General features: G+C 36.9%; 7 protein-coding genes and 1 non-coding gene across 11 annotated transcripts; 4 read left to right on the top strand and 4 right to left on the bottom strand.

Moving 5' to 3' along the window:
* Positions 1–22141: 22141 nt before the first annotated feature.
* Positions 22142–26146, top strand: LOC113287253 (formin-like protein 6). Its single transcript, XM_026535940.1, has 4 exons — positions 22142–23723; positions 23829–24019; positions 24595–24836; positions 24970–26146. The coding sequence occupies exons 1-4, from the start codon at positions 22318–22320 to the stop codon at positions 25762–25764; spliced, it is 2634 nt and encodes an 877-aa protein (XP_026391725.1). The 5' UTR covers positions 22142–22317; the 3' UTR covers positions 25765–26146.
* Positions 26147–26527: 381 nt separating this feature from the next.
* On the bottom strand, positions 26528–29356 carry LOC113287270 (BTB/POZ and TAZ domain-containing protein 4-like). 2 transcript variants are annotated; one of them, XM_026535973.1, is made up of 6 exons: positions 28613–28766; positions 28264–28528; positions 27994–28124; positions 27433–27739; positions 27031–27344; positions 26528–26837 (listed from the first exon to the last, which is right to left on the bottom strand). In XM_026535973.1, exons 2-6 carry the CDS (start codon positions 28507–28509, stop codon positions 26702–26704), a joined length of 1134 nt encoding a protein of 377 aa, XP_026391758.1. In that variant the 5' UTR covers positions 28510–28528; positions 28613–28766; the 3' UTR covers positions 26528–26701. The 2 variants fall into 2 exon arrangements, with proteins under 2 accessions (XP_026391758.1, XP_026391753.1); XM_026535968.1 differs by lacking the exon at positions 28613–28766 and adding an exon at positions 29111–29356 and having other exon boundaries at positions 26546–26837.
* Positions 29357–29549: 193 nt separating this feature from the next.
* Positions 29550–30583, top strand: LOC113287277. Its single transcript, XM_026535987.1, has one exon. It carries the CDS (start codon positions 29932–29934, stop codon positions 30556–30558), a length of 627 nt encoding a protein of 208 aa, XP_026391772.1. The 5' UTR covers positions 29550–29931; the 3' UTR covers positions 30559–30583.
* Positions 30584–30617: 34 nt separating this feature from the next.
* LOC113287263 (interferon-related developmental regulator 1-like) lies at positions 30618–35150 on the bottom strand. Of its 2 annotated transcripts, none has more exons than XM_026535956.1 (14): positions 34743–35150; positions 34494–34603; positions 33733–33813; positions 33462–33538; positions 33259–33377; positions 33037–33147; positions 32839–32948; positions 32410–32716; positions 32245–32322; positions 32120–32170; positions 31909–32016; positions 31696–31773; positions 31287–31370; positions 30618–30999 (listed from the first exon to the last, which is right to left on the bottom strand). In XM_026535956.1, the coding sequence occupies exons 2-14, from the start codon at positions 34583–34585 to the stop codon at positions 30949–30951; spliced, it is 1347 nt and encodes a 448-aa protein (XP_026391741.1). In that variant the 5' UTR covers positions 34586–34603; positions 34743–35150; the 3' UTR covers positions 30618–30948. The 2 variants fall into 2 exon arrangements, with proteins under 2 accessions (XP_026391741.1, XP_026391735.1); XM_026535950.1 differs by having other exon boundaries at positions 33462–33544; positions 34743–35144.
* Positions 35151–36110: 960 nt separating this feature from the next.
* On the bottom strand, positions 36111–41000 carry LOC113287242 (interferon-related developmental regulator 1-like). 2 transcript variants are annotated; one of them, XM_026535927.1, is made up of 14 exons: positions 40799–41000; positions 40540–40655; positions 39098–39178; positions 38803–38885; positions 38600–38718; positions 38378–38488; positions 38173–38282; positions 37745–38051; positions 37581–37658; positions 37448–37498; positions 37219–37326; positions 37008–37088; positions 36633–36716; positions 36111–36327 (listed from the first exon to the last, which is right to left on the bottom strand). In XM_026535927.1, the coding sequence occupies exons 2-14, from the start codon at positions 40638–40640 to the stop codon at positions 36253–36255; spliced, it is 1389 nt and encodes a 462-aa protein (XP_026391712.1). In that variant the 5' UTR covers positions 40641–40655; positions 40799–41000; the 3' UTR covers positions 36111–36252. The 2 variants fall into 2 exon arrangements, with proteins under 2 accessions (XP_026391712.1, XP_026391718.1); XM_026535933.1 differs by having other exon boundaries at positions 38803–38879.
* Positions 41001–41072: 72 nt separating this feature from the next.
* TRNAH-GUG lies at positions 41073–41144 on the bottom strand. The gene has a single exon. It is a non-coding gene; the product is annotated as a tRNA-His (tRNA).
* Positions 41145–49835: 8691 nt separating this feature from the next.
* On the top strand, positions 49836–51963 carry LOC113329114 (cyclin-D5-1-like). Its single transcript, XM_026576084.1, has 5 exons — positions 49836–50257; positions 50348–50434; positions 50529–50835; positions 50928–51061; positions 51497–51963. Exons 1-5 carry the CDS (start codon positions 49988–49990, stop codon positions 51740–51742), a joined length of 1044 nt encoding a protein of 347 aa, XP_026431869.1. The 5' UTR covers positions 49836–49987; the 3' UTR covers positions 51743–51963.
* Positions 51964–53528: 1565 nt separating this feature from the next.
* Positions 53529–58551, top strand: LOC113287232. Its single transcript, XM_026535918.1, has 5 exons — positions 53529–54741; positions 54929–55393; positions 55546–56607; positions 56931–57114; positions 57342–58551. Exons 1-5 carry the CDS (start codon positions 53638–53640, stop codon positions 58346–58348), a joined length of 3822 nt encoding a protein of 1273 aa, XP_026391703.1. The 5' UTR covers positions 53529–53637; the 3' UTR covers positions 58349–58551.
* Positions 58552–69984: the final 11433 nt, after the last annotated feature.

Here is a 69984-nt window from a genome sequence, read left to right as displayed (position 1 = left end):
GTACCTTCTGGCCAAAGGATACTTGGGTAGGATGATGAATGTTCCACCAAAGGTTAAAAATACCTTAGCACCTTGTGATAACTCTAATGTGCAAATAACTAGACACAACACGTATACATATATATATATATATTCATGCAATACTAAGGGTACCATAATAATGTTACCAAAATACGACTAACACGTCTTAAAAGTTGCAGATGACAAAGGTTTAAACCATGACGAAGCATTGTTTCAAGAAAAGGAGACAACAAAGGCCCCTCAGCTGGGGGCATAACACAACAAGGAGTTCAGTTAAGAGAAACCATACACATCAAGGATAAGGAAGACGAGTAAAAAAAACTCCTTCAGCTTGGAGCTCGACCTCTGCAAAGGCATTGTTAATATAATCAATGGTCGAACACTCGAATTTCACCTTCATATGAGAAGCTCGAGCCTCCAGATCCGAAGCTGACTTCCGACGAAGCTCCATCATCTGAGCGCTGAGCTGATCGTTAGCTTGATGAAGTGCCTCGGCCCTAAACTTAGCAGCAGCATAAAATTGGCGAGATATCTCAAACGAAGATATTTGACCCTCAAGACGGGTAATCTTGGCATTTGCACCCACCAGCTGCTCCTGGAGACCTGCAGGAGCAAAGAATATCAACAATAAGAAGAAGCAGTTAAAGACACGAAGGATGCTGCGGAAAAATAAGAGTCATAAGCCACCTCCTGCATGGCTAATGGATTCCTCTAAACTATGTTGAGCCTCAGCAAGATCCACCTCAACGGCATCAATATCTTCCACGAGGGTATCCCATTCCGTCCGGAGATCATCAACATCAATCTGGAGCGTAGCATTATCAGAGGATAAAGCTTGGTAAACATTCTCTAACTCTTCCAACCTTTTTACCAAAGATACATGAGATATAAAAGAAGAAACAGAGCCAGCCTCAGTAAGTTTGTTCTTAAGAGAGCAGACCTCAGAAGATAGGACATTCCGTTCTGCAGTAACCTTAGCAAAGGAAACACAGGCATCTTCAAAATCTGCAAAATACTTCTTACGGATAATTTCTTGGGCAGAGAGACGTTTCTCAACCAAAGCAATATCCTCCTTTTTCTTTAGAACAATACCCTCTTTCCACTTAAGGGTTTCATCACACTCCTTGTGAAGCGAAGCTATTTGCTTCACCAGATCTGCATAATGAGCAAACTCTAGAGAAAGTTAGGCCTCTTTGTGCACAGTCACGTTCAGCAACCTATCCGATTTCTTTTGATAATACCAAACCTCAGAGGATAACTTGGCTACTTGCTCCCGAAGCTTCCTAAGTTCGTCAGAACCACCAACTGGCAGGGATAGGTTATCTCAGGACTATACAGCTAAGCGACAATACATATAAAGCTAAAGAAAGAAGAAACGAACCTATGGCTTTAGAAGACTCAGCAGCTAAGGCAGAATCGGCAGCTTTGCACCCATCCTCAGCAACTTTGGTAGCGTTATTAGCTCTCTCAAGAGCCAACATACAAGCCTTCAAGGATCTCTGAGTCTTTCTCATACCATCCTCCAACTAAGATACCTTAGCAACAGGAGCAACATCACTGGACGAAGATTGTCGTGTGATAACAGGATGATGTTCCCGACAAACATGCTCATGCACAACATCGAAGCAAGAACACTTAGTCCTACATAACTTGGACAAAGCGTATCTTACGCCGAAGGGTACATATTAATTCCAAACACGGAGGCTATTCAAGAATCGAATCCGCACAAATACGGTGTCAGCAAGCGAAAAAAGGGTGGCTCAAAATTGGCCACATAAATCAGAAAACAATAAATAATGGTGAAGGCGACCTTTGGTTAGTACATATCTAGGTACGAAAAGCCAGGGGAAAGGATGAAACTTATTGCTGGTGAACAGGTATACGCTGTCAAAAAGCCAGAGATAAATTACAAAGACTTCCAACCTCAGCAAAGGGTCAAGGTCTACCAAGGGAAAGGTCTACCAAGGATACCACACTGGAAGAGGACTGCTCAAGACAAGCACAAAACCAACCACGAAGGAGAAAGCGTCATATAAGCAAAGATACTTTTTCCCATTTAAAAGCAACGTGAATCAGCTTTCCAAGGGAAAAAGGGAGCAAACATGCATCAACCATAGCCAAAAGCATCAAAGGAACCCACAAAGAAGCACACATTGTTCTAAAACATCAAAAGAAAATATTTCAACTAAGAAGAAGAAGATCCTAAGTCCACAACGTCTCCTAAACCATGCTCGGAATTGAAAATCTTTTTCTCAGCAATGGGGGTCACCACCGAAGCATCGCATAAAGACCGGAGAATACGCTAAAAATCACCACCATACTGCATCTCCACGGAAGGGGATGCCCTAACCATGCGATCTCCAGCAGATGTCGTCTCAAACACACCAGGTAAAACCCTTCTCTTCTTCGCCCTAACAACTACTGAATTACTAGCAGAGCCAGGAACAGTCTTAGCAGCAGAACCTGGGGAAGTTCCAGCAGAGAAAGCATAGATAGACTACAAAAGGTTGTCAGAATATATGAGAAAAAATCACTATACCAAACAAAGGTTACAAAACAAAAAACAAAATGAAGAACCTTCGAACGAAGCGGAGGTTACCTTGTGAGAAGCAACAAGGTTGGAGACCCAAGGATGGTATTCATCACATTTCATGGGAAAAGAAAAGGTCGTATGAGGAACGCTGGGGTTCGCGGCAGCGAAGCCAAAAACCCAAAGACCAGTCATAAGAAAGGGAGTATACGCCTAGCATTTACCATGATCAAGATAGGAAGTCTTGGTGATCTCAGCCAAGGATAGATGAGCGTAGCTATCTTTGTCTCGAAGTGTCAGCCTTTCCAGTTCATAATGAGGAGGAGGAGGTGGAAGATCCTCAACAGCAACTTCCTCTACCTTTGGGGCCGTAGCTGCCTCAGACACAACAGTCATCTCGGTACCAGTAGGTACCTCAGTGTCCTCAGGGGGTGGAGATGGCGTAGCATCAGGATGATCCATCCGCGGAGGTGGATCAGCAGACGAAGAGGTTCTTTGCCCCTTACGCGTAGGCTTCTTCGGATGTCTCATTATCCCTAACATCAACAGGAAGAACACCTCATCAATAATGGCGGATGAGAATTGCAGTCGACAAAAAAGCAAAGTAGGGGCAAAAACCAGCATACTTTAGGCATGGGTTCGACTGAACCAACCAAAGGAGAGGGTTTAAACTCGTCATGAGGCAAAATCAAAGATCATTCATCGCCATAATCAAAGTCGCAGACGAAGAACAACCATGGCAGAATCATCATCAAAATGCGGAATGGGATAAAACCTAAGTTCTTATGCAACACGAACAAGTAAAAAATAACTAGAATTCTTGCATGCAAGTATAACAGCAACATCAACAATCAAAGAAGGAAATACAAGATCAGGCATGGAAAAATATGAAAACAACAGTGAAGAGCAAGTACCACTTACTTGTACAATCAAATGTTGAACCAAACCGTGAGGAATCGAATGGGAGATGGAGCAGGAGAAAAATCTCTATGAAAGAGATGGAGAGCGACAGTTCGAACAAAAAGAAAAGGAGTTAATGAAAATTCTTTCTCTTTATTCTCTTCTTATAGGCGGCTGAAGAATCCAAAAATTTGGATGTCCCGAAATTCAAGGGGAAGTTATTGCATGAAAGGACATGTAGGGACCACCCAATCGGTACGTGCATAAATGGCGGTGTAACGGAAATTTTCTTCCAATCCTACCAAACGATAGGATATGAAAGAAAAGGGACAAACTGTGAATACCAATATTCCGCGGATCACGTGTCACGATCTTAGTGGCCATATACAATATAACTGTGTAGCCCTCGCTACGCAGAGAAATCCAAGTGACAGAGGTTACCTTCACAGATCTACTTTATCTCGTCCCAAGAAAGGATGCCTCGACGACTGAGATGAGAAGAGTAAAAGCCTAGTCTACAAGGAGGTAGCTGGCGAAGGGACAAAGGTAGATGACATATCTAATCATCATTAAATGTACAAATCTCTTATCTACACGCATAATCAAGGAACGTGGAGAGAGACGATGTGGCAAAAACCGATTGGCAGAGACTGGCGGGGAACAAAGGTACAACCTATACTAAGGTTGGGAAGTTCCCAAAGGAACGTGGGTCAGCTGAGGTGGAAGGGTTCGAATGGATAAAGCATGCGGTGAACGAAGGTATATATCAGCGAATGATGGACCCAGAGGCAGCAAAGATATACTTGGAGCAGAAGGGGCTATAAATACCAAGCCTCACCAACAAACTAAAGGCATTCAATATCTAGGAGAGAATATCTAGTCTTAAGCTTATACCTCTTTAATGTTTAGAACTTAAGTATTTACTTCAACTTGAGTTCTCTCTATTACTTTGGGAAGCATTTAAGATCTTTGTAACCACCATAACTTAATACAAAACAATCACTCTTTACCCCGTGGATGTAGACAAAAGTCGAACCACATAATCTCTTGAGTCTCATGATAACTTATAAGCTTTTACATTATATTTTGTGTTATTCGTTATTATTGTGATCTTGGATATCTTTTAATACTTAGCATTATCAGTTCAACAGAGGTATTGATACTACTTAGCATCTGATTCTCTGAGATGTATACATTACGTAGACTACGGGAAAACGAGTAGTCATACTAGCCTATTACAAACTAACTTCGGTCTGGACTGTAGTTGAACCCCAATAAATCTCACACTGATCCAAGGTACAGTTGCGCTACTTACGTCTCTAATCCCAGTAGGATACTACGCACTTGATTCCCTTAGCTGATCTCACCCACAACTAAGAGTTGCTACGACCCAAAGTCGAAGACTTTAATAAACAAATCTGTATCACACAAAAAAGTCTACGATAATAGATAAATCTGTCTCCCACAGAAATACCTACAAGTTTTGTTCCGTCTTTTGATAAATCAAGGTGAACAGGAACCAACTGATAAACCAGACTTATATTCCCGAAGAATAGCTCACTATTATCAGTCACCTCACAATAATCTTAATCAATGCGGCGAAAGAAGATATTGTGAAATTACAAATTATGAGACGAAGATGTTTGTGACTACTTTTATATCTTTCCTATCATAGAGATATTAATCTCAAGTCAATCGTTACGATTGTGCTCAACACGACAGAATCATCAAGATCACATCACACAACTACAAGAAAGTAGTATCGGTCTGGCTTCACAATCCCAATAAAGTCTTCAAGTCGTTAACCTACAAGGTCTCGAGAAGAAATCTAAGGTTAAAGGATAATCGACTCTAGGTAATACAACTAGTATCACATAGGAGGTGTGGGGATTAGGTTTCCCAGTTGCTAGAGTTCTCCCTTATATAGTATTTCAAATCAGGGTTTGCAATCAATGTTTGCTTAGTAACAAAACATTCAATATTCACCATTAGATGAAAACCTGATTAGATTCAATCTAATATCTTTTAACCGTTGGATCGAAAACTTAGCTTGTTACACACAAATGAAATGCACGAATTTAGGATTGTGTAATCGTACCCAAACATGTACATTTGTTGGTTCAACAATAGTTAAACAAATGGTTAGTCATATGAGCACTTTCATATCAACCATATTATTCTTCACCATAACTAGTTCAAATGACTCAAATGAACTAGTTAGAGAGTTGTTCAATTGTATAAATCTTATAAAAGTACACAAGACATAATTGAAGCAAAAAAGATTTGATTCACTCGAATATATTCATGAACTTTATAGCCACGGTTTGCAAATTGCATTCCTTAGTTAATATAAATATAAGTTCACAAAAAATTGTCTTTAGATATAACCAACTCAAGTACGCGGACTCAGTTCGCGGACTTAAGTTCCCAGAAGGAGTTCACAAACTCCAGCAGATATTCTCGGGATGAGAACCTCCGCCAGTTCGCGGACTGAGTTCACAGTTCTTGTTTCGGTTTTCCTGATCAACAAAGTACGCATACCTTGGTTCAAGGAATAAGGACTTATACATATATGTGTTGCCACACAATGCTTATGTCCATCATTGGTTATATAATTTAAACTCTCATTTCAATCATTGAAACATTCTTAGAGGACGTTATATAGTTGTTATTCACAAACCATTTTTCGTCAAAGCCATTTTCAAAGTGTTTGAAACATAACATGACTTTCGTCACTAGGTAAAGATGAACTTGGCTAAAGCGAAATCTTACCAACACATATTTCGAAAAATAGATAGGTGAGATAAACTCGACTCGAAATAGCAAATGTGTATAATCAAAGTCTATATAGCAAAACGACTTTTGTCTCAAGATATGAGATAGAGTAGATATAATTTTGAGTGATAGATAAGTTCAAGTCTTCACATACCTTTTAGTCGATGAAGTTCCACCAGTTCCTTGAGTAGTTCTTCGTCTTGTATGATGATTTCCATGGAGTTCTTGAGCTCAACTACACTTTCTATCCTAGTCCGAGACTTAGCTATAGTAGACTAGAAATCAATACTTATAGTTTTAATCATTAACATTGACAAACATGCTTGAGATAGCAATGCATGCGAGTTCGACCGAGCAGTGCTCTAACAATATGATCATTTGAAATTGATAAGTTGAGTTTACTTGGTGTCAAATTAATTCGTAAACATATAAACTAGTTCACAAGATCTGTGTTGATTGTAATTTACCTAGACTTATTCATCATCATTATAAATAGAGGACTCTCTGCATATTATAATCTCAATCCTAAAGGAGATGGTACCAATTACACCACCAACTTTTTCGTTCAGTAACCTGTATGGACAAAAACTAATACAATCATAAATATGTTTTTTTTTACAAATACCCTTAAAGAAGATTGTATATAAAGTTTTTTCTTTCTTTTCCACAATCAAGATGTGTAGACTAAAGGTTCGTGTACCTGATTGTGTAGAAGAGTTCCCGAACGATCTCAAAAATAAATATCCAAGATAAATCTAGTCGTATCCAAATTGAGAGGATCTGAAGTCTAACAAGTATGAAACTTGCAATATATCTTTAAAGATATAAACTCAACAAAAAAGAGTTTTATTTTTAATCTCAGATACTAAGGTCTTAAACTATCTAGATTTATCAACGTACTACTTGTGTTATTTCCAGTATAAAGATAAACGATATAATGCGAAAAAGGAAAACACGAGACACCAGAAAGTTTTTTAATGAGGAAAACTGCACATAAAGAAAAAACCCGAGACCTCTTCCAGCTTTGAACACAACACGTTATTAAACCACTATTGACACTGACCTATTATTAAACTTCGGGATGGAATGTAGTTGATACCGGATTCACCCTCCAAGCAATTCAGCTGCAGTCGTGTTCCTTATGCCTCTTGAACCTCGAAAGATTATGCACACTTAATTCCCTAGATGACATCATTTACATCCTAAGAGTTGCTTCAACCCCGGTAAACACTTTAGATACCAATATTCCTCTAACATGCAAGCCTATTTGTTTCCCTTTTGATATGTTTTAATATAGGTTTGGAAATATATTTGCAGTAGTAAAGTTATGCAAACCTTACGAATCTGGAACACTTACACTCAGTTAGCTGAGAAACCTAGATTACTAACCACCTCTCAAGAACAATTCAAATAAATCAAAGAAGACTTTAGATCTCTACCTTGAGGAATCACAAATTATGAGACGTAAGAGAACTTTGTAATTTCTATTTATCTAGTTCTTAATCCAAGATTATGAAAACATCAAAGATCAATAAGAAAAAAAATATGGATTCAAGAAATATCGCATAAGAGACATGAATCACTAAGTGAAGTCTTCAAACTCGCAACCTAATTATGAGAGGAAACCTAGGATTTAGAGAACGACTCTAGCTTAGCAACTAGGATGCAAAAGTGTCATGGACTAAGAAATCCAGTTCCAAGAGTCTCTCTGTTTATAGATTTTAAAGGCTCCAGATAGCTTTGAATTCAAGCTAGCGTAGCTTGGAATTTAGGCAAATACTTTCTCAATTTAGATGAAATTCTTACTAGGAATTCATGTAAGCATGTGAGAGGAATGCATTGAAATTACACAGAAGAATATACATTATGGTCCATGACTATGGAACCGTACACAGTGATAGTCCATAGCATCTCAGTAGCCTTTGAACTTACAATCACATAGCGTTGTTCAATAACACTCAAGACTTAATCAATGATCCATAAACACAAAGTGATTTATTGAATAAAGTTGTCTTAGAAGTGTCTATGATAGTTGTAGTAAAGTCGAACTTAATCATATAGAATAGTTCGTGTACTTCTTCTAATACTGAAATTATATGATTTTTCAAACCTCGAACAGTTCACGAAGTCAGGGCACAAAGGTTTGCAAACCTCGACAATTCTCAAAACTAAGGCCACAATTATTTGCAAACCGGGTTTGCAAACCTTGGAAGTTCGTGAAATTCAAATAGTAGAGGTTTACAAATTGGGTCCTTATTCCGAACTCAGAAGTAATGGGTTCGTAAACCGGGTTTGAAAACCTATAAAATTCACGATTTTCATACTGAATTTGGTAAGCATAAAAGTATGTATACCTAGCACCAAACAGTTCATTTTCCCTCATTTTTCAATTAGAAACATTCCTAATAACAATGGACAATACACATTGTTGATTGGGCGATTTATAAATGATCAATATAAAACAAAAATAGTTTATGAATAATAAATAAATTGTTCTTACTAATATTGCTAAGGATCTATGAAAATCCGTTGCTTGAATCATATTTAAAGAGTTTAACCAAAACAAGCTTGAACTCGAAATTTATTAAATATACTAAAATCACACGACATAGTCCCATAAGATAAAATGGTAAATGTCGTGAATAAACAAGATAGGTCACTGGTCCAGAAGGGGATATAAATCACGCATGAAACCTGTTATAAAACATAGTTTATCACGGTTTTCATCCGTTATTAGAATCGTTATTTATTTGGTGTGACTTTTTAAAAATGACAAATAGGAAACGTTATTAAATACAACGTCTGAAATTCGTGATTTAAAATCACATACATAATATGTTATTATATGTCACGATTATTGTATGTAACATTAAATAACGGTTGATTTATGTCATATAAGAATCACGGTTAATATATGTGAAATATAATAACCGTTGATGCTTGCCACTAAAAAAACACGGTTATTAGGTGTGAAATAAAACAATGGTTGTTTTTTTTTGAAACTACAAGAGATATATTGATTAAGAGAAAGTGTTTATAAAAGATTTGTCCACCTGCAACTGATGTTGAATGAGACTAGATGGATCAATTAACCAAACACTACTTAATCTCTCAGTTCTAGCTAGCTTTGAAAGAATATCTGCTATCTTATTTTGCTCTTTAGGCACATAGTTAATTTTCCAAGAGACAGAACTAATGAAAAACTTTTTAATATCTAATATCAAGTTGAATCCTCCAATCAATGGTAAAATTCTCCTTGCTCATTGCCTCCACTACTATTTTTGAGTCCATTTCAAACTGAACGTTGTGCAACTTCTTTTCCTTTGCCCAGTTTACTGCCTCCCAGCGTGCTCTGGACTCGTCACATGAGTTAGATAGATGCATTTAGATCCCTGGTGAGTACCTGCAAAATCACGAATCATTAGTCCTATACCTCCAGTTAGAGTTTCTTTCATAAATGAACCATCTATATTAATTTTAAAGTTCCTCTAATAGGGGGAAACCAATGAAGATTGTGTCTCGACTGACGAATTGTTGTTCTTGTTGTTTGGTTTGATCTGAAAGCAAACTCATCCAATTCCTTCTCACATTTTTTTATTAACCCGTCCACTGTAATGTTACAACCCTTAAATACTTTGTCGCATCTTGCATTCCAGAGACACCAAGCAACAGTAAGAATTCTGCAGAGAACATCCTGTGTAATTTTATTATCACTGAGCTTATCAAACCAATCGCACAACCAGCTGACAAGGTTACTGACATTTTCAGTATTTAAGCAAAGGGTTGCAAACCATATTCTTTTAGAAGACGCGCAATTGAGAATATAATGCGTGGAGGTTTCCAAACTGTGATCACAGAATGAACATCCAGCTGTATCACCATTTATAAATTGCAGCATCTTATCCCTTGTAGATAAAATATCCTTGATGCATTTCCACGCAAATTGATTGATACGGGGAAGGAGGGGTAGTTTCCATAATCTCTTGAAGATATTCTTCATTCTATGATCGACTTGGGATTGACTATTCTTCTCTTCCATCATTTTCCTATATGCAGACTTCACTGTAAACTTGCCAGATTTTTCAAGAGTCCAGATTAATTTGTCTTCCACTTGGCGATGAATAAAAATATTTGGTATAAGCCTTGATGTTGTAGCTTCGAACAGCAAGAAGATCAGCGTAATATTCCAGCCTCCAGAATGAGAATCAAACAGCTGGTGAACATACTTGTACTCTTGAGTCTGCACAGCATCATGCTTCGGAATAGGTGGAGTAGAAAGGTCTAGAATCCACCTATATTTCCATATCAGTATTTTCTTCCCATTTCCCAGGTTCCAACATCTATACTTTTTGATAAATTGTAACTCAGAAGAAATACTTCTCCATGACCATGTACTATTAGCATTTTCTTTGATGTTGAATACTTGTCCATCCGGAAAATATTTAACCTTGAGAGATCTAGCACAAATAGGGTTCTCATCAGTGCAGAGTTTCCATGAAGATTTTTCCAGGAGATCTCTATTAAATACTTCAAGGTCCCTGAAACCTAGCCCCCCTTCTTCTTTGGACTTGTTAAGGTTTTGCCAGGAGATATAATGCTTTCCTTTGTTTGTTTTCTTGTTGCGCCAGAACTTTTGTTGTGCAGAATTCATCTTTCATATTGTGGTATCCGGCAACTTGAAACTTAGCATGTGATGCACTGGGATAGAATTAGTTACGTTTCGAATCATAACACCTCTTCCTGCTTCAGAAATATTAGTTGCAGACCATCTCGAAAAACGGTAATCCATCTTATCTACTTGAGATGCAAATGGGATTCTCTTATTTCTACAAACGAATATTGGCAAGCCCAGATATTTTTCATGTGAAATATTCATCTCTCTTACCTGAAGGTTGCCACTGATAATTTGACATATGTTAGGGCATGTATTCTTGCTGAAGAAGACAGCTGACTTATTAAAATTAATCAACTGTCCAGAACAAGCACTAAAATATTCAATCACTTTAAGAAGATTATGTGTTTGAGGGAGATTAGCCTTGCAAAAAAGGAGACAATCGTCCGTGAATAATAGATGATTTATCCTTGGAGCTGATTTTGAGATTTTCATACCTGTTATCTGATTTTTATTTTCCTGAAAATTTAAATTCCTTGAGAAAGCTTCCATTGCAAGTATAAATAGGTAAGGAGAGAGAGGATCTCCTTGCCTTATGCCTCTGGATGGAATAAACTTTCTGGAAGGGGAGCCATTTATCATGATTTCGATCTCCGTTGTGCTGATACACTGCATTATTAGCTGACACAATTTTTCACAGAAACCGAACTTTCTTAAGACTTCCATCAGAAAAACCCATTCTAAACGGTCGAAAGCCTTAGACATGTCCATCTTAAGTGCTAGATGTCATGTCCTCCCTCCTTTCTTCTTCATTGCTTTTACTAGCTCCCGAACCATGCAAATATTCTCGGATATTAATCTACCAGGTACGTATGCAGACTGCATTGGAGAGATGATGGTGGGCATATGTTTTTTTGAGCCTTAGAGCAATAATCTTTGAGATTATCTTGTATATGGTATTACAAAGAGCAATGGGACGATAATCTTCTGGTTTATGTGCTGCAGTAGTTTTTGGAATGAGAGAAGCCCTGGTGTTGTTGATTTTCTTAAGTAGAAAACCAGAATGAAAGAACGCCTTCACAGTGGTTCATAACCGTTATTGGAGGTATTTTCATTAAAAAATATCTACCAATTCTAACGAGACTGTTTCGTTATTTTCTAGCTACGGATTCAGATTTTGGAATCTGAATGAAATCAGTTCAGAATTATATTTAATGTATCAGAAATCCAACCAGATTAAAAAGAAAAAGAAAAAGAAAATATACGTTAAAGAATTATTAATTATTTATTAAAAGAGAATATAATATTCAAACATAGATTGGCAGACATATCCTAGCAACTCCAAGTTACATCCTGAAAATTAAAAAACTAATCAATCTACTCTCACTACCATTCTAACTTGATGGCTCTCCTATAGTAGTCACATAAGCCTTGGCCCACTTAACAAACTCACTTCTTTTAACATTCCCAAGTACAACATTATCATCTCTATCGCACAACATCGCAGTTGGATCAATAATTTCCTCAATCATGCAGTCGTAGTGGTTATCAATCAGTAGCTTAGTATCAACATATGCAACACATGTTAAAAAGAGAATTGATCAACTAAAGGAGCAGCGAATACTGAATTAATGGAAACAACTACGCCGACTTAGATAATAGCAGATATGAATTTGACGTTTTTGTTACTAGAGTTCTTTCAGCTCCATCATTCACTTCAACCTCAGGTAAGGCTCGAAGAATGTTTTAGACTCGAAATTAACACCATTGGGTTTCAGATGATAAACTCAACATACATAAGCACTTCATGTCTTAAAATCCACAGCTAAAGCCTAAATGTCACGCAGATACAAGTTTACTGGTTTCTAGAAATAATGATAAAGCTGGACTTCTCGTGGGTCATAAACAAGAGCAAATGATGCGTATTTTTCTTAAAGTTCATGTTTTAGAATTCATAAGTCGCAATCGTGTTGTTCCAAGCAGGCTAGAAGATGGTCAATTTGGGAATAACCATGTTATTGATCACATATTTTCATGTTGTAGTTTGGTTACGGATAGTAACACCGTTTTTGAACAGAAGGAATATTACCCTGATATTTTGAAGTCAGCTGTACAGGGTGGCAAGAATCAAGAGTTTTCAAACCTTTATGCGGATACCAATGGAGAAATTGAAGTTCTTCTTGGAGAAATTTCTATTGCTCAAAACAGAATGGTAAGAAATGATACCTTCGTAATTTGGAGTTGCTGCAAAGGATGATGATAATATGGGTATTCATAACCCTATTCTCCGTCAAAGATTACCGGAATGGAATCCAAAGGAATATCGGCAGCTTACTCTTGACGAAACTTTAAAAATAAGTGCAACTGCTAAATCTTTGGATCTTTACAAATCAGCAGTAACTTATAGTGTTCTTACAGATGGAGTTTTTCTACATTCGAAGTACGTAAACAATTATTACGAGAGAGGGAAAGAAATTTCAATGATAACCAAGAAACTAGTTGGGTCTTTTGCAAATAAAGTCACCAAAGATTCACTACAAGAAGAAATTGTGCTTCTAGATGGGAAACTACATCTGGATCAGAAAATAAAATCAAATGATGTAGATAAAACAAAGATACTGCACATACTCACAAATTAAAGAAAGGTGTACCAAAATGGTTATGTTTTGTTACAAAAGAACAAAAATATTAGAAAGCTAAGCTTTCCCAGTTCTTCATTAAGAATACATTTTATAAAATTATTGCCACGAGATAAATTGCTGAAATTAGCAAAGACTTAGAGAGAATGTTGCTCAGACCATTATAATATCAAATACTTGCTTGAGATTTCTTTACTTAATACAAGTGTGGTGCATGGCGGCAGATGTAGAAGATGGTGCACGGATTTAATACTATATGTTCTTCTTATCATGTCACTAATCTCAATTTTTTTTGTTACGATATGACTAGGGGAAGGGAAGCATCTAAGAGTAGTACTGCTACACTGCCGGCCCGTGGTTGGATTTTGCATCTTGTTGAACGTTTTCAAAAACCAGCAGTTCAGAGATGCAAAATTAACAATAATTCATGGCAACATTTGGCTAAACAACATTTGGTAAAAATGATATGTGTGCAACTCTGTGTGTAGACACAACAACACCTAAGAACTACCGCGCACTCCCAATCACAATGAACTGCGCAACCAAATAGCTTTAGGGGAACTAGTTGTATATGCTGAGTGTGTCTCTACCAGCACACGTTTTAGTGTCTATTGTTTTATTCCAGCAAAACATCTGTGTTTTTATTTGCAGGTTCACAAATGTTGTTAAATCATTGGAACGTTCCTAGTATCAGTTCACACTTTTGCTAAATTAGAGTTCCTTTTGCTTGCTTACCTGACAATATAATGAGAAAAAGACCAAATTTAACACCTAATAATCTCCTAAGATGTTGACCCCAGAAATTTTTCTACCTTTTCACAGCTCTTAGTCAGGTTTGCGCTAATTGCTTAGAGCATCCACAGTGGTGTGTGGTAAAAGTGCAATTACATTACTGAGAAATATATTGCACTCGCAGCAGTATGCTACACATGGGCAGGAGAAAATGGTAAATATATGGTAGTCAGTTTGCTGTTGGTACATACTTTAATGGTGGCGTTCTACATTGTGAAAATATGTCACAGCAGAAAATTATTTGCTCGTTAAACTCTAGGCTAGATTAGTAATTCGATTCTTAGGATAAATTTGAAACCCAACTTTTTGATTAACCAGAGAGAAGCTTAAGCAAAAAAAAAAAAAAAGAATCAAAGATTTGATTAAGAAGGTTATTATTGGGGCGTCACAATTTATTAAAGGTGTGTCACCTAATAGGACAAAAATAGGTCACTCATAAGTAATATCAAAAACTCCTTATCTCAAATAGTTTTGTAATGACTAAACAACCCTTATTTAGTTAATTTTAATTTAATCTAATTTAATTAGATAATAATTAAATTAATAAATTTTGTTGTATACTTGGTGAATTCGGGGACAAAATTTTTGTGGGAAAAAAACTAGAGAGAAGCAAAAAAAAAATTTAGTCAATCACATTTGCCGTAAAATAAACTTCTACAGTTAGAAATAATCCAAACCTGGACGCAAAATCACTTCTACGGTTGGAATTAAAAGGAAACTGGACGTAAAATCAGATTTTACGGTTGGAATGAAAAGGAACCTGGACGTAAAATGAGATTCTACGGTTGGAACTATCCAAACCTGGACGTAGTTCATTCCAACCTGGACGTAAAATGAGCTTCTACTGTTGGAACTATTCAAACCTGGACGTAAAACTATGTGCAAATAAAATTCTACGGTTGAAATTAAACCAAACCTGGCCGTGATTTCTTCATAACCACTTTTACGGTTGGAATTTATCCAAACCTGACCGTAAAACTATATGCAAAAAAAATTCTACGGTTGGAATTAATCCAAAACTGGCCGTGATTTCTTCTACGGTTTTTAAGTTTTTATTTTAGTTCAAGGGTAATCTAGACATTTTGTATATGTGTTAGGATATCCCATAATCACTTTTTTGGACACTAAGAATCCAAGTGAAGCCGCTCTATTGGAGTGTGACGCCCCAATAATATCCTTCTTGATTAACCCAATTTTTTGATTAACCAGACAGAAGCTTAAGGGATTTGAACTTACTTTAGTTTGAAATCTTCTTCTTCTCAGATCTCCTCTTAGGTTTGTCTAGAAAAATAACAAAGATAAGGGTTTGAATAAGTGAATTCAGAAACCAATTTCATTCAATCAAAGTAATCAAAATCATTCCTTCCCAATTTCTACCTTAACCAATTTATCAAAAAAAAAATCTTTGGATGTGCAATTTTGGTCACCAAAATCAATTTTTTAAGGACCAGAGCAAAACCCAGATATAAAGATACCAAGGATTTGAAACTTACTCGATACCGACTTCTTCTTCCTCTAAGTTAGAGCTTCGGTAGTTAGGTTTCCGGAGGGGAAAAACCAGACGGCGGGTAGGCTCTGGTCACCTGCATGACCTTAGCTTACTTGTTAGGCTTGCAAGTTTTCGATCCTCTAGGAAAACAAGATATATAAATGATTACTGGAAGATACTTATGGTTCACCAAATAATTATTTGGGGTGCTTCCGTCGCATGGGTAAGGTTAACTGGCGTAGTCATCACCATCCACATCCTTCGCTTCATTGAATGGTTGCTCTAATATCTTAGAATTAGGAAGAAAATAGAATGAGAAAGCAGAATGGATAAGTGTCCACAACAAGTCGGTCAGTATTCGAAAAAGTTTCTAAACTGCAAATTTAATTTGAAAAACTCTTGTTAAAAGACTTGAAGTTAGAGTGCTCTAAGTTATTGTCTTTTTTTTTTTTTTTGAAGTATTATCTTAGCGTCTTGTTATAGTCTTACATTGAGATGACATAGAGTACCCACATTGTCTTTTTTTCTTTTCTCTTTTTAAATCATTTTCTTAGTATATATTATAGTCCTACATATATTATATGAAGGTGTAGTTATTATGTCGTATGAGTTTAATATAATCTCTTTTATTTCATGTATGTGCATCTTCATATTCTTGTTGTTATAGCAGAGAAAAAACTTTCTTACGAATCTCCATTCTTGTTGCGAGGTATCATCATTTGTATATGATATCTTCATCCCTTCTTCCAGAGTCTCAGTGCCAATCAGATTGACATAATCCACCATGTTTAAAACTCACCAATCTTGTATTTGTTGTATTTTCAGGCGTGCAACCTTATGATGGGATATTCTTCAAGCAGAATCCATTTTTGCGTGGCTCACTAGGATTTCTCCAAGATTTAGTGTGTTGATCCATGATGGGTATTTTACAGGTACTATTGGAGTTTTCCTTCATCGACTATTTTCTGGACCTTGGACGCTAGCGTTTAACAAGTGTCCGTGGTATGCCCTTGGTCGTTTTGATAAGCTCAATATTTCCTTTTATCTCTTTTGCCTTTGGTACCTTCCAATAGCACGTGATAAGAAGCGAATCTATGATTTCTTGTGAAGTTCTCCTATTCCAATATTAAGACTTGTGAAATTCACTTTATCCCTTCTTTGGCCCCTTTTGAACTCGTTTCACTTCGATTTTTCGAACTGTCACGATTCTTATTAATTCCTTGAGTCATCATCCAAATGATGTTTCACTTTGGATGGATTTCTCTTTTTGACCCCTTTTTCAGTGATAACTTCACTCTTTTTTCCTTTTCCGTCCTTGTGTAGCTATCGGTTCTTGCATATGAGATTTCCAACCGATTGCACGGTTAAGGAATTGAACATCCCAAATTCATCAAAAGTCAAGGCATTCTTATATGCTTCAATGAAAGTCCAGCATCAACTGCGTTGATTTCTCCAACTTTCTGACAGAACCGCTGGTTAAAAGTTGCTAGGATTTTGTTTGTTTCTTTGTGCAGTCCAAATAGATGACTGCTCCCTTTTTTACTTCCCAAATTGATCTAATACTGCTGGAAAAATGCATCTGATATCATTCCAAAGTTCGCAATTGAATTTGACCTTAACTTTGAGAACCAAGTCAAAGCTTTACTTGTCAATGTTACAAGAAAAGTTCTGCATAGTAACCCATCGTTATACCTCCACAGACTTGAAGCTTAGGAATGTTGAACATGCTCCACAAGATCCTTGAACCGGGGCTACAAAAATTTTGATACAGTGTGAAACATTTTATATCCTCAACGAAAGGTGAGTCCGTCGATCTTTTCATTGCCAAAATTTGTAGCCTCTCTTCTCTGAATTGTTTTTGAGCTAACACATTTTCAACCACTTCACTCATCTTCTTTTTGATGAGTTCTTCGATATGGGATGATTCTCCTTTCGGTTTCTCTACTAATTTGTGCATTTCTAACAAGCTCTCATATAGATTTTTCTTTCTCTCGTTTGTGTTTCTTTGAGCGTTGGTTTCCATCGTAATACTTCTTCCACTTCCGTTTGTCGAGGTGTCCTCTTGGCCTTCCTCGCTGAGATATTATTCCAACCCGAGTCTATTGTTTTTCTAATGGATAGGCCATGGTCGTCGTTCTGCCTCCTCGACATATGTGATGCCTTTCAGAGCGATCATTCAACCATCGACATTCCCTTACAACATTACTTTCTTCAGCAGCTTGCCTTTCAGATGATCCATATCTCCTACCATGATCATTCTGCACGTGTTGTGCTCTCAAACCTCAGGAGTCCTCTGGTGACTCATTTCAAATGGAAGGAAATGTGCAAATGGATGATCTTATGTTAGATATGAATTTCAGTAATTGTCTTAAATATTTTAAACATTTTGAAGTTAATATATGTAGTACTCTAGAAGTGAATGCTGTGTTGGCAAGGATGTATAGACTTAGGTTGCTTTTTGAGAAGGACTGGTCTTGGTCAGCTAAGGAGGAGAGAAACATGAAGAACTGGCTTGAAACTCTAGACATAATGGATAATATTCTAAAGGAAGAACAAGTTATGCATCAAGTTTGTCACAGCAAGATGAAGAGAATAATAATAATTCTAATAGCACAGACATGGGCAGTGATAGTGGTTTTAGCAGGAGTGGTTTGGAAGGTTCAGATTATGTGATTCTCAACAGTGTCAGCACTCAATGTGAAGATGGTAGAGTGGCAACTGATCTCAGGGGACGAGGAAGGAAGGTGTGGCTAGAAATGCTGTAAAGGGTGGCGCAAAAAAAAAGATTTCTTTAAGAATTCAACTTATGAAAAAGGATGTTCGAGCAAAAATGTGGGTGACATGAAATCTGAGTATACCAACATTGTTAAAACTTGGTATAAGCCTCAAGATAATAATCAATTCGGACATGTAACTGTTATGCCTAGCTATTTTATGAATGATAATTAAGTTTTACTTTGCCAAAAAAAAAATATAAAAAGAAAAGAGTAGATGATAGTAGGATTTAATAATTAGTTCCTCAAAGTTTTGTTCGACACTTTACATAATTCCGTTCCGTCCAATGTCATCATGTGGATTTATAACTACGCCCACTACTCCATCATACTCAAAGGCAGGCACCAACCTGTGCAGTAGCCTAGTTAGTAATTCGGGATTCGGCAAACGTACGGAACGACAAACGTACGAGTATTATACGGTTTTGTAAAATTCAGATTCGGTCCAAAATTCGGTCAATGGGACGTGATTCGTCAGTAATTCGGAACGGCATACGTACGTGTATGATTCGATTTATAAATGTGAGTTCGGCTCTGAAAATTCGGTATCTATATATAACAAATAATTTGTATTTATAAGGTCATAGACCAATTTTTATGCATATGTGTGAGTTATTTAAAGAAAAAATAAACTTAATATGATGATATTAATAATATATACAACATTAGTTATCCAAGAGGACGTCGTATGGTGGTTTAGATGCTTGGTTAGTGAGTTTGAGATCTCTCTCACCTTCACCTTCAAATCTCTTCAGTCGTTTTTGTTTCATAAAAATCACAACACGTCTAATATTCGGTCGTGTATGCTCGGGAGGCAGTAAAGCCCAAAAAATGGAGTCTTTGAAAAGTAAAAGCTAAAGAATTTATGGCGAATTAAACGGACGTATCATTCGGGATACGTAAAATTCGTGAACGGTTCGCGAATAATTCGGAAATGCCACATAATACGCGACTTGGGTTCGGAGTTGCAAACGTACGCGAATAAAACGGTAAAATTCGTGATACGGAAAAATTCGCGAATGATTCGCGAATCATTCGCGAACTTACTAACTAGGTGCAGTAGTAGTGTGTGGATTTCTCATTATGAATATTATTATTATTCAACTCTAGCTTCTTTTTTTTTATAATCTTTACAGTGTATCCAGATCCCAAATTCACTTTTACCACCTCAAAAAACATACTGATCTAAAATGTTTGTCTAATTAATCTTAGAATACTCTCCCCCCTTTAATTAAGAAAAAAAGAAGTAAACTGAATATAAACCACGGTACCCGGTTATGTCTGACTCAGGGACGGACCTATGAGAGGACTAATCGGGGATTTAGTCCGGTCGCCTTCCCGGTCCATAAGCCTAATTTTTCCCATTTTAACCAAATTTTTGGTTAATCATGTGTATTAGTCCGGGTCTAAAATGAAAAATCCGTCATCCTGGATCCGTCCCTGATCTGACCGGCCTAGATCATCAGCAAGGCCCGCTCGATCCAACTTGAGTGGAAGTCAAAAGGCATTTTCTTGAAAAACGAGGCCAGCGCAGCGATCTAACAGTTATAAAGTTGTGGATTTTCGTACTACCTATGCCAATGGAAATATGATACACATGACAAATGATTTTACCTACGCTTTTTGTATGATTCTCATCTATGTAGCTAGAGCGTGTTCAATTCATTTCTTTCAGGAAAGAGAAAAAAAAAAGAAAAAAACTTCATTTAAATTTGAAATCAGAAATTATGATCAAAACATCACCAAAACTGATATTATGTCGTCGTTGAGAGTTTAGGACATGAGATTATTTTTCGTTTCTACCGTTAGTTTTTATAGAGACCGGAGGTGGGTCATTTTAGAATGGGTTTTTGAATATTTTCGCGCGGAAGGCAGTGCTCATAACAATTGCAATCTACCAGGCTCCCAATAATATCTTAGTGCTTGTCACAGTGTGTGCAACCATCTAAAAGGTGCGGCATCCAGTCTTGGTGGTGCAAATATGACCAAGCCGGCAGCATATACAAGTCCACATCGTGGTAATCGAGATGGGCAAACAATCTCACCTAGTGTAAGAAAGAATCGCGGAATGTGGATGATAAAAAACATTAAATCAGACCGTATTCGGGGGATCACGGTCAGAATATCGATGACTCATCCTAAGATAACAGAGACACAGTCATCGAATGACATTTCTAACCCCAAAATGTTCCCTATTTTGTGAATTCTAGTGTAAAATGTTCCGTAATTGCCCCCACCGACTTTAATCGTCGATAAAATAAAGTGATTTTTGACTTTAGCATCCAAATTCCAATAAACATCCAGAACAATTTTGTGACTTAACTAGATTCTCCACGCAACAAAACACACACCTAAGACTACAAGCTACAGCGCTGTCTATTTTCTTGTTTTTCACATTCTTTCTCCTCCTCTCATTGTTGCAAGAGAGGTCGATATCCGATTTACCGACAGATATTCAAAGAAATAGAGATGCTATTTGGGCTTATATTTGGTTGTAAGATGTCTTTCCGCGAGCATCGCATCTTTACTTTGCATCGTGCATGCAAATTTGGGGAGCAACACCAACTGTGGTGTGATGGTCCTCCTCCACAATATTGTTCTTGTTCATTCATCAAAATCTCCTTTTCTTATGGTCCGAGAGTGAATGTTAAAAATATTGGTTAGGCACAGAGTTTAGAGAAAATAAAATGTATTATCAACAGAAAAAACCAATAATTCAATAGTCATCAGCATTTTTTTGGATCACTCTTCTTTCATGGTTTGACATAAAGCAAAACCCAAAACCATGGTTTTGCTCAAAAAATATCAAATAGTTAGATTCGTACAAATATGACTTTGTGGCTCTTAGAGTTGAGTCTTGTTTATGGAAAAATCTAGAACTTGGACAACTAATACAGGACAATTAATCTAGACCTTTGATCGTTCCCATCTTCACCCCACTACCAATCTCAATGCTAGAATCATTATCCTCTTCATCATTAAAATTGTGACACGTATTGTCTAAATTTTGGACTAGCCCCTGTTGGACTAGCTGTAGCAAGGTCGCTTTGTTTATACATGATCAAACAAGACAAAAGCCAAATGGTTTATGGTTAAAAGTATTTGATTGGCAAAACCCAAAAATAAGAGGCCGTACCATGCACATTTAGATGTTGATTTTCTGACTTTTAGTAGTCAAAAAAAAAACAAGAAACTATTTTGGGTATAATTTTTTGAACTGACTCCTGGATACAAAAACATCAGCTTTATAGTATAAAGCAGATATTTTGCTTCTGACTTCTGCTTTGTAACTAGAGTTTTGAGCTTGATACCTCCTCTTCGATTAGGCTTTTGATTCTGAAACTGAAACCCGTTACATTGAGATCCAGGGTAATTTGCCGTTTTGGACAGTAAACAACCAACAACAACCTTTCAACTCCCATGAGTCTGTCCATGACTTAATTATCCAGCACAAGAGTAATAATAATCATGATTTCTTTTCTGATAATAACTTTAAAAAAATTCCACTACATTACCATTCATCATCCCTAAATTCCATACAACAACAAATTAATAATATAAACCTGACATAAAGTTAAATCAAGGAAAAAAAAAAAAAAAAGCTAGAAGAGAAAACGAAAGCACCAGAATCTTTACTGCCACTCTCCTTCTTTCTTCCCCTTTCCTCATTAAAAATTTGCAGACAAAATACTTAACCTACAGAACCTTCTTTTCTGTCAGTAAAACAAAAACAAGAACCCCAGATTTACAAACCCCAAGTTTACTAATTCTCATTCAATCACAAAATGAAGGCAAAAAATATGTTCTTGTTTTTATTTTTATTAGTTGTAATTTCAGCAATCTTAGATCTTTCAGACAGTTATACAGAGATTGAGCTTCTGGGAATGGAAATTCACAGAAGAATTCTACATCAACCATTGTTTCCAGCCACAACACCACCAGCAACCACCACAGAACCACCACCTTCAACAGCAGCTCAAATTCCAGACCCATCAAAGCAACCATTTTTCCCAGAAACCCCAAATGGGACACAAACCACCCCCACAGATCAAACCCCAACTACTAATCCAACTACTCCATCACCATTAAATGTATCTCCACAGGTTCCAGTTGCAACTTCAGCAAATCCAACTAAAAAAGTTGCAGTAGCAATTTCAGTTGGGATTGTAACATTAGGTATGTTATCTGCTTTAGCATTTTTTCTGTATAAACATAGGCATAAACATTCCACTGAATCATCATCACAAAAACTTGTTGGAACAAGAAATTCACAACAACAACAGCAAGAATCAATGCCACCCACTTCTGAATTCCTCTATTTAGGTACAATGGAACCCGCTTCGAATCGAAGAGTGAGTAATTCTAATTCTTCTGATACTAATAATTATAGTAATGGTTCACCATATCATAAATTGCAATCACTCCGTAGATCAGAATTGAATCATCCAAGTCCTGAATTACAACCATTACCACCATTGACTAGAAATCCACTCGGTGGCGATTCGTCGCCTCCCAATATATCATATGAAGCTCCTTATAGAACATCTCCTTCTGCAATGTCATCAGAAGATACATTTTATAGTCCTCAGAATGAAGCTGTGGGTGAAAGTCCTCCGATTCATCGAGGGATTTTCTTTGGTAATTTCAAGTCTAGTGTTATTAGTACTACTCCCCATTCTAAGAGAACGTCTCCGAAATCTCGTCTTTCCATTTCGTCTTCTCCTGATGTTAAATTGTCTGAGTTGAGACAAGCACCACCTCCACCTCCACCACCGCCAATACTACAACCTCCAAGAAATCAAGTTCCGAGAAGGAATACAAAATATCAATCTCCACCAGGACCACCACCTAATTTAATGATTCCTAAGGTTGTAAATGATACAAGTCCAAGAAATTTGAGAAGTAGCTCGTCGGTTCCGCTCCCACCACGGCCACCACCGCCTCCGCCACCCCTAGGAACCGCAAGATCTTTAGAAGCAAAAGATTCAACAGTACCTAGGCCGCAGTTTGTGGCGCCTACGCCTAAGCCGGCAATTCGAGCTGATATCTCATCACCTGTTGTGGAGGAGCATAATGAGGTAGAAGATGGTGATGGTGGTAGACCAAAGCTAAGGCCTTTGCATTGGGATAAAGTACGAGCGACTTCAGATCGAGTAATGGTGTGGGATCAGTTGAATTCCGGATCATTTCAGTAAGTGGCGATAAAGTTCTTCAACCGTTCTGTGTCAATTATTCTCAGTTACCTCAGATATTGAATGATTGTCATGTCTTAACATATTGTTTACTTGATATATAGAGTGAATGAGGATATGATAGAGACCCTTTTCGGGCAAAATCAAGCTCCAACAGAATCAAACAGAAGATCAAGTTTTCCTCCTGTTCCGAAAGAAAACCAGGTGTTGGACCCAAAGAAGTCACAGAACATAGCTATACTTTTAAGGGCGTTGAATGTCACTCAAGATGAAGTTTCTGAAGCACTTCTAGATGGTAAGTAACGTAATTTCTTCATTTGTTAGTTCCATTATCATTTTTTACCAGTCAACTAGAAGTAAAGAACACTAGACTGCTTGTTAACGAATGTAGTGGAGTCATAAGAGTATCTGTATGGAAACTTGGCTTCTTAGTTCTTACCAAGAATGCTCATGTCTTCCGTGTTTGTTTTGGTCTACATACAAGTGGAAGTGATAACTCTACTATCATCTCCCTATGGTGTTTCATAGGAAAAAAAGTCTGGATTGTGCTTTCTGACATAGTTGTCTCATGGAACTGCTGTTTCAAGCTAAACTTCAATGACTTTCAAATAGGGATCTCGTATATCATTTACCTTTGCTTTGTTACTAGCAATAGTTTTATACTGACCACTGGCATTGGATAATGGATTTCTCGCTTCCCTCATATTTCGGTCCAAAGTAAGAATGCAGTTAAAATTCCTTCCAGTCTAGTAGCTTTTACCATGTCTCAACACATTGTATTGCCAGACACTAGATTAATTTGCTATTTGTTCTTTTTCTTGTTTTGTTTTTGCACGGTATAAATATTGCCTGACATGTTTACTGGTCCAGGTAATCCTGAAGGTTTAGGTACTGAGCTTTTAGAAACTTTGGTGAAAATGGCCCCAACCAAAGAGGAAGAACTAAAGCTGATAAACTACAATGATGACTTATCAAAACTAGGTTCTGCAGAGAGATTCCTGAAGGCCGTCTTGGATATACCGTTTGCCTTTAGAAGAGTTGACGCCATGCTATACAGAGCCAATTTTGAAGCAGAAATAAACTACCTGAAAAAATCTTATGAAACCTTAGAGGTATTGATGGTCACAATTTATTTATCTTGTTTGTCTGTGTTGTTTTCAAATCAAGGGCTCTTTTGTTACCGCGCTAAGCTTTATATAGACTTCATACCAAAAGCAATTTTGTAAATTCATTTCATATTTTCAGGCAGCATGTGGAGAATTGAGAAATAGTCGGCTATTCCTAAAGCTTCTAGAAGCTGTTCTCCAAACAGGGAACCGAATGAATGTTGGCACAAATAGAGGTGATGCAAGAGCTTTTAAGCTTGATACACTCCTAAAACTTGTTGATATAAAAGGAACCGATGGAAAGACAACGCTGCTCCATTTTGTTGTACAAGAGATTATTAGATATGAAGGTGCCAGTGCTAAACGTGCTCAGGAAAATCCTCTGAGTGAAACAAAGCCAGGAGTGAAAGAAGATGACGTGAAGAAACAAGGTTTGCAGGTCGTCGCTGCACTAAGTAGAGAACTTGGGAATGTTAAGAAAGCAGCTGGAATGGACTCTGATGTCTTAAGCTGCTATCTTTTGAAGCTTGAGAAGGGACTTGAGAAAGTTAGGTTGGCATTGCAAAATGAGAATTCAAAAACCGAGGGGAAGTTTTTTGGGGAAATGAAGTTGTTTCTTAGTGAAGCTAAGGAGGAAATCCTTCGAGTTAAAGGTGATGAGAAAAAAACTTTATCCCACGTAAAGGAGGTCACAGAATATTTTCATGGAGATACTGCAAAAGAGGAACCACATCCATTCAGAGTGTTCATGATTGTTAGAGATTTTCTCTCTGTGTTGGATCATGTATGCAAAGAAGTGGGAGAGCTACAAAAAAGAACAGTGGTGGGAGCTTCTAGATCGTTCCGAGTCCCTGCAAACACTTCTTTACCTGTTCTTAACAGATTCAACACAAGAGAACAGGGAAGCCCAGATTGGGATACGATGTCTCCGTAAAATTGTGAAAACCAAGCACTTGAGTCTCACCAGAAAGGATAACTATGATTTCAGTCTCCGTAAAATTGTGAAAACGAAGCACTTGAGTCTCACCAGAAGGGATAACTATGATTTCAGTCTATACATAGTATACAAGCAGAGGGGAATATGACTATTACTAAGCAGGCCACGGCAGTCGAAGTCACGGGAAACAGGAAAAGGAAAATCGTAGTTGTGGTTGTGGGTTCAGGAGCTATGATAATGTGAAATCATGAACTTCCCACAGGATTGAACAGTCACAGACTGACAGCTTCCGCTGAAAGCAAATACATACACTGATGAACACACTGTAGAGGCCTTTTATAGTTCTCAGAGTAGAAATGTCATTTGAAGATTTCAAGCACCCAATGGGTACCTGTTTTAGATGTGCTAGCAGATACACATTGTAGATGAGAGTATTGGTTTTTCGCCCCCACAATTTTGACATAGTTTTAGATTTTAACCCTTACTCATATAGTCATCTCTTCAAGACACTAAGTAGATTCTTTCTATTTTATAGCTCCTGTTAGCATGTTATACATTTTCTGTTAAATATGAGAAAAATTATCTATTTGTTAAATGAAATGAAGCAGCGGTGTCTAAACATTTTTGTGTCTCGACTTGCAATACATCCTGCCCAGGAAATCACAATCCGAAATTTCAGGTTTGTGTGATACTGCTTCCAGTAACTTTTGGATTTTACAGTAAATCCTTGTTAGCATGTGTTATCCAGATTTTATGGTGATTTCCATAAGAAAGTTCATGACGAACAAAGAGTTCAGATGTGATACCCTGCTTCATATATATTTTGCGATATACAGGAAACACCACCTGGCTTCTGCCAGGATTTTTACAAGCCTAAGACATGACAGTCGTCTGTAAATTCTGAGACCTGGTTACAGGAGAGGCACACCTTCTGTCAGGCACAAACGTCAGTTGATGATCGAAAGAATGAAGGTCCGGATAATTTCTTTGCTCTCAAAATATTCTGCACCAATAACTTCCACTTGACCTCATCTTTCTTACTCTGTTGCTGTAATCTCTCCTTGAAAGTCCTGCAAGATACATTTCTCTTGGTTTGTTAGATGGCTATTTTAATTCTTGGGACTGCTAATAGGCGAACCAAGCATAGGAAGTGTGCATAACATTATTCAGCATTTTGGGTGGTGGTGATCACTAGTTTAAGTCAAAACAATGTATTATGCGCGAAATATAAGAAGAGTCGGGTTTTGATGAAAACATATTTACCTGCATAATGGAACCTTGCACTCGTTTGGTTCACTACAGAGACGAGAGTGTAGTTCTAAGAGCTGCCACATTCTTTTGCAATGAACACAGCCTCCTGGGACTCTAAGCTTGCAACCTGCGAAATGCCTCACAAGCGTCTCAAGCCCCTTACAAGCACTGAAACTACAAGGTGGTTGATCCTCTTTGAGAACCTTGTCATGGGGGCCTATTGTCCTACAACCGTCTCTACATATATGAACTAGAGCCTCCATAGCTTCGTACAGTTGTAAATATATCTTCCTCTGATCCAATCTCTTTAATCTTTCTTGTTTCCTCTGAAAAATCAAAATTAAGACTTTGTTACAACAATCATAATATAAGGGTGAATGAAAGGAGATGTGAAGCTAGTAAGTGAACTCGTACTGTATCAGCGTCGATCACAGACTCTAGAAGTTCCTTTTCTAGCATGGGATGGCTTTGCTTCATAACTTTCCATCCTTCGGTGGAGGAGATAACTAAGAAACTCTTGACGATCAAACGGTGACAGAAAAGGGAGAGGCGGGGTGCATCACAGAGGAGTGAAAGTTGAAATATGTCAATCACATTATCCGTGGTGAGTAAGCCATTCTCAAGTTGTCGCTCGCATTCTCTCTTCAATGGTGGAACCACAAAAACATGTGACAACACCAATAAAGGCAGTATAAATTCATTCATCTCCTCTTGCTCGTAGCTACAAACATAAAAACATGGGCATTTAATCAGTTTGGTGTTCAAACAGCAAGAAAAAGGTCCCCGTAGTAAATAAACACAACGGTGCTATGACAATGGTTAACAAAATTAGGGTAATGCTTCAATCTCCATGAATTCCTGGTAGTGTTTCTAAAGTTTTCAGCTTTATCATCCTAGATCATCTTGAAAGGCACCATAAAATGAAATATAAACAGCAGTAACCTGGAAGTATTGCCAGGAGAATTGAGTGCTTACCAGGAAGAGTACAAAAAGCGGATAAAAGCTCGAACTGCTTGATGAGGGACACCCCTGACAGATATTGGTTTCCGACGACCACGGCTTTTTGATTGCTTTAGCATATACTTCATTACTGGAGACGCAATTCCCTGTCACCACATAATGAAACACAAATGAGAATCTAAATGTGAGAATCCAACTCATAGTAAATGCATGATCTTAGCAAGAAATATTCAGATTCTTATATCACATTATAGATCAGACTTTTGATATAGAAGTAAGACTCACAAGAATACTAGCGTGCGCGTAAATGACACCACCATTATCAGTATTGATAGTAACATCCGTTCTGTAACCTTCATGAAACATACGCTCCCATAAATCTTTAGTGGTTGCTGCCACATAGCTGCATCCCCTCAATGGTTTTCCATCCAACACCAAACCCTTCCGACTAGAAATTCTCCTCCGAGGTTGAGGCAACGGAGGTGCATTTGGAGTAGAAGACTTCTTACAGTCCCCTCTCAACTCTTCCATGAATCTAAACGCTTCTTTCCTTAAGAAATGAGTTACAAGATTCAATAAAACTGAAAGTAATCTAAATTCAATCAAATTCACTCTATGAAAAATCAGAACTTACAATGAACAGTAACCAATTCACATAAACAGTAATCAATTCACAGAAATTCTGAATGAGAAGATGTATATTATGAATCTGTGATCATTTACTGAATCATTCATTCAAATATAAGGGTGAAATCCAAAACGCTCCAGATTTTTCAATTTTCTTTCAAAACACATGAATCCAAAATTTCACAGCTAAATTAAAGTCGTGCAAGGTCTCAAATCGAACACGTAAACATCAAAACAATCTCATATTCAACACGTACGGTTCAAGTCTGTTAAAGGACAAAAGTTTGTTTCTTCTTTTTCATTTTTGGAGATATTTCTTTCTACACCAACAAACATTGTATCACGTTTATAATGAATGAATCCAAACAAAAATTTGTTTGGTTCCACGAAGGTTCATTTTCCACCGTCGTTGAGAATCAAAAAAATCAAATTTCACCATCAAATCAAAAACAAGATTTCTGATACCTGAAAATGAACGATTCTTATTAGAGATAAAGACAGTTACCTTCAATTGCAGCTGTAATCCAAAACAAAACAAAAAAATCTCCAATCTTTTTTTTTTTTTTTTTTGATGAAATTGAATACCCTTTAAACCCCTTTTTCAGAAAGAGAGAATTACCTTCTCTATTGTTTTTTTCTCTCTGTTCTGAAAATGGGTTTAGATTTTTAGAAAGATTGACAAGGAAAACGGTAAATGAGACTGTAACTCACTGGAAGAGGAATCGAGGATTGATTATGATGATGATGATGATAATGGTGGATAGGGAAATCGCCTATCAAAGAATATAAAATGATGAATTTTCAAGATAAGTAACTGAAATCAAATTTAACAGAATTCCGAATTCGTAGTTTTCGGATAAAACCAATATTAGCGGGAGGAAAAATATGAATTTCTGTTATCGAGGATCTGTCTCTGGGTTTTATAAGTTTGTTCACTTCATCTTCAACTGATTAACAGAAATCTTAACAACTGATTCCTGCCTGTTATTCCATTTTCAGAATTTATAGTTAAAAAAGATAAGATTTTTTTTTAAATTAGATAAAATCCAGACATTTATAGGTTAATCCTCCCTATTTATGAATTTTATTTCTGAATATCTTTTTTATTTTATTTTTGATTCTGCATAGAACCACTAAATCTTGTTTGTATCACTGCCATGAAATCTCTGCTGTTTACGTGATAGATTTTCATCATATTTTGCATTGTGGTCCAAACGGCCCTTGACCCGTAATTCGGCCCGTGGCCCGTTTTAAACCCATGACCGTTAGAATTTCATTGTCTTTCTCTGAATCTGTAATCAGCCAGCCTTCTGGAAACTAAAAACCATGGCAGAAGATGGAGAAACTTCAAAACCAAAAGGTCTAATCATACCAAACAAAGAATTTATAAAATCTTTTCTCACTTCAGCAAAATCAGATCCAACTCTAACACATGAGCTTCGTCAAATCTCTTCAACTCTCTTAACCCAACATTCAATCCCATATAAATCATTAAGACAAATCTGGTCTAAATCTCTCCCTTCAGCTAGACCTAATCTGCTTCATCTATTTTCTGGTTCTAGTTTTGTTTTCTCCAGCCCTGAACCTAGAGAGAAAAGCAAACAGCTTCAGGAGAGATTGAAGAAGCTGTCGGATTTGGCTGAACGAAGAGAATATAAAGAACTTGTTAAAGATATTAGTCCTGTTGAACAAACTGATGAGCCTTTCTCATCATATAAAGATCAAATGGGGTTTGGTTTCCACGTTGCTGTTACTATGTTTACGGGTTATCTGATGGGATATGCTGCATTCAGAGCTTTGTTTAATCATAACCCTGTCATGAATGCTGCTGGTGGTATCCTTGGACTAGTTTTTGCAATGCTCTTGGAGACGCTTCTTTTCATAATTAAAACTTCCAGTAACGAACCTGGATCCTTATCATCTGATGCTTCAAAGCTAAACAAATGTCAGTAGCAACATGTCAACAACATATGTGACTTAAACTCTGAAGTTCATTTTTGCAACATTCTGCATTTTGGAGCTGCTGGCTTTACTGTAATGCATTTTGGACCATGTAAAAGTGTATACAAATGTCAGAAGCCTATTTTTTAAATAATATATCAGGGAAAGACACATAAATGATTGTTCTAAGATGCTGCATTCTGTTGTATTTCTATTGATAGGTTGAAAGAATTTGGATTAGCAATAAATAGCTCCAAACATTTCTGTGCTGAAGGCGTTTTAACTTCTAAGCCTTCTCCTGATTGTGAATGTAATTGAATAAAATTAAAAAAAAATTGAATCGAATGAGAGACTGTTCACGGTTCAGTGGCCAGCATTGTTAGAAGGACCCGGTCAACTATCTTACAAATCTTCACCTTCCAATCCAACCGCCATATGACCAGCATTCCTTGTCTGAAACACAGACACCATATGAATAGATTAGTTCTTCCTGAATAGATTTATGAATTCTTTCCAGCAGGAAATAAGCTCAGCACCAAACATAGTAGTATGAACACTAGATATATAACCATTCAAAATAGGAATTTCTGATGCTTTTTTATCTGATGGACAGGAATTTGAGTGTTGAACAAAAGATGGTTTTTCCAGATAAAGCAAAAATGCTTAATAGTGAGCATTACATGTAGATATTTGATGATTGGTGTTTATGATTAAGAGGTTTCTAGTTCAATGAGGATTACCTGAGATATCAAGCGGTTCTGCCTCCGCACCTGATTTTTTGCCTTTTTGAGGGCAGGGTTTGGACACGCTGACTTCTTCTTCTTCTACAACCAAGAAAAGTTCAAAAAATATAAAGTATTAACACCATTTATAAAGAGAAAGTCTTGGAATCCAATGGATAACAGTTATCTATAACATTCAGCAACTCCTGTCAGTGTAAAATAGAGGTTGAAGCTCTCCAGGAAGCCTCTACATAATGCCCCCAATCACTCTTTTCAAGCGTGGGGGCTTTACCCGCTCAACCATCAGAAGAGGGCTTTTTTGCATCATGCTTTTTGTTATTCTCTTTTCTTTCATTTTGGCAGGGGGCAAAAGTTTTGTTGAATTCAAATTATATACATAAAATTTAGGAGCTTTGCCCATGTATACCTGATACGGCTGCCTGCCTTCTATTTCTTCTTCTTTTAATTTCCATGGGTTACCTTGGTAGAAATTTTTGAGAACGACCTTCAGACAAACATATTAGACAAAACAATATCATAAGGACGAGAGAAAAGGTGTGTGGGTGGAGGGATGAAGAAAATAACACATTTCAGAGACACAAACCTACAAAGCCTAAGTGAAAAAGAAGAAAAAACAAACCTCTTCATAATCATATGTGAACATATTAGGCAGAAGCTGGTTCTCACTTGACATATGTTGTTTTTCCTTTGGTTTGAAGTCAAAAACATCATGAAGAAATTCATTTTCCTGTCTCAATGTGCACAAGGGATCCATGGTAAATTGACAAATGCACCAAATGGGAAAGTTTATCAAGAAGATTTAGAGAGAAGTGATGGGCAAAATCCCTCACCTGCATGTGCTTCACAAATCCTGGTCCTAGAAAGTGCATCATAAAGTTCACCTAGATATCAAATGATACTTCTAAGATATTGACATTGAAAGCAAAGAACAATATTATAAGAAACTATAAAATACCTGAAGCAATCGAGACCATGTAGATATACTAAGCCCACTTCTTCCCACCTTTATTGAAGTTTTAACGCGAACATTGTCCTGCGATTCATATTATTTATGATGATCAGAAACTTCCTGAATATAGTCAGTATGTACTTAGAGGTAGATCTTTAAATAAACCATTACCTCAAGAAATCTCAATACATCATCAATAAGTTTTTTCTTACTATCATTCTTATGTACAACTTCATCACCTGCTTCCAACGAAAGGTTAGTCATTTGATTTAGGATTTTTTCCTTCAATCCTTCTATGTCCGAATGGCTTTCCTGACATTTACTTCCTTCATGCACCAGCTGTACTTTAGAACTCTTAGCTTCACTACAGAATTTCTCCAGCGACCCCATTTCAAAAATTAGAGCTATTGCTTCAGCAGCTCCTATGCGTACAGAAAGGTCATCATGGTCAAGTAGATCCGAGAAGTAAGACACCGACCTGCGTCAGTTTCCAACAGCACTCAAAACTTACTCCAGATTAGATGGCACAACACACCACAAAAGAATGAGTGAACATTTATTACATTTAAGCAAATTTTCTGAATAATGCATAGTACTTACTCTTTCCAACATGTTTTATTAACCTTCAACACGTCCATGGTTGACAGAAGAAATGACCAAGCTGATAACGCAGTTGTTAATACTATTGCACAAGTTGTAGGTGCAACCATCTGAAAAGTAAAATGAAAAAGTGAATAATTTCATCCAAAAGAGATGAAGACAAGTCAGAAGGATTCAGTTTTGGGTTAAAACACATACATTATTACCAAGTTTCGGGTGAAAAAATTGCCACATAAGTTGCATCGATCTTTCAGTCTCACTGAGATCGTCTCCTCCTACAAAAGTGATGATGGCTAAGCAGTCCAGTAACTACAATAAGACAAACCGCGTAGCAGAAACACATTTAGTTTGCATCACAACTGTTACATGTATCAGAAGTAGAGAACTCCAGAAGCTGCTAACTTTGTATATCACACTTACAGATGATATCTCAACTGGATCACACTTAGATTGAAGAGCTTCGGAAAGAGGGGGAAATGCATCCTCCAATACTTCATGTGCCAAGTCATCCTTGCAACCAATGGTGATAGATAAAAACCCTAGAGAAACAAAATGCTGAAGTTATATTGTCCAGTAAAATTAAGGTAGAAGCAAATATTTTACTTTAATGGGTTAAAGTGTACCAATGAGGCGACAAGCTAGATATATCTCCTTGCTAGATCCTCGCTTTACAGAATTGAAGCATTGATACAGTAAAGTACTGCATCTTTAGAAACAATTACAGAGTCATTAGTACACAAGAAAATCTATATGCAAAAGATATTGTATCAACTTAAGTTTGATTTTGCTTGATCCCATGATAAATACAGATTAAGCCAAAATCCAGTGGAATCAACCAACAAAACCTCACAATATTGAAATTATAACAACTGTCGAAAATCTAAATTTCCTTACTTGTTGACCAGAAACTCATTTTGTAAGTTCTTGCAAAATTTATCAACAAGCATTGCCAACGCCATCTCTCTTGTGGACCCCCTTTAACAAATAACAGATGAAAAAGTCGATTTAAGGCAGTATCGTTTTCTAAGCAGAAAGTAGTAGAGTACCAACAGAAAGTTTGACGAAAAACGTCAAGACAAGCATAAATGTCTGCTCTCCAACACCAAATATCAATCAAAACCCTAGAAGCATAGCAGGCTCTTCATTTGAATTATGTAGCAGGTATTTACACCTCAAGAAGATGGATTCTTGGTAGTACTCGTAACAAATATAAAGCTGTAGTTTTAAGCAAACACAACCATCGAACATGCTTAACGTGATTTATTAAACAAGAAAGTAAGGCAATCACAGCATAACCACGTTTCAAGCTAATACTTTATGTTCAGTACATTCTCGTTTGATTTGTTTCTAACTAGATTCATGATAGTGTCTTCTGGTATATTTGCAGAGGTTCAATCAGTCTTAAAGACAAACTAATAGAAACAAGAACATAATTCTACTCTGTCCAAAAAAAAAAAAGAACATGATTCTACCAGATCATCACTGTTCCATTGTTCTACCAGCAGTCAGCTAAGTCACAAAACTCTACATAATAATGCCCAACAAGAAAAAATAGCTCAATAGGCATAGTTTAAAACAACTAACAACAAATTACTTTAATTAATTGACTTGCACAATCCAAATCCTAAGCTTTGGAAGTAAAAGTGTAATAGTACCTTTTATGAAACAATCCGTCAAGACATTGATCCATTGACTTGCTTTTAGAGTTCAATTCTTCTTTACTCAGCAACAAATTTAGGTTAAACATGGTTAGGGCTGCCACAATCTATAACAGGAAACAAGGACAAAAAATAGGGATATTAATATAATACAGTAATCAAAGAACCCCTAACTAATTTATGCAAGGAGAAGAAGAGGAAATCATAGATTCATAATTAGAAAGACAAAGAAAAAAAAAATCTTACTTGTTCCTTCAGGATTCTAGTTCTGCATTTGATTAATTGCCTTCAAATATTATACAGGAACAGTATATAATTGAGTTAAGCATAATATATGAACAGCAGCTATGGGAAGAGAAGAAGATGAATCATCCGGGAGAACTCCAGCGGGAATTTAGATCGTTAAGAAATACGGATAAAAAGGATGTTCTACTTCTACCCAAAAAGGAATTTTAAAATGAATATCCAAAAATGAATTAAAAAAGTATTTTATGTAGCTGCTGGGACCAGGTCTCCGCGGCCGTAACGTGGAATTCTTACCACTAAGCCACAGCCACTTTAGTGCTCAACGCTGCAAGAAAAAATCTCTGTTGCAACGCTGCAAGGAATCCAAGCGATCAAGGGTGTAAGGTGCACCAATGTTCATCACTATGATGTCGAAGATCATTTACTTGGGTTCAAACGATACCTAGAAATGAAAGTCCTGTTAAAAAATAAATTCCAACAAAAACTAGCTTAGGAAGTCACTTTGTTGTTTTCTAAATTGAGCCAAAGTGTCAGTGTCAGTGTAGTACGGTGCTAAAGTTTGGATGATGATATCAATGACCTTAAACTAAAAAAAAAAGAACACGCGATTACTTTTGGGATCAAGTTTGAACTCACCATGATGAAGTTTACTTGTCAATTTTTTTTACAATAAAATAAAATTTATAGTCCGGATCTTGAGCAAAAGGAGTATAGGGAGAGTAGATCATTTTAAGTTGTTCTTTCTTTTGCATAATGTTAGAGTACTAACACCTTGTTTGTTTGCGGTTGACTCATCTGAGTCATCTGGATCTGAATCGGCTGGATCAGAGTAAAATCACCTGACTCATCTGGATCTGACTCACTAAGATCTGAGTCAGAAAATATGTTTGTTTTGTGAGTCAGAGGTTGACTCAGACCCAGACGCCGAGTCAGCTGCAAACAAACGAGGTGTAAGTGTAAAAGATCAAATGGGGTTTGGTCTCCACGTTACTGTTACTATGTTTACAGGTTATCTGGTGGGATATGCTGCATTCAGAGCTTTGTTTAATCATAACCCTGTCATGACTGCTGCTGGTGGTATCCTTGGGCTAGTTTTTGCAATGCTCTTGGAGACGCTTCTTTTCATAATTAAAACTTCCAGTAAAGAGCATGGATCGTCATCTGCTGCTGCTTCAAAGCTAAAGAAATGTCAGTAACAACATGTCAACGACCTTTGTGACTTTCTGAAGTTCATTTTTGCAACATTATGCATTTTGTAGCTGCTGGCTTTACTGTAATGCAATTTTGGTCCATGTAAAAGGGTATACGAATGTCAGAAGCCTAGTTTTTACCTAATTTATCAGGGAAAGACACAAATGATTCCTCTAATGATAGTCGGAAAGAATTTGGATTAGCAGTAATTAGCTTGAAACATTTCTGTGCTCAAGGCATTTTAACTTTTAAGCCTTCTCCTGTAATGAATTGAATCAAACGACAGACCATTGTCTAGCATGTTCAAATGCCAGCATTGTTAGAAGGACTCAACTAACTGTTCTTTCAAATCTTCACCTTCCAATCCAACCGCCATATGGCCAGCATTCCTTGCCTGCAACGAAATCACCATGTGAATCGATTAGTTATTCCTGAATAGAGAGTTCTTTTGAACTAGAATTGCTAATTGCGAGTAGGAAATAAGCTCAGCACCAAACATAATAGTAAAATGAGCCCTAGCTATATAACCATTCAAAATAGGAATTGCTGACGTATTTTTATCTGATGGACAGGAATTTCAGTGTTGAACAAAAGCTGGTTTTCCCAGATAAAGCAAAAATGCTTATGAGTGAGCATTACATGTAGATATTTGTTGATTGGTGCTTATGATTAAGAGGTTTCCTGTTCAATGACAATTACCTGAGATATCAAGCGGTTCTGCCTCCGCACCTGATTTTTTGCCTTTTTAAGGGCAGGGTCTGGACACGCTGACGTCTTCTTCTTCTACAACCAAGAAAAATCCAGAAAATATAAAGTATTGGCACCATTTAGTAAAGAGAAAGGCTTGGAATCCAATGGATAACAGTTATCTATAACATTCAGCAACTCCTGCCAGTGTAAAATAGAGGTTGAAGCTCTCCTGGAAGCCTCTACATAACGCCCCCAATCACTCTTTTCAAGTGCGGGGGGTTTTACGCTTTTCATTATTCTCTTTTCTTTCTTTATGGCAGGGGCAAAAGTTGCATTGAATTCAAATTATATACATAACATTTTGGGAGCTTTGCCCATGTATACCTGATACGGCTGCCTGCCTTCTATTTCTTCTTCTTCTTCTAATTCCCATTGTTTAGCTTGGTAGAAGTTTTTGAGAACAACCTACAAAGAGAACATATTAGACAAAGCAATCATAAGGACAAGAGAAAGGGTGTGTAGGTGGAGGAATAGAAGAAAAATAACACATATTCAGAGTCACGAGCATAAATAAAACCCAAGTGAAAAAACAAACCTCTTCATGATCACATGTAAACATCTCAGACAGAAGCTGGTTCTCACTTGATATATGTTGTTTTTCCTTTGGTTTGAAGTCAAAAACATCATGAAGGAATTCATTTTCCTGTCTCAATGTGCACCAGGGATAGACGGTAAATTGACAAATAGCATAGCACCAAATGGGAAAGTTTGACTACGTACATATCAAGAAGATTTAGAGAGAAGTGATGGGCAAAACCCCTCACCTGCATGTGCTTCACAAATCCTGGTCCTAGAAAGCGCATCATAAAGTTCACCTGCGTGGACAGATATCATATGATATTTGTAAAATATTGACACTGATAGCAAAGAACAAGATTACGAGAAACTATAAAATACCTGAAGCAATCGAGACCATTTAGATATATTAAGCCCACTTCTTCCCACCTTTATTGAAGTTTTAAGGCAAACATTGTCCTGCAATTCATATTATTTATGATGATCAAAACTTCATGAATATGTTCCGTAAGTACTTATAGGCAGATCTTTGAATAAAGCATTACCTCAAGAAATCTCAATACATCATCAATAAGTTTTTTCTGACTATCATTCTTAGGTACAACTTCATCATCTGCTTCCATTGAAAGGTTCGTCATTTGATTTAGGATTTTTTCCTTCAATCCTTCTATGTCTGACTGGCTTTCCTGGCATTTACTTCCTTCATGCACCAGTTGTTCGTTAGAACTCTTAGCTTCACTACAGAATTTCTCCAGCGACCCCATTTCAAAAATTAGAGCTATTGCTTCAGCAGCTGTTATGCGTACAGAAAGGTCATCATGGTCCAGTAGATCCGAGAAGTAAGACACCACCCTGCATCAGTTTCCAATAGCACTCAAAACTTTCTCCAGAATATATGGCACAACACACCAAAAAAAAAAAGAGTGAACATTTATTATATTTAAGCAAATTCTGAATATTGCTTTCTACTTACTCTTTCCAACATGTTTTATTAACCTTCAACACGTCCATGGTTGACAGAAGAAATGACCAAGCTGATAACGCAGTTGTTAATACCATTGCAGAAGGTGTAGGTGCAACCATCTAAAAATTAAAATGAACAAGTGAATAATTTCCATCAAAAGAGACAAAGACAAGTCAGAAGGATTCAGTTTTGGGTTAAAAGTTAAAACACATACGTTGTTACCCAATTTCGGGTGACAAAATTGCCATATAAGTTGCATCGATCTTTCAGTCTCACTGAGATCATCTCCTCCTACAAAAGTGATGATGGCTAAGCAGTCCAGTAACTACAATAAGACAAACCACGTAGCAGAAACACATTTAGTTTGCATCACAACTGTTACATTTATCAGAAGTAGAGAACTCCAAAAGCTGCTAATTTTGTATATCACACTTACAGATGATATCTCAATTGGATCAAACTTAGATTGAAGAGCTTCGGAAAGAAGGGGGAATGCATCCTCCAAGACTTTATGCGCCAAATCTTCCTTGCAACCAATGGTGACAGATACAAAACCTAGAGAAACAAGATGCTGAAGTTATATTGTCCAGTAAAATTAAGGTAGAAGCAAAAATTTTACTTAGATGGGTTAAAAGGTACCAATGAGGCGAGAAGCTAGATATATCTCCTTGCTAGATCCTCGCTTTAGAGAATTGAAGCATTGATACAGTAAAGTGCTGCATCTTTAGGAACAATTAGAGATCCATTAGTACAGTGGTAATCCATCAGTACACAAGGAAATATATGTAAAAGATAACTTCGCATCTAACTTGTTTGATTTTGCTTGATCCCATGATAAATACAAATTGTGCCAAACTCCAGTGGTATCAAGACAGCCAACACAACCTCGCAATATTGAAATTATAACAATTGTCGAAAATCAAAATTTCCTTACTTGTTGACCAAAAACTCGTTTTGTAACTTCTTGCAAAATTTATCAACAAGCATTGCCAAAGCCATCTCTCTTGTGGACCCCCTTTCACAAATAACAGGTAAAAAAGTCAATTTAAGGCAGTATCTCTTTCTAAGCAGAACGTAGTAGAGTATCAACAGAAAGTTTGATGAAAAACATCAACACATACATAAATGTATGCTCTCCAACTTCAAATATCAATCAAAACCCTTGAAGCATAGCAGGCTCTTCATTTGAATTATGTAAGCAGTTATTTATACCCCAAGAAGATGAAGATTCTGGGTAACACTCGTAATCGTAACAAAAAATCCAAATCTAAAGCTGCAGTTTTAATCAAACACAACCATTGAACATGCTTAACGTGATTTATTAAACAAGAAAGTAAGGCAATCTTAGCAGAACCACGTTTCAAGCTAATACTTTATGTTCAGTTCATTCGCATTCGATTTGTTTTTAACTAGATTCATGATAGTGTCTTCTAGTGTATTTGCAGAGGCTCAATCAGTCCTAAAGACAAATTAATAGTGTTAAGGATACCACAGTTATCGGGCCTAAAGACTCTCAACAGAGTCAGAAGTCTGACAGAGTTACTAGCTAGAGTCTACTGCCAAACTATACGGCATGTTAAGTCTTTTAGGGTTTGTTATTAAACTGTTAAGCAAATCTGTAACGTTTGTTGAATATCTTTCAGTATAAATAAAATTGCTACCTCCACTGGTAAATCTGTGGAAGATATTCTACCCAAATACCTTGTCTAACTTGGTATCAGTCACTCGATCCAACCTACGGTTCCAATCAACACCCAAAATACAAAACCAAATCAAAACCACAAAAAAAAAACAATGACAACAACTACCAATAACCTCAGAAACATACAGATTCATCATCTTGTTACCTTAAAACTTACAGAAACAAATCATTCACTGTGGAAGACACAGTTTAAGCCGATTCTCAAAGGATATGGCTTAACCGGCTTCATATATGGAACCCAAGAAAAACCTCCAAGAAATCTTCCCAATACAGAAGGCATAAACTCATGATAGTGTCTTCTAGTGTATTTGCAGAGGCTCAATCAGTCCTAAAGACAAACTAATAGAAACAAGAACATAATTCTACTTTGTCCAAAAAAAAGAAAAACAAGAAAGAAGAACATGATTCTACCAGAGCATAACTGCATGGTTCTGCTAATAGACACGGCCAAGCTCATTCTTAAATACTAACCACACCAACAGTACCAAGAATATCATTCTACCAAATCACTGTTCCGTTGTTCTACTAACAGTCAGCTAAACTCTACATAATAATGTGCAACAAGAAAAAATAGCTCAATAGGCATAGTTTAAAACAATTAACAACAAATTACTTTAATTTTAATTGACTTGCACAATCCAAATCCTAAGCTTTGGAAGTAAAAGTAGTAGTACCTTTTATGGAACAATCCCTCAAGACATTGATCCATTGACTTGCCTTTAGAGTTCAATTCTTCTTTACTCAGCAACAAATTTAGGTTAAACATGATTGACATTAGGGCTGCCACAATCTATAACAGGAAACAAGGACAAAAATAGGGATATTAATATAATACAGTAATCAAAGAACCCCTAACTAATTTATGCAAGGAGAAGAAGAGGAAATCATAGATTCATAATTAGAAAGAGAAAAAAAAAAAAAAAAACAGCTTACCTATTCCTTTAGGATTCTAGTTCTGCATTTGATTAGTTGCCTTCATATGTTATACAGTAACAGTGTATTATTGAGTTGCAGCAGAGTTTATGAAGGATTAGGTTAAGCATAATATACGAACAGCAGCTATGGAAAGAAAAAAAGAAAGATCATTCCGAGAGAACTCCAGCGGGAATTAAAATCGTTACTAAGAAATACAAATAAAAAGGAAGTTCTACCCAAAAAGGAATTTAAAACGAATATCCAAAAAAATATAATTATAAAAATATTTTAATGTAGCTGCTGGGATTCGAGCCCAGGTCTCCACGGCCACAACGTGGAATTCTTACCACTAAACTACAGCTACTTTGGTGCTCATTTATAAAATGTATATATCTATAAAAATGCTGGGTCACCTTTGCAGCACGGCAGGGTGACCAAGGAAGTTCAACCTAGGGGTGCACATATCCTACCCTTAACCGCCATTTCTATCCTACCCGCCACTGTTTTATCCGTATCCTATCCTACCCGTCAAACGGCGGATAAGGGTGACAGTTAAAGATTTCTTACCCGCCATTAAATGGGTAGGGTGACGGGTAAAACTCGAAATGATCCTATCCTACCAGCCTAATATCTGAAAAGACTAAATAGTCCTTTCATTTTTTTTTCTCCTGCATAAATTTTTGTTGTTTTCATCGATATCAGGGGTAAAAAGCTAACATGTTTTTGCTCTTCCTTCTTAAGTTCTTATGTTTCTTCTTCTCCCAAATCAAACGCACACCCCATACCTAATCGAACACACAAAATACTTCCTCCCAAATCTATCAGAAGAAGTGGAGTACTCATTCGATTGAATTCTTAACGAAACCCCTTTCTCCTGTTATTGCTCCATCTCCGTCTAAAGAGGAATACAACAGGTAAACTGGATTTTGTTTGATTAATTGGTGACTCTGATATGTCTACTAATTTCATACTCTGCATGTTTATAAAATCATCTCCTTTGAATTGATTTATGGTCTCCCTCTCGCCACACTACCCTTCTAGTATCCGCATCTTCACTGCTAATATCATTTCAATGGTTTTCTGTTTTGTAGAGTAACGATTTAATCGCAGGAGGAAAAAGCAAGAGAACCAAAAGGATAGCACTAAAATCCGATGATATCTACTTGAAACTTCTTGTCAAGGTATAAATCTAGAAACCCATTTCTGCAGTTCTTATTGTTTTCATATTCTCACTTGAAAATCTCATTAGATGTTGTCTTTTGGTTCTGTGATTGATTTAGTTGTTTCTCTCGATAAGAAATTAGGGATTTGGTCATTTGTAAACTGATTGATAAATTGGATCTTCATGATTTCTATCTAAAACCCATGTCTTTAAATGTATACATTTTCAATATTTCAAACAATTTCAGTAAGATTTTGATTATTTGACTTTGAACCCATGTCTTTAAAAGAAATTGCTGCTCTTCAGTTGTTTAGTATTTTTGTATTCACATTTTGGACTTTTGGTATGAATTTAGGTTTTCTAAGTGAGCGAAAGACGAAGGGCTCTCTGTTTATTGCAACGTGGAGGGCTAAACCAACAAAGAACGAGAGTAACTAAACTTATCCAGCATCCGAATCTTTGTAGGATGATAGAACATAGTCAAATTTATTCCTATCTGTGGTTGTGTTTCTATGTGACTGCACAACTAGGGAGGCTAGGTTATACAATAAAAGGTTTTCGCATGAGTACTATACGTTTCTATCTGTTATTTTTTGAAAAGCCTGCATTAACGATCAAAATTTGCAAACGAATTTTCTAATACAGTAGTGGATATTCTAGATTACCCGGCAAATAATTCAGTATAGATACTTAGTTGCTATAAAATAAATATACTGTGTCAGTCATATTGTATATGGTCTTTACGTACGTTCTAATGCTTTAATTAAGCATACATGAGAGAAAAAACCCTCCTCTATGTCGATCTAGCTGTCAGTGTAGATAATTCACTAAACTAACTGCATTTTTAAGTTGCACGCTATGTCGATCTAGCTGGGATTGTAGTGGGGAATCTTGTATTAGTTCCAATCGTCGGATATTTTACGCACATTTATTTATAAGTTCTGTTATCACCTCTTTGGACTTTACACAATTAATTTTGTTAGTTATGCAAAGTTGTCTAACCTTGCTAGATCGGTAGAATGCTTAGTTGTTAAAATCATTATTTAGTAGGAATACTTGTTTTAAGGGTCTGAGTACTAACAATAAGTTCAAACCTTATAAAATCACGTGGTTAAAACTGATTCTCTCTTGCTGAATCTAAACACCAGAAATCCACGGTTAGTGGTTTCTACTTTCTGTGGCCTCAAGGTACTGGCAGGTTCATGAAGTAGTCAGTACCTTTTCTCCACCCAAAGAGGAGTTACTGGTAATATTAGAAATGGTAACACGATCATAGTAGAAGGATCTTGCACCAATCATTATAGAATTGGTCAGCTAGCCCCAATAGAGGTCATTGAGGTTGTTTAAAAAATCTTACGTTTGTGTTCAACTGTTTGTAGTAATATACAGTATGTACCAATGTCTTTTGAACCTAGTTCTCTTTTTAGGTACAAATATCAACTGCATTGTTGATATGTTACGACTCTTAATTAATCTTTGTTAATCATCTTTGATATGTAGCGTATAAGGAGATTTTGATGTTGATTGGCTTTATCTGTTGTTATGCAGCTTTATTTGGTGATCTTAGTACATACTCCAACTCCATCATTGTAGATGATGATTGCAGAAGAAGGTCATATGAAGAGCTTTTGATGATGATACTCTTATATGAATAACAAGGTTACATGATTTTGAAAAAAAATAGAACTTTTGATCTTGAGACTACAAATGACTTTTTGCCAACAAGATGCTTTTGTTTGTTCATTTTTCCCTTGTTAGATTGGCAGTACCATTAGATAGGCTGGCTCTTATTTGCTGTGTTGTTACAAGATTTTTTTTTGTTTTTTAGGAAGTATTTTTTGTATACACAATATTAACCAGAACATAGGAAACTAAAAAAAAAAACAAAAAAAAAAACGGGTATACCCGCCACCCTATCCTACCCGACCCGCTAATTAATGGGTCGGTTAGGATCTTACCCGTTTAATGGCGGGTAGGGTGGCGGGTAAAAAATTTCTTACCCGCCAGTAAGCGGGTAGGGTGGCGAAATATGCAATATCCTACCCACCCTACCTGTTGTGCAGCCCTAGTTCAACCTGTGTAAGGTGCACCAACGTCCATCACTATGATGTCGAAAATCATTTACTTGGGTCCATAATTCTTGTGCTTAAGATTAAACGACACTTATGTGACCATAGCAGAATTCACAATTATGTGACTATAACAGAATCCACAATTTGACTCATCATGCGCTGAATACTCAGGGGCATATCTCTGAAACTGGTCTTCAAATAGGAGAAACTAGATTTCATGTTGGGATCCCTCAACAAAAGCAGGATTATGGTTACATAATCAAAATCTGCACTATACATGATCCTAACAGTTATCAGTTTTTCTCAGCTCTAACTATTATTGATTTTGCAGGCAAATATGTTGATAGCAGAGGACACACGGGCCAATGGGGAGCAGGAGGAGCCACAGGAGGAGCAGAACTAGCATTTGGATGGGCTGAGAAAAAGCAGCACATGAATATCGAGATACATGCTGAAACCAATGAAATTTTGGAACATTTCAATGCTCTTTACATCAAAGCCATCAAAGGAAGATTCAACGGGAACTATCACAGGGAAAAGCAGCTTTTGAATGCAGAAACCATATTAAACATTAAACTTGTAACTTTTGTCTTAATGGGTCTTAAACTTCTTCATAGACTCCAAAATTTACAAGCCTTAAACATGACTATTGTCTGTAAGAACCTTAGCAGTGGGTCAGATATTTATCTAAACAATGATACCAGTAGCTCTACTATGTATATCACTTTCCTTAGGCTCTGCCTAAGTTTTTTTGAAAAAAAAAAAAGATTAAACGACACCTAGAAATGAAAGTCCTACTAAAAAATAAATTCCTAAATAAAGGTGTTGTCAAAAAACTGGTTTAGCAAATCACTTTGCTGTTTTCTAAATTGAGCCAAGGTCTGACAAGAACAAACACCAATGATGAAGTCTGCTTGTCAAATTTATTTTTTAAAACAATAAAATTTACGGTTCGGTTTTTGAGCAAAAGGAGTACAGAGAGAGTAGATCATTTTCCAACATCCACAGAGTACTACGGATGAGCAAACACTGTGAGTAGATCATTTAAGTTGTTCTTTCTCTTGCATAATGTCAGAGTACTAACTACTAAGTGCAACAGATCATGTCAAGTAGCGCGATTAACTACAGTCAGAGTTTTAGATCTTAAAGTAAGAGTACTAAAAGTGAAAAAAAAAGACTTTAATATCGAAGTGTCAATTGTCAAGTAGCGTGAGCAAACATAATAACTACCAGGTTGTTTTTTAATGTGAAAATGGGTTATTATGTTAAGTATCGTGATAGATCATGAAGTAAATCAAATCAACTGGATCGAGTAATTTAGTATTTTGGGATTAGTCGCACAAAAGGGGAATCCAATGACGTGAAATCTAAGCATGTCGGGGTGGTCATGTGAGATATCCGAACGTTGGAACTGCATGTCAGTCAGGGTTATGAGGCTGGGCATGGTTGAGTCAGGCAGGATGTGCCCACGTGAGAGCCATTCCTTCACTGCTCGATCTAGTAGACACTCGATGATCCTGACATTATATTTCACTAAAGATGGTCCTTAAAATGAAATGCCGCTATAAAGTGCCGTGGATCAGTACTTGTGCTGTGCTGCATTATTCGGATTCTTCCGATCGGTGATCGCTAAGCAGACTATTATAATCATACCTAATATTTCTCGAATCCTCTAAAATTCTTTGTTTACAACAACTTAGAGATATATATTTCTCGTGGTGAAGGGGAAAAAAGGGGGGAGTGGGTTGGGTCGGACAAAGACATTGTTGGAATTTAGTCTTCTTTATAAATGCTGCTTAATTAAGTTTATTATTAAAAGACCTGCTCCAGATTCTTTTGCTTGTCAATTATCATGATCATGAATGTAACCGACAGCACACATTCTGATAGTGGTGCGTTTTGAGTTGTGAAAACTACACGGAGACCCATTCTTCCTGATGTTTTTATTGTGAAACCCACGCTTCCAAAACTACAAGCGTGCATCCAAATTTTGGAAGAAAATTATTCTCAAACCCAAAATATATAAAATTCTGTTTCTATATTCTTTTTTTTTCTTCTTTTTCTTCTTCTTCGTCTTTTTTTCTTCTTCTTCTCCACTATACCTAGATCTCAGAAAAAGGGAGAGATTCGATTGATTTCGAGAACAAATTCATGCCTAAATTCGATTGATCTCAACAGCAGCACCAAATCGTCTTCTTCTTCGAATTAACGACGAACACTCTTACTACCGATTCTCTTCATTACAATTTAAATTCACTACTGTTATTAATAGTAGCAGCAAAAATCCCTAAATGGGTTTGTAGAACACAGTTTGGTCATCATAGATTTATGATCAAAACTTGTTTTCAATGAAGATTTTGAAATGAATTTCAGATTTTTATGAAACTCTCAGCCGTGAATTGAGTTGGAGTAAGCAATACTGGATGAGTTGTGAAGAAGGTTTAATTGCATATGATTGTGTAAATACATGAAAGAAGATGATGGTGTAAATACATGATTTTGACCAAGAGCCCCCGAATAACTGAAAGATAATGGTTTGCGTGGGAGTTAATGAAACATGAAAGAAGATGATGATGTGGTTATGACTGCATAACATGTCATTCAGTCGAGAAACTGTCTGCATAACATGTTATGCATTCGTGAAAATGGATGCATAACCTGTTATGCATCTACAAAATTTGTTGCATAACTTGTTATGCAGTCCAGAAAACCTGCATAACCTGTTATGCGTCCGAAAATATGGCTACATAATGCATTATGCATCGAGAAAATAGATGCATAACCTGATATGCATCCGTAAATCTGGATGCATACTGCATTATGCATCAATTTTTTATATGTACGGCTAAAATCAACCAAAACAATGGTTACATAACTTGTTATAGATGCATAACTTTGTTATGCAGATACATAACTTGTTATGCAGTCGAAAAAATGGTTGTATAATTCGTTATGCGTTTGTAGAATGTGTTATGCATCGTTTTTGGTGACTACATAATGGTTAAGTATCAAGTTTTCAAAAAATATCCCTAAAATGAGGATCACCTCTGATTTTTTCGTTAAAAACAAAAATTTGATATTCTTGTGTTGTACACGTTGCGTAGCTCTTTTAAAAAGATTTCAACGATATAAAATTTGTAAAATTCTAAGGCGCGGATTTTTAGATATGTTATGTCCAAGTTGCGCTGCCAATTATACCCCTGAAAAATTAGACTGCATAACAAGTTATGCCTGAAAAGATAGCATGCATAACCAGTTATGTATTGATTCATATAATAATTTCATATAATTATGGACGGTATACAAAATTAATTGTGGGCCTGAGAACGAGAATATTATTTTTTTTGGGTCTCCCCTAATTTCCCCTTTTGAGTTTCATCCTAATCTTCACTGTCAACGGGCCATAATTTACTGCCAAGACTCAAGACCATAAGTAAGCCACGGGCTTGGACTTGCCCGGACCAAGTCAGCTAGGCCTGCCCACTTGCTCAGACCCACCTTCAACTTCATGGTCCTCAACAATATTAGCGCTTCCATTTCCGAATCTCCGGATGAGTTTATGAGCTATCATTTGTTGATTGTTGCAGGTTATCAGAGACATTCCTGTGGCGGGTGACATTTGTTGAATGTTTCCGGAATACGATCTAGTTCAGCTTCTAACAGTATGTATTTGCGTGCCATGGGTTGTAATAGCAAGTCTGCATTCGTACCTTTTCATGCTGCTAAAGAAATTGACAAGGATTCAGTGTGCTTGGTGCTATAAGATTCATTCACCTTCTCTTCATCTACTGCATATACTTATCGGTGGGATCTTTGAGGAATTGGTGTCAAGAAATGTCTCCACGATCATTATTGTTAGTATGATCTTAACTTGTTTCTTACATACCATATACTTGTAATCTTGTATATTAAAGAACGAAAAAAGCCAAAGCAAAGATCTAATAAAAGTGGCAATTTCTTTTTGGGCAACTAGGGTCAACAGCATACGCTCCTGACAGAAAATAAATATTGTTAGTGATCTTTTTGGCCATCATCTGATTATTAAGCGCCTTTGTTTTTTCATCACTTATCTTGACCTACCATTCATTCATCTTCCATTCTCGCAAAACCTACATATATATATAGCTAGCATTATAATATCTCCCTTGCCCCTTAAGTGTTCTCCCTCCTCCATCATCTTATGGGACCTAATTCTCTGCTATCTGGAACTCATTGGATCTTCCCACTAGTTCTCGACCCTTTTTTATTGCACATCTGAACGTATCCGTCTAACATAAATGATGATTATGATGTATAAATACTAGTATCTTTTTGGTGTTGCACTGTTGTGACTTGCCACAATTTGACACTAAACATATACTAGTATTATATGAGGGAGGATCCGTGTACTTTGTCCTTCACAAACTGTCTCACAATACAGCAATGAGAATTTATAGGTTGGTCTAGCTATCTCCTTGGCATGGGACTAGTGAGGTACATTACATATATAGTGATGGTGCATCGCCGCATCTATTGAAAACGTATGATGAACACGTACCATATGTGAAAGAATATGATTGGCATTAAATGATAATCTTGTCTTGATAGTATAGTATAAATGACAATTTCAATTATATAATTCAGTAGTATCTTTCAATATTTGCATGGTTTGCATGTAAAATAATGTCTTAGCATTCTCTAATACCTGATTTTTCATGCACAAAAGACAATTTTAAGCATGAATGATATTGTTTAAATATCTGCATTGACATCTTTAAGCATGAATGATTTTTTTTAAATATTTGAATTATGTGTATGATATAGACTCTTAATTCTAGAGAGCAATATTATCCTAGTTAATTGTGAAGAATATTTTAAGTAGTACCAATTAAGACTCAAAAGACTATGAATCTTGCCATTCACCAAGTTGTTGTAAATATCAAGACCCCTTTTGATTTTCTTTAAAGGTTCAACCCAACCAACATAGCATCTATCATGAAAATACCACAAAATATCCATCACATAAATATTCTCAATGTAGGAATCCAAAGTCCTGGACCTTCATTTAATTTGTGGAACCATGTACATCCATCCCATCCCAAGTCCCAACATCCAATGCATGAATTATATTGTATCACAGAAATATACTAGTATAAAAAAAAACATTGGTATTTTTTTTTTACACATAGGCCATTAGTAATTCTTTTTAAACAAATACCAAAATGTACTTGCAAAAATACTTGATAAATGAAAGTTTGTTTATCCAATTTAACTGAAATGGTTAGCTATCATTCATATTTTCAATAAACTAACTAAATGTTAACATCGTAAAAAAAAAAAAAATTCAATCAGCACGCGAACATAATTTTTTCGGAACTAGACTACCGGTGGTTCAAAACCATGTAATGCCATTTGCTCCCACAGTTCCTCGCCTATGACAATTAGAATTCAACATATATACAGATGGAACAACCGCTTGATAAAAATCACAATCATACTGGACAAGACAGTATGACGTCCAAGTTGGTGGCTCCAACATCCAACCACTACAACTCTCTTTTACCAGGTGCCATAAATCCAATCTACAGTGTACACCCCTTGCTAAAAAGCAGATCACCACATGTCATTCCCTAACAAAAAAGCACATCAAATTTCGAATTTCAGCTGCTACAGCAAAACAATAACACTAACCAGTAACCACATACCCCGCGCACACCACCACTTAGTCCTAACTTACATGACTTCCCGCGAAATTTGGCGGCACTAAAACCGCATCCCCTATATATCTTCATTTTCGACCAAAAATAGAGTCAAGAAAAAATCATTCTCATTCCATCTCTATATTAATGTCAGTGACACAGATTCTCCCAAAATCTTCTTGGAATTACTAGTCAAATTCTTTTCTGATTTTTCTTTCCTTGGTTTTCTCTGTAAATCTCCCATTTTACTCACTGTCATTCAGCTGGAAAATTCCAAGAAAGAAAAAAAAAAAAAATGGGAGGAGAACATTTTGACTCTTCAGTTTCGATCTCTAATCTTCTTTGTTGTGAAGAATCTGAATCTTGTTTTGATGATGAAATTGTTGAAGAAAACAATTTTAGTTTTAATTATAATTTTTCAGTACAGAATGAATCTCCAGATGACGAATATATTGAGATGTTAATTGATAGAGAAAGAATTTCAGAAAATCGATTTACACTAGTTGATGATGATGATAATTGGTTGAAATCTGCAAGATTAGAATCGATTAAATGGATTATCAGTGTATGATTTGTCTCATTTTCTTGTTCATTTTTTTTTTTCATTTTTTAATTTCATTTCCTGATTTAGTTATTTTCTCTGATTGAATCTCAGAAAAGTGATTACTTCGGATTTGGATTCCAAACTGCTTATTTATCGATTAGTTACGTCGATCGATTTCTATCTAAGCGAATCACTGATGTAAGTAATTTTGGTCAGTTTTTGATAGTGAAGATTTGGAGTGATAAAAATGTGAAATTGGATGTTGAATGATATGATATTGTTGATTTTACAGAGTGAGAAATCATGGGCAATCCGATTATTATCAATCGCCAGTTTATCATTGGCAGCAAAAATGGAAGAATGTGAAGTTCCATTACTATCAAAATTCAATTCAGAACAAGAACTCAATTTTGAGAGCAATACTATTCAGAAAATGGAACTTATGATTTGTAGTACGTTGGAATGGAGAATGAATTCAATCACTCCATTCTCTTATCTTCATTACTTCATTTCCAATTTTAGCAATGAATCGAGGCGGCGGCCGCCATCGAAAGATTTACTATCGAAATCAATTGAACTTGTCTTTGCATTCACAAAAGGTAAAACAAGGAAACCCAATTCAATCAATTATCAATTTGTCAGCTGTTGAGTTTCTTACTAACGCTGGTTAATGCTTAATTGTCTGTTTCAGAGATAAATTTGATAGGCCATCCACCATCCATTGTGGCTGCAGCTTCTGTTTTAGCAGCATTGGATCAAAGATTAACGAGAAAAACAATTGAATACAAAATGAGTTTGATTTCTTCATGTGGGTCTTTAGATAATGTGAGATTTTCTCTCCTCTTTGCACTTCTTTAATGCATTCTTTCCACTTCTATAATGCATTTTAGAGGCTAAAAACTTGTCAAAGCCTATTGAAAACATAGTGGCACTGTAAGAGTTGCCTAAATCTTATGCATTGTGACCATACTGGTTGCTGTTCTAGCTGTCCCGGTTGGAGTGGACTATGCGCACTCCTCCACACGATGCAAGGGCCAAACCCAAGTGCAAGCAATGCGCTTTCGGCCAAATGCAAAAACTTACAATGTCAGTAACAAACTAAGCACGAAACACATTCTTTACTGCCCACCAATTACAACTCTCCTTAAAAACTAGTTTAGTAATTTGATTGTCTGCGGCGTCTGCCCTCCACAAATCTCGATTTCCCTGACAATGTGGGAATATCTTAACAAATTAGAACTAATTCTGTGTTTGTTTCAGGATCATTTATTTTCTTGCTATAATATGATGAAGAAACTGCAAAGAGAAACTTATGAAATGACAAACTTTATAGTTTCCTCTGACATAACATCAACCTATTCAAGTTCAGTTGATGTTGTTGGGGATTCTTCATGCATTTCGGCTTTCAGAATTAAGAAGAGAAAGGTTACAGCACTTAGTGATTGCGATAAAAGAATGAGACATCCAATTACAAGTGATTGCACTGAAGAGAATGCCTGTTTGTAGGAGGCTTTACTGAAGCTAGCTCTTACATCAATTTTGGGTTTGTGTTGTATTTGAACCAAGAATTAGTCTTGTGCAGAAAAACGAGTTTTTATACTGCTGCACGTGTACATGATATGACACTGATTATTATGGTTTTTCTTTCCCGAAAACCAAATGAAAGAACAAACAGTGGTGGACTGGTGGGGGGAAAAAATAAAAGAAGTGAAAAATCTTTTTTTCAACAGTGTGAAAGACTCTGACTAGAGGAAAAGGAAGAAAAAAATGAGATCCAATAGATATATCTATGTCAGAAAATAGTGATTTATTAGTGGGTTATTTTTATTTTTTATTTATTTTCAGAATTGCTAACTATTATGATTTCTTTAATTCTTATATAAGTTATAATAACTTTACTTTGTTGATGAAGCTTGGGATGCTTCTGAAGTTCTTTGTCTTTGTAAAGAAAAAGCAATAAACAAGATGAGAGGAGTTGGGTTTGTTGTGAGAGTAGATGATGCCTTTGTGTGTGTGGTATGTTGAGGCCACCAAAAGAAAAGGTTATGTAAAAGTGGGATTTGATTGAGGTTTCTTTGAATGCTTGGGGGCAGTCTTTTGGGGTCATGATTCATGAAACTGAGAATACTGTAAGTGACTCACTCAAGGACCAAAAGCAAAAGCAGCTAATATATTTTCTTGTGCTGATTATGTATTGTCAGTCATTGTATTCAAGAAAATTGTATATTGGTGGTCCTATTTATGAGATTTGATTCAATGCTTACCAAATCTGAATGTATTCAACTGCAGTACCTAAGGTTAAGTTGGTTCAATGTTGTCGTACCCGTACCAAGTTATTCTGTTTTCGTGAAATTACGCTGTCACGGAACCAGGTTAGGCACAAATGTACGCGAAGGAAAGATAGCCGTAATTCGGTCTACCAGTGATTCAATACCAGACTAAGTGAAGGCTCAACAAGAAACTACTGCATTCCTTATCAGCTATATAAATGGGTGACAGAAAGAAAGTACTGCACAAGCACAACTCATTATCCGAATGTTGAAACTTTTATGTGGGAAGAGTAAAGAAAACTGCATCCATCCCCTTTCCCATGCTTTGATGAGTCTGAAAATGCTGCTGGCAATCAAGTTAGCCTTTTAGCTGGCTGGGTACATCATTAGCATTCCTAGCTAACTGCTCATCCGCAGCTTGTTTGGACCCATTTAAATGTCTACTGTCAGATGCACGTTCTGAATCTAGCAGGATCCTCTTTAAAATGATATGAGCGTGTTAGTGTCCAATAAGACCATCTTTGCAGTTGCACTGAGTAATTAGTTTAATTTCTTAACTGAATTTGCTTTAAAAAAGCAAGATTATAATGTAGTTCCGAACAGTACTTATACTCCCCTATCTAGCAAAGTTGTGCTGTGCACACACCTACAATCTGTGGAGAGTTGCCCGGGGTCACACCTATATTAGATGACGTCATGTCTATTAGATTCGACAGTCATCGAGTTGCCAGTTCAAAAACGCTCTCACATTGCGCAGGCAAATTATTTTCCAATTTATAATAATTTTGGGCATTCAAAATGAAAGTGATCCAAGTAAAATATACGGTACTTAACTTCCGGCAAGTAGAGGAGGCTGTCCTGTCAACGGATCAATTTCAACTGCACATGCCGAGTTAGCGTGCCAATACTGACTCACGGGCCCTAGCCGAGTTTAGTCAGGCGCGCCACTACTCTTTTCAAAACGTGCGCTGTATAAAAAAAAAAGAAAAAGGAAAACAAACGGATAAGACGAGAATGAAAATGAAATGTTTATTTCAAAATTCGAAATGGCGGTCAAAATCTCTACTCTCCACTGACGATATTCACAAACCCTAGAAATTTCAATTCACTTGTCATACTTAAAAATCAATCATGGAGAAGAGACTTCACTCATCTCTTAAGAATTCTGCCGAAGAATTTCTCAAATCAGCAACAAAATCAAACCTAAAATCAGTAAAACCCTCACTGAATACCCTAATTTCTCGTATTACTCCATCTTCTGAACTCACTACTTCTCTTCCCTTAGCTCTTCACCAATCAATCACTCGATCTATTGATTCAGTCAAAGAATCAAACAACGGCGACGAAAACGACGATGGAAGATCTTCATCTCGTTCACCTCCAGCGAAACGAGTTCGAAGATCTTCAAGAAAGAAAGGAGGAGCAAAAGAATCTACAGATGATGAAGAGAACTGTTCTAATCATCCTGGTAAGGTATCAAACTCGAAGAAACAAGATGTTTTGGAGAATCTTCAGATCTATGCTCATATTACTTATCTATGTGTTACTCATCCGAAGAAGATATTTATATGTGAGAACCTTTTACCATGTGTGCAATCGTTACATGATAATCTTATTTTGTTTGAGTCTGATCCGTTGTTGTTATCTGAGGTTGCTAATTTATGTGAAGAGTGGTGGAAAGAAGATTTACCTGGTAGAGAAACCCTAATTTCGCAGTTTTTACCAGTTCTTTTATCAAAATCGTTGACATTGCAAAAGAAGGTTGATGTGAGGAGAATTTATAGTCTCCGTGAGGCGTTTGCACTGTTTGATTTTGAGGATGAGAGTATTGAGGATTTGAAACTTTTGTTAATTCGATGTATTATTACGCCTGTTTATTTGAAGACTGATGAAGGGAGGAGGTTTCTAGCGTTTTTGTTTGGATTGAGTGGTCAGTTACTCAAGGAAGCTTTGGCTATAATTAAGTCTCAGATTCCTTTTGGTAGGAAATCTATGTTGGAGGCATATGCAGATGTTCTGTTTCGAGCTTGGAAAGTAGCTGAAGGCACTTTGAGAGATGAAATTGAGAATGGGTTTATGCAGGGTTTGATTGAGGGAGCAGTTTATGCTAGTTCAGCGGCATTTGCAGCGTCGATAAGAAGGGTTTTAGGTGGGTTTATTAGTCAGAGGACTGTTGATGGTGTTGAAAAGCTTTTGTTTCGCCTCGCGGAGCCTGTGCTATTTAGGTCACTCCAGGTAATTCATTATTTTATGCATTTGTATGCATCTGAAATAGATTTTAGATCTTATATTACTGAAATTGCTCTGGATGAAATGAAGGGTGTGGTTACTTTGTATGGGTTGAGTTAGTAAATCCTTTTTACTTATTGTTATGTGATTATTCTTAGTTTTAGTTGCTTAAACTCTGATCATCTGGTGCCAGGCTGCAAACTCAAATGTTCGTCAAAATGCGCTGCATTTACTGTTGGACATGTTCCCTCTTGAAGATCCAGATGCTACAAAAGAAGTTATAGATAGTTTGCATGATAAGCAGTTCTTTTTATTGGAAAGATTACTGATTGATGAATGCCCAGAGGTGAGAGTTGTTGCTGTTGAAGGTTGTTGTCGTCTACTTTATCTTTTCTGGGAAGTTATACCTTCTTCAGTCATTACGAAGACACTCACAAAAATTACTGATGATATGTCACATGATCTATGTGCCGACGTCAGGCTTTCCACATTGAGTGGCATTATATATTTACTTGGAAATCCTCAGGCTCATGAACTACTGAAAGTGCTTCTTCCAAGATTAGGACATTTATTTCAGGACTCCGTACTTGCTGTACGATCTTCTGTCGCGGATCTCCTCCTTGTTCTAAGGGATATTCGAGATTTCCAATTTCATAAGGTATTACGCTCTCTATGATATTTGGATTTTGTTCTAACTGGGCTTTGTTTACCTTACTGTGGCTTGTAGATGTAAACTATTGTAACTTGAATGACCACAGGTTTGCTCTTGAGTTTTTGTTTCTCATTTTGTGTTGAATTTTTTTTATTTAGGTGGTGTGCTTAGATGACTTATTGTCGTCCCTTGCCAATGATCAACGACTTGTTGCTCAGAAAATTACTAGGCTACTGATACCGTCGTATTTTCCCTCAAAAGTTGTTGTAGACGAGGCCTGCAGCCGCTGTACCACACTAATTAAAAGGTCACCCATGGCTGGAGCAAGATTTTGTGAGTTTGCTCTATCTGAAGGGTCATCTCCGAAGTCACTTTTGGAACTCGTCAAACTCTCAATCGCCTTGGCCCTATCACATGATGTGAGTTCCGAACAGACTGAGGGTTTCCTGTTAGCCGCTGAAAACCTCTGTCAAAGCCTAGTCAGGGAGGCATCTTGTAAAGGCGTTCTTAAAGAGTTCTTTTCTGGTGACAAACTTAAGCGCTTGTTTTCTCGAGCAGATACTGAGCTTGCCCAGACTTCTATCTTTAAAATTGCTACCGCTGTCTCTCCAAATGATGCAACTGGGCTTCTTAAAGAGTGCATGGTTATTATAAAGAAATGTGGTGGGTTATCTGAAGATTTGGAAAGACAAGCAGAAGTAAGGTCTGTCCACAAGTTAATGGTGTCATTCGGTTGGTTTGACAAATTGTTTAAAGCTTTAACAGAACTTTTGCAAACAGCTGGATATTGGTGCCATACCAAATTTGGTACCAAAACACCCGTGCAAAGTGCACCATCAGAAAAACAAAAGAGTGGTAGGTTGCCAGCAAAAAAATCCTCAACAAATTCAAAAAGCGTCAAAGGGAAAAAATCTGCCAGTTCTGATGATATGTCCCCTGCTGAGGAAGATTTTGTCATTGCGGCCGGAGCAGCATGGCAGATAACAGACATGCTAGCATGTTCACAAACTCGTGAAGCTGTGGTAAACTCTCCAATGATAGAACTGGCATGTTCTGCTTTAGAGGTCATTTCTGAGGTCAGCATTAAACAGTGCATGTCATTTGAATATTGCGACACTTCAGCAGTTTCGGCTTATGCTGCGCTCGTCCTGCATATAAATCATGAAAATGAGGCATCTGGGAGAAGTGATCTCAGTAACGACCCAAGGTCACCATTGAAAGTAAGTAAATGTGGTGAGAATCCACTTTGTTCTCTTCTGCTTGATTAGTTACTTTTCATTAGTTTAACCTGCATGGTTAAGAGGTACTCCCACTTGGAGTTGGATGTCCCGCAAATCCTTATTTTCCAAGCACATCTGACTTCACTGAGGCCCTGATGAGTAAGCTTTGGGCATGTTAATAAATATGAAAAATTAGTTAGTCTTTTATCATTTATTTATTTAGCTTCACTATTCCTTTTTTAACATTCGTTTTTTTACTGGAATTTGAAGGAGACGATTATCTCTTTAGCTTATTCACAAAGTACTTTTTTATTTTGGGTCAGATGATGGCACTGGAACTTTGTCTGGACCGTCTGTTTGACTGTACGGAGCAACTATTTTGTACAAGTAACTCTCGAAACTGTAAGGACTCACCTGTCAAGGCTAAACTCCAAAAGGTGAAGATCTATTCGCGTCGAAAGCACAAAGGGGAAGCTCAAACAAATACCTCAATTCCAAGTGAAACTGGTGAGTGAATGATATGTTGTTCAGCTATCCACTGTCCCGTATTCGTTTTTTTAAACGGAACTTTGTGGCTGCCATTATAGCATCTGTATCCTCACTCATTAGACTCACTTCCACGTTGTAGAACTTATGCAGTAACCGATTTGGAATTTCATCCTGAGCGACCCTTGCACCCACGTGGCACGATCTGTTAGGTGTCTGACTTCTCTTTTGTATTACTGGTCATGTAGGATCCAGTGTCACCGAACAGAAAAAGATAGTCAATATGGTGAAAATGGTCACTGCAGTTCTCAAGTTCATTGTGGATGCCACTTCTGTGGGCCTTGTTGCTCACCAGCAGGAGAGGTGCTTACGCTTTACATCGGCCTATTTCCAATTCATTATTTCAACTTCAAGCAAACTTTCAGATGATATTGAGCAGTTTAGAGAAGAGGAAATGAAAGAAACCCTTCTTTGTCTGAAGAGCTGCTTCACATATGCAGCAAAGTTACTAAATTTATTCCTCAAAACCGTTACTAAGAAACAGCCTGAAGTATCTGATCTAGCCAACAACATGTTCAATCTGATCATGTCAGTTGAATTCTACTTGGGCTCCAGGAATGCAACCTGTCTTCTTGTTGCTGCCAAGCCTTGGCTCTCTGATCTGATACTGGCAGTGAGCTCTGGGTACATCTTGGCAGAAAATTTTCATGAGTGGGATTTTTCTGACTTAGCAGACCAAGGTAAGAACACTTTCCTTCCATGGATCAGTACTCTAGCTAAGGTTGAGCTACGTCAATTAAGTGACCACAGCGAGAGTGACACAGAGAATGCTGTTGAACCAAACAAATATCCTGTATTCCAGAAACTAGTAGAGAAGATAGTTTTAACTTCACGTAAAAACCCCAAGGTATTGGGTGCAGTGGGGGTAATGTTCTTAACTGCTTCATCAGTCGGCCTGCAAAGAGAGGACTATGAGTTGGTATTTGGACTGGTACATTTTGTTTGTGTGAAGTTAGTCAGACATGAGAACAGAGAATGGGATGAACTTGAAATGATGTTGGCTTGTGTAGCAAAGCTGTACCTTCAGATAGAGCAAAGTATGAAAGATCCAACGATCTATGAAGATGGTAGGCATATGTTGGAGTGTGCAAGAGTGCTGCTTGAACCTGTTTGGCAGAACTTTCTGTTTGAAGAATATGGTGGAGGATCAAGCATGGACGCAGAAGAAGAAGAAGAAGACATTCTGGGTTCTTAAAAGATTCCTTGTCCCCTTGACACTTAACATTAACTAGGAAATAGACATCTAACTTGTGAAGAATGTTTATTCCTATGCACAGCTGCTATTAGTTATTGTAGCTTTAACCTACAATATGCTTATGGCATTAAATTAGAAATCTTTAGTACAGTTTAAGCTAATATCAAACCCTGTATTTGATCACTGCCAGTTTTTGCGCTGTTCTTCACAAGCCTGTTATACAATTTTCTTTCTCTAGCTCTTCAAAGAAACAAAGATTTCTAGGTAGCAATGCCACAATGCTAAGATGAAGCTCCAAACTAGCTGGCATTTGTGATTTTCTCCTAGTTTCCCTTTTGGTGTGTTTAGATGGATGCCTCGAAAATACAGAGAATTCTGAATACTAAGACAACTAAAAAAGACATCATTAGAAGGAATTCATAGACCGACTTAAAATGTTCAGAGTAGAACTAAAAGAAATGGGCAAACAAGCAATGGTTGGGAAGCAGTTAAATTCTCACCTTCCTAACTCAAAAAACCAAGCAATGTTGGTATAGATCATTCAAATACTCACCATCCCTACTACAGTTTTTTCGGTAATAATTCTATAAATTCAATCCGAAATCTGCCTACAAAAAAAATGAGAGCATTGCAGCAACAAAGGGGAGCCATTAGTTCCATTAGCTTGTCGCCGTTGCAAGTTAAAACAACTTTAACAGAATGATGGCATCTATAGATAAGTGAGACAGACCCAAAATTTTGGTATTTCTTAGATGTTTTTGATGTTTTTGATATTTCTTAGATGTTTTTGATGAATCGTAGATCTCATCTTACTTAGGCTAAATCGTAGCCATTGGTATGCCATATGTTTGGGGCGCAATCGTGTCTTGTTGCGGCATAAGCTGTCATGTCCGAAAATAGTGCACAGAGTCTTGCCATGGCTTCGGCTACAGCGATGATGGCCGAGAATAGCGCGCGGCATAGTAACATAGCCTTGGCCTAAGCAGTGATGGCCGAGAATGGCGCATGGCATGGTGCCATCGCCTTGCCTAAGCTGTGATGGCCGAGAATGACGCATGGCATGGTGCCATGGCCTTGGCTTTAGTTGTTAAGAACAATAATGACACGCGGCTAGGTGCCATGACCGGTAATGACGCGTGGCTAGGTGTTACGGCCTTGGACTAAGCTGCCAAGGCCGGGAATGTCGCACGACTAGGTGCTACGGTCTTGGCCTAAGCTTCCAAGGCCTGGAATGACGCACGGCTACGTGTTATGGCCTTGGCCTAAGCTGCCAAGGTTGGGGCGGAATGACGCACGACTACGTACTATGGCCTTGTCCTAAGCTGCGAAGGCCGGGAATGTCGCAGAGCTAGGTGCCACGGCCTTGGCCTAAGCTTCCAAGGCCTGGAATGTCGCACAACTAGGTGCCATAACCTCGGTCTAAGCTTCCAAGGCCGTGAATAGCACGTGGCATGGTGCCACGGCTTATGATGTGGCGCAATGGCGGGTATACCACAGGCCATATTTTGCCAAATTGTGCTTCACTATGCTATGGATTTGACCGACTGCTTTGGGATGATTCCAACTAGGCCATTAATCCATTCTTGTCTTAGCTGAGCCATAACAACTGTATTTTGGACTTGGATATGCCTAGCCAGGACGTTGTGGGGTATGCAATATATTTTATCGGCTTGGTTATGCTTATCCAATTTGCTGCAATTATTAGGCCATCAATCATGATTTGATTATCATATGGCTATGATCTAGGACTTGAGTCTATGGCAATATGCCAAGCCTAAATTTAAAGTGTAACGTTATTCTAGTGCAAATTTGAATATGATAGCATTGTTATAGCATGTTTAAGGAACTCGGCCGTGGAAGTTTGCAACTTGAGACGATACTCGATATGGCTATGCATTAATATTATACTTTCAGTAGCATATTTATTTTGTACAGGAAAAGACCATCTAAAGGGTGGTCGTCACCAATATCAGTGGCAACCTAAGGACGATATTTCTCTATACTAGCGGTCACTCCGTTTAGGAGCTGTCCAATCAGTATGATAGAGTAAATACTCATTCATAAATATGTATGTTATGCGATGGTTAAATCGGAGGTTGGATATGCATTATTGACTCTTGCGAAATACATTGTGGACACAAATTCTTAATCCTGATATTGGGTCAGGGATACATTGTGTTTCTGCAATTAGGGCAAGGCCAGTTTACCATAAATACTCTTGCCAAAAACTCACCATCAACATTAGTCCCCTGGTTAGCACGGGACAATGTCATGTTCGTGGTAAACATCAGATGGTGACATAAATATTGCATAATTTCAAAATTTGTAAGCAGAGGAAGGCGCTACTTATTTGTATTGCCGCGGCGTAATAGCGTGTCACAAATACAGCAGGCGTGATTGTGCAAGGATCTTGGCGGAGTCATGCTTGTGGAGTTAGTCTTCACGTGACTTAAGAGGTGGCCTCACGTGGGCCCGCGCGTCTTGGCCGACCATTCCTAATCCAGTTAGGAATCTCCTTTCCATGTGTATATATACTTGAAACCGTGATTTAGGATTAATCACGTTCCTCTCTTTTTAACATCCCTTCTTGCAGTGTATGGAGTTCTCTTCAAGATACGATAGTTTTCCTTCGTGATTCAATAACATTCCTCGTCTGATCACAGGTACGGCTTTGTGTGACTCATTAAGCGGGTGAGGTTTTCTTCAAGGATGATTTTACTGAATCCCATAAGGAAACCCTAGTATGCACACCATTTGTTCCAGGAGGCATAAAGTCTTCAGACGATGTTGGTTTCTGATGATTGGCCCTAACTTTCGAAGCTAATGAATAAGGCTATCATATGCAAAAGGAACCACCTGATTTGTAGTTTGTATAGATGGTCTTCTATGCATGGATATATAATCCTGTGCAATTCCTGAAACTCCATGAACTTTAGTAGAAGACTCATATAGCCTGTGTATCCGTTCGACACGCCGTTTTAGTATGTCGTAGAGAGACATAGATAAATGCTTATTATGAAGGATACATTGTCCCGTTCCTCATAGATGATTTTCAATTTTCTGAACTCCCGTGAACATCTTGTAAGATATATAACCGAAACTAGTATTGTGACTACAGGTACTTGTCTGTCTCAGGCTTGCTTGTAGATTGATGTCATGACCTTAAAGATTCTTGGTGCAGCATCCCTTCTATAGTTAACCAGTATGGTTGAAATCAGTAGTGACAGAGGCACAGTCCCCATACCATGAGTGTTATCAGCTAAGGAAAGCCAAGTTGGTCGATGTGTCCTTCTGTTGCTGTTGTTTCCGTTGCGCCATGGCTGGAGTACAAGTTGGAATTTGAAGTTGAAGCCTTTGTTAGTGTCTGGACAGCTAAGTCACAATTAGGATGTTCTTTAAATTCCTGAGCATTGACTGGAATAAAATTATGTTTATTCTGATTCTTTAGCTTGCCTTATGGTTGCGATGATGATATGCTTGGAATGCTTGTATGAGAAAAATCCTCCGGAGGCATTAGGCGAAGTAGACGAACCGAAAGGCGTTCCGTTGCTGAAGTGCCACTATTATGTCTTCAAAGAATTCGTTCCAAGCGGCATCCATGAACTATCATCTGAATCTTGGATTGTTGTATGGAATGGGATGCTATGAGCAGTCCTAATTCACACTTATGTTTGCTTACTAGATCTGTATTTTCGAGTCGACTTTGGAATGTGGTGCAGCCTTATCAGGAGTTGTAGATGCGTATTAGGTCCAATGGCGTGGTCAGAAAATGTGAAGATATTTCTGCGGCATAATTTTGGAGGGTAAAAAGTCTTCATCAAACTCGTAGCTCCCTGGTTGTCTTCTTCTGAGAGTTGGAGAAATTTTCCACATCGAGGGATCTTATGTAAACCTTCAATCCCTGGGTGCTCTGGTTGTCTTTGTGTGGTGTCACTGGGTAGGACACCAATGGAATAAAACTGTATTTGTTGACTACAGATTTTCAGAGATTCCATTCCTTAGTGGATCTTCTTTTGGGAGTTTATGTGTCTCTGAGATACCGGATTTTATGGTTTACTTTCCAAGGCCGGGAATGTCCCACAACTAGGTGTCATAACCTCGGTCTAAGCTGCCAAGGCCGTGAATAAAGCGTGGCATGGTGCCACGGCTTATGGTGCGCCGCAATGGCGGGTATGCCACAGACCATATTTTGTCAAATTGTGCTTGACTATGCTATGACTTGACCGACTGCTTTTGGATGATTCCAACTAGGCCATTAGTTCATTTTTGTCTTAGCTGAGCCATAACAGCTGTATTGTGGACTTGGCTATACCTATCCAAGACGTTGTGGGGTATGCAATATATGTTATAGGCTTGGATATGCTTAGCCAATGTGACGCAATTATTAGGCCATCAATCATTATTTGATTATCATATGGCTATGACCTAGGACTTGAGTCTATGGCAATATGTCAAGCCTAGATTTAAAGTGTAACATTATTCTAGTACAAACTTGAATACGATAGCGCCGCTATAGCATGTTCAAGGAACTCGGCCGTGGGAGTTTGCGACTTGAGACGATACTCGATATGGATATGTATTAATATCATACTTTCAGTAGCATATTTATTTTGTATAGGCAAAGACCATCTGAAGGGTAGTCGTCACCAACATCAGTGACAACCTCAGGACGATATTGCTCTATACTAGTGATCAATCCGTCTAGGAGCTATCCAATCAGTATAATAAAGTAAATACTCCATTCATAAATATGTATGTTATGTGGGGTTAAACCATATATTGGATATGCATTACTAATTCTCTTGTGAAATACATTGTAGATACAAATTCTTAATCCTGATGTTGGGTCAGGGATACATTATATTTCTTCAATTAGGGCAAGGCCAATTTACCATAAATACTCTTGTCAAAAACTCACCATCAACACTAAGAAGTTCGTGAACCTGATTATTAAGAAGAGTAATTGGATGATACCAAAAATCAATATCCAAGATCAATACATTCGTATTTAAATAATCCAATCGGAATTCTGCCAAGTAATAATCTTGTTATCTATCTTTCAAGATACGAATTCTACAAGAAACAAGTCTCTTAATCGATCACAATTAAATGGAGGTATCTATTAAAATTCAATATATAATACTTGCGTAAGTCCAATTATAAAGATAAACGATATAATGCAGAGAAGGAAAAAGATAAAACACACGAAGTTTTGTAAACGAGGAAACCACAACTGCAGAAATACGTCGGACCTCGTCCAGATTTGAACACCAAACTGTATTAAGTTGCGAAAGACACTAGCCTACTATCATACTCCGGACATGAATGTAGTTGAAATTGAATCCACCGTCCAAGTGGTTCAGTTACAGTTGTACTCATTATGTCTCTTGAACCCCGTAATTGTAAGAGCATAGCTCAGTTGAACCCATCAAGAGTTGGTATGTCAAGTTTGGTTGTCATATTTTAGTGAATCAAAACTCATCTAAGAGTCGCTTGATTATGTAACTAGAGACAACTTCGTATAAGTTAGACTAGAAAGTCTAGGATTATGAGACATACAAGTATTATTCGAAGATATGAAGAATGTGAAGAAGTAACAAACTACAACGACGGCATCATCCTTCCTCTTGAGGTTAGTTGCATTCTTTCAAGTCGTGCAATATTGAAAACATAACTGCGAAGCTATGAACGTATTAGAGCACTGCTCGGTCAAACTCGCAAGCGTTGCTATCTCAAGCTTGTTTGTCAAGTTTAGTTGCCAAAACTATAAGTCTTTATTTCTAGTCTACTTATAGCTAAGTCTCGGACTAGGATAGTAAGTGTAGTTGAGCTCTAGACTCCACGGCGTTCATCATGCGAAGACGAAGAACTACTCAAGGAACTTGTGGAACTTCATCGACAAAAAGGTATGTGGAGACTTGAACTTATCTATCACTCAAAAGTCTATCTATTATATCTCCTATCTTGAGACAAAAGTCGTATTGCTATATAGACTTCGATTATAAACATTTGTTATTTCGAGCGGAGTTTATCTCTCTTATCTATTTCTCGAAATATGTGGGTAAGTTTTCGCTTTGGCCAAGTTCATCTTTACTAGTGACGGAAGTCATGTTGATTATTTCAATAACTTGAAAATCGATTTGATGAAAAATAATTTGTGAATAACAACTATATAACATCCTCTAAGAAAGTTTCAATGATTGAAATGAGAGTTTAGAACATGTAACCATCTTTGGATATAAAAATAGTGTATTCTCACATTTGTGTAAAAGTCCAAAACCGGGAACCCAAAGTATGTGTACCCGTACGCGTACTGGCGGTTTTTGAAAATCCACAAGAGTATGCGTACCCGTACGCATACTGGCGGAAAGCTCACGTCCGTGAATTTCTGCTGGAGTTTGAAAGTGAAAAACAAACTCAATCTGGTTACTTAAGTACGCATACCTGTTATCATACTTAGGTAGGTTACTTTCTAAAATCGGTTTGTTAATGAACTAAAACATTTATATAATAAGGAATGCAATCTTTGCAAACCGTGGCTATAATGTTCATGAATCGATTCGAGTGAATCAAAATCGATTTTGCTTCGATTGTGTCTTGTATACTTCTATAAGATATAAGCAATTGAACAACTCTATAACTAGTTCATTTGATCCATTTGAACTAGTTATGGTGAAGATGAATAAGGTTGATATGAAAGTGCTCATATGGCTAACCAGTGGTTAACTATTGTTGAACCAACTAAGTGTACACGTTTAGGTACGGTTACCCAAACCTAAATGAAGGTGCATTTCATTTGTGTATAATAAGTTAAGTTCGATCTAACGGTTGAAAGATATCAGCTTGAATCTAATCAGGTTTCATGTAACGGTGAATATTGAATGTTTGTTACCAAGGTAACTTATATTGCAAACCCTGATTTGGAGACTATATAAAGGAGAACTCGAGCAAATGGGAAACCTAATCCCCGCACCTCATGTGTGATACTAGTTGCAGAAGCTAGAGTTGATTCTCCTTTAACCTTAGGTTTTTCAAGAAACCTTGTAGGTTAAAGACTTGAAGATTCATTCGGATTGTGAAGCCAGACCCAACTATTTTCTCTGTAGTTGCGTGATATGATCTTGTTGTTTCTATCGTGATTGAGTACAATCGTAAGATTGGCTTGAGATTTATATCTCCGATTGGCAAGATAGAAAAGTAGTCACAAACACCTTCGTCTAATCGTTTGTGATTCCACAATATCTTGTTTCGCTACCATAGGATTAAGATTATTGTGAGGTGACTGATAATACTAGGTTGTTCTTCGGGAATATAAGTCTGGTTTATCAATTGGTTTCTGTTCACCTTGATAAGTGTGAGATTAGTCAGGGCTCAAATACATTCCAATCCGAAGTTGATTGGTAGTAGGCTAGTGTCTTTAGCGGCTTAATACAATGTGGTGTCCAAAGCTGGACTAGGTCCCAGGGTTTTTCTGCATTTGCGGTTTCCTTGTTAACAAAATTTCTTGTATCTGTGTTATTTCTTTTCCGCATTATATTTTGTTATATAATAGAAATATCACAGGTTTTGCGTTAAGTTCAATCAGTTCTTGAATCCGACATTTGGGTTGTTGATTTAATTGATTGACACTTGGATATTGGTTTGTGATAGCGTCAAAGTTATTTCTCTTATTCACTCGGGCTCGCAAATTCCTATTTGTTTGATTGTAGATTAAATTGAGAAATTGAGATATAACTCTTTGATATACTTTTCTATAGATTGAGTCTGACTGTCTAGTTGATTCTCTTGAAAGTATATTGGAGTTTGTCTATTCAGTTTGCCAAACGAAATATTGGGTATGGTTGTTGTAGCCCCTCTTTTTCAGATCACAAGAGATTCAAGTGGTGTTGTGCAGGTGTTTATTGAAGATTAAAGAAGATTTGAAGACAAAGAAGATTTTTTATTTGGTTTCTATATCTTTGGGTGTGCACAAACTTTGATCGGCTGGAATCCAACTAGAATCGGATTTATTCGATTGATTAGTTGCGTGAGATCGGAATCACCTTATAATTTCTTGTTGGAATCTATATTGATTGATTGAAAATCTAAACTATGCTACTTCGGTAGTTGTTGGATAGATTGATCTAACCAGGCAAAGGTGTTTATTAGTTTAAACGGAAGAGCCTTTGCATATGACTTGATCTAGATATCTTCATCAATAAGAATCAAGAGAGTTGTTACCAAACAGATTTGTTGTTCCTTTACTGTTTGGAATACGATCCAAAGGAATTGTTCCACTGTGTGCATTTATTAAATGTCGGAAGCGCAGAGATACTGAAGAAACTAAGTGAACTAGGTTTAGTTGCTTGGTCTCAACTATATGAAGTTTTGGTTTGGATTTTGTATAGCGGCTTAATTCTGAGAGTATTCAAATTAAAATCTTGTTGTGTATTTTACATTTCTATTTCCGCAATTATAATTGTTTATTATAATTAAAATTAAAATACACAAACGTTAACTCTGTATTACTTGATAGTGATCCTATAGAGTTTGGTTAAGTCTGAACCTATTATCATATAATCACACTTTGATTGTGGTATTGTCTCGATCTCGTATCCATAGACGATCACACAAAGCGTGAATACCAATTTGTAGTATTGTCTCGACTTTGTCTATATACAATAACTTTCGGTAAGAGGACTTATAGGTGGATAATTTAAAATATTGTGGTGTCATTGGGTACCCTCGTCTTTTCATCAAGTATCTATGCAATTGATTCCATTAGTTGGCGTCCTTTACATCCTAAGAGTTGTTTCAGCCTAAGTGAAGACTTTAGATACCAATCTGCCTCTAAAAAATAAGCATATTTGATTTCTCTTTAGAGCAAATACCAGAACTTGGGAATCTGTTTGCAATACACAAAGCTAGCAAACCTCACAATCTGAAACACTTACACTCACTTAGATGAGAAGACTGGATCTTTTACTACCTCTCAAGAACAATCTTAAAATTATTATTTAAAAATAATTTTCAGATATTTATCTTGACGAATCACAAAGTTTGAGACGAAGAAAACTTTGTGATTTCTATCTATCTTTCCTGGAAGATATTACGAGAACCTAGATAACAGAAAAACAAGATCATGATACAAGAACTATCAAGGTAAATATAGTCGGACCTGGATTCACGAATCCCCAAAGCGAAGTTTTTCAGTTGTAGACCTAACTATGTTTTTCAAAGGAAACTTAGGCTAATAAAGGATGACTTTGACAATTAACTAAGATACAATGTGTCCGAGATTGAATTTCTAAGTTGAAAGAGCATCTCTATTTATAGTTTTTCAAGACTGAGGGTTGTTTAGAATTCATGCTAAGATAACTTGAGATTCAAGTAAACGCTTTCTCTGTTTGGGTGAAACTCTAGTTAGGGTTTCAAACAAGCATGTGAGAATTAGTCTTGAAAAAATAATAAAAGAATATACAAAGTGGTCCGGTTATCGAACCGTGTATAATGACCGTTCTGTTTTGGAAAAAATGTCATTTAAACTATAAGAGGATTGAGTTCATTCCAACACCTAATAATTTAATCATGATACACACACATAGGTATTTTAGTAATCAATGAAGTCTTAGAAGTGTTTAAGAGAGTCGTAGCAATGCTAAACATATTTAAAAACTATGTTTTTGATCATCTGCTAAATTCTACTAGGACCGTTGGTGAAATGATTTGTGAACCGTAAGGCTAAAGTTCACGAGTCAGGGTGCTACGGTTCGTGAACCGGGTTCGCCAAACCTACTTGGATCGAGAACTCAGATGTACATTTTTTGCGAGCTGGGTTCGCCAACCATACTCGATTTATGAACTCAGATAGAACAATATATGAACTGAGTTCACCAACATTAAACATTTTTATACCAACATCAAAATTCAGTTCACCATGGTTCGTGAACCGGGTTGGCGAACTGTCCCCAACTGAAATTTGGGGTTTGCGAAATAGTTCGCCAACCCTCCCTGTATTTCTGAAACACAAAAATATGTGGTTTGCAAGCAGGCAGAAATATCAGAAGTTCTGAATTCAAACTAATATTGTTAAGTACCTTTGAACATCCACGCTTCAATCATATTTCAGATATTTTACAAGAAAAGTTTGACTCGAAATTTCTTCTTTGTAAATCTACTAGAATCCATATGACATAGTCTCAAAATATAAAACGGTAAGATAGTGAGTAAAATAGGATGCTTTAATTGTCACTTACATGATAAAATAAGTTCTTCAAATGTCTTCGTCGATCTTCATTCTTTGAGGGTGATGTCTGATAATCAACTATCAAATTCTAACCTAGTCCTAGACTTGACTTATTAGACTAGAAATCAAGATATAGTTTTGATCATCTAATATTGACAACAAGCATGGGATAGCAAAACTTATGGGTTCAAACGAGCATTTCTCTAACAATCTTCCCCTTTGTCAATTTTAGTGACAAAATTATTCAATACATATGGATTCAAATTAAATAGACTTTTCATCTCACAATCCACTATACTTGATTTCCTTGGTTCTTCAACAAATGTCTTGAATCCTTCGTACTTCAAGTTCTTTTATGGTTCTGCGTGTGTTCGTCCAACATCTTTGTTGTTGAAGACCTGTAGTGATAACAACTTATGAGAATACTCAAAAAGAGATTTTTAGAATGAAACTTCAGTCTACTCATTAGTTCTTATACAAAAACATAGTTTCGATACCTTCTTCAAATTTCAATTGCACCACAACTTTGAAGCAATACTACACTGATATGTTTTCCCCCTTAGTCAATACATACATCTTTTTCAAAATAGGTAAAACATATGGATAATAATCCATTCCCCCTTACATAATGCTTCGAAAAGCATATGTTGTAGTAAGATATTACTTAATAATTTTCCCCCTTTTTGCCAACAAAATTAGCAAATGCGAAAATCAGATATTATAATGAATTGAAAAAAAGAGTGTCAAGAGCAGAGAACGCATACCATCTTTACGTCTAAAAAATTACACCAAGAAAACTCGGCATTTTCATCAAGGAGAAATATAGGTACAAGCATCTCCTTCAACTCCACATCCGTTTTCCCACAAACATATTACGTTTAAGCAAAATAACCCTTCAACATTTGATGTAATTCCCGAAAGAGCAACATGATCGACCTTGATTCTAATCACAGGAGAAGGATTTTCTTAGACATTAACAAAGTAGATTTGTATCTGGCGAGAATAGAGAATCCTTGATCTTCTCATCATGGAAAATAATTTTAGCTTTATCTTGAATATTCTGTTCCACGCTATCTCTGTGAAAGATAAGATATAGTTATTTACGATGTATTAGATCATGATCAATGTGAGTATAATATTTAGAGGGATAAGAAGTTGCATCTACCTTTGGAGTGACAAGGGAATTTTTAAATCCTTTTACATCTTTCGTAAAGGGAGTATAACACACGCTTATGAGCTGATTAATATACCTCAACAAACATTTTATTCACCATGATATTGTTTAATCTGTCAAGAGAACCAAAATCTTGTTCTTTCGGAAGATATGAGTTCACATCAAGAGAGAGATTTTCTAATTGTTTCTCAAGATCAGTGAGCACTTTAAGGGACTTTTGACATGGAGGTGGTCTTG

The sequence above is a fragment of the Papaver somniferum genome, chromosome 1 (genome assembly GCF_003573695.1).
Source record: "Papaver somniferum cultivar HN1 chromosome 1, ASM357369v1, whole genome shotgun sequence".
Classification (NCBI taxonomy): domain Eukaryota; kingdom Viridiplantae; phylum Streptophyta; class Magnoliopsida; order Ranunculales; family Papaveraceae; genus Papaver; species Papaver somniferum.
The sequence above is the reverse complement of the archived record's forward strand: the minus strand, read 5'-3'. Positions and strand labels throughout refer to the sequence as shown.

Excerpts from the sequence above, each read along its gene's own strand:
- LOC113287253 (XM_026535940.1), top strand. The coding sequence starts at position 22,318 with ATGAAGGCAAAAAATATGTTCTTGTTTTTATTTTTATTAGTTGTAATT. Across the intron at positions 24,020-24,594 it reads TTCTGAAGCACTTCTAGATG|GTAATCCTGAAGGTTTAGGT; the intron begins GTAAGTAACGTA and ends TTACTGGTCCAG. Across the intron at positions 24,837-24,969 it reads AATCTTATGAAACCTTAGAG|GCAGCATGTGGAGAATTGAG; the intron begins GTATTGATGGTC and ends TCATATTTTCAG.
- LOC113287270 (XM_026535968.1), bottom strand. The coding sequence starts at position 28,509 with ATGGAAGAGTTGAGAGGGGACTGTAAGAAGTCTTCTACTCCAAATGCA. Across the intron at positions 27,740-27,993 it reads CGCTTTTTGTACTCTTCCTG|CTACGAGCAAGAGGAGATGA; the intron begins GTAAGCACTCAA and ends TTATGTTTGTAG. Across the intron at positions 27,345-27,432 it reads CTGTGATCGACGCTGATACA|AGGAAACAAGAAAGATTAAA; the intron begins GTACGAGTTCAC and ends TTGATTTTTCAG.
- LOC113287277 (XM_026535987.1), top strand. The coding sequence starts at position 29,932 with ATGGCAGAAGATGGAGAAACTTCAAAACCAAAAGGTCTAATCATACCA.
- LOC113287263 (XM_026535950.1), bottom strand. The coding sequence starts at position 34,585 with ATGTTTAACCTAAATTTGTTGCTGAGTAAAGAAGAATTGAACTCTAAA. Across the intron at positions 33,378-33,461 it reads TCTAGCTTGTCGCCTCATTG|GGTTTTTATCTATCACCATT; the intron begins GTACACTTTAAC and ends TTGTTTCTCTAG. Across the intron at positions 31,371-31,695 it reads AAGGCAGGCAGCCGTATCAG|AAGAAGAAGAAGTCAGCGTG; the intron begins GTATACATGGGC and ends TCTTGGTTGTAG.
- LOC113287242 (XM_026535927.1), bottom strand. The coding sequence starts at position 40,640 with ATGTCAATCATGTTTAACCTAAATTTGTTGCTGAGTAAAGAAGAATTG. Across the intron at positions 39,179-40,539 it reads GAGGGATTGTTCCATAAAAG|GGGGTCCACAAGAGAGATGG; the intron begins GTACTACTACTT and ends TATTTGTGAAAG. Across the intron at positions 38,489-38,599 it reads ATCCAATTGAGATATCATCT|TTACTGGACTGCTTAGCCAT; the intron begins GTAAGTGTGATA and ends GTCTTATTGTAG.
- LOC113329114 (XM_026576084.1), top strand. The coding sequence starts at position 49,988 with ATGGGAGGAGAACATTTTGACTCTTCAGTTTCGATCTCTAATCTTCTT. Across the intron at positions 50,435-50,528 it reads TATCTAAGCGAATCACTGAT|AGTGAGAAATCATGGGCAAT; the intron begins GTAAGTAATTTT and ends TTGATTTTACAG. Across the intron at positions 51,062-51,496 it reads CATGTGGGTCTTTAGATAAT|GATCATTTATTTTCTTGCTA; the intron begins GTGAGATTTTCT and ends TGTTTGTTTCAG.
- LOC113287232 (XM_026535918.1), top strand. The coding sequence starts at position 53,638 with ATGGAGAAGAGACTTCACTCATCTCTTAAGAATTCTGCCGAAGAATTT. Across the intron at positions 54,742-54,928 it reads TGCTATTTAGGTCACTCCAG|GCTGCAAACTCAAATGTTCG; the intron begins GTAATTCATTAT and ends ATCTGGTGCCAG. Across the intron at positions 57,115-57,341 it reads CTCAATTCCAAGTGAAACTG|GATCCAGTGTCACCGAACAG; the intron begins GTGAGTGAATGA and ends CTGGTCATGTAG.